Source organism: Scleropages formosus, chromosome 4, assembly GCF_900964775.1.
Source record: "Scleropages formosus chromosome 4, fSclFor1.1, whole genome shotgun sequence".
Classification (NCBI taxonomy): Eukaryota; Metazoa; Chordata; class Actinopteri; order Osteoglossiformes; family Osteoglossidae; genus Scleropages; species Scleropages formosus.
Genome location: NC_041809.1, coordinates 36,329,709 through 36,400,673, shown reverse-complemented (window position 1 = coordinate 36,400,673; position 70,965 = coordinate 36,329,709). Strand labels below are relative to the sequence as shown.

General features: G+C 49.3%; 2 protein-coding genes across 7 annotated transcripts; one reads left to right on the top strand and one right to left on the bottom strand.

The window, feature by feature from the left end:
• Positions 1-17,577: 17,577 nt before the first annotated feature.
• Positions 17,578-38,667, bottom strand: LOC108934143 (SH2 domain-containing protein 4A). Of its 3 annotated transcripts, none has more exons than XM_029251598.1 (8): positions 38,563-38,667; positions 37,480-37,827; positions 30,591-30,738; positions 30,349-30,466; positions 28,387-28,434; positions 27,891-27,926; positions 25,000-25,210; positions 17,578-18,902 (listed from the first exon to the last, which is right to left on the bottom strand). In XM_029251598.1, exons 2-8 carry the CDS (start codon positions 37,658-37,660, stop codon positions 18,715-18,717), a joined length of 930 nt encoding a protein of 309 aa, XP_029107431.1. In that variant the 5' UTR covers positions 37,661-37,827; positions 38,563-38,667; the 3' UTR covers positions 17,578-18,714. The 3 variants fall into 3 exon arrangements, with proteins under 3 accessions (XP_029107431.1, XP_029107432.1, XP_029107433.1); XM_029251599.1 differs by lacking the exon at positions 38,563-38,667 and adding an exon at positions 38,365-38,443; XM_029251600.1 differs by lacking the exon at positions 28,387-28,434.
• Positions 38,668-46,996: 8,329 nt separating this feature from the next.
• On the top strand, positions 46,997-70,668 carry LOC108934418 (PH and SEC7 domain-containing protein 2-like). Of its 4 annotated transcripts, none has more exons than XM_018752205.2 (15): positions 46,997-47,105; positions 49,563-50,025; positions 50,266-50,846; positions 58,386-58,580; positions 58,700-58,780; positions 59,099-59,211; positions 59,552-59,610; positions 62,876-62,965; positions 63,365-63,408; positions 64,056-64,240; positions 64,354-64,424; positions 64,529-64,686; positions 65,425-65,569; positions 66,074-66,217; positions 67,259-70,668. In XM_018752205.2, exons 3-15 carry the CDS (start codon positions 50,356-50,358, stop codon positions 67,442-67,444), a joined length of 1,962 nt encoding a protein of 653 aa, XP_018607721.1. In that variant the 5' UTR covers positions 46,997-47,105; positions 49,563-50,025; positions 50,266-50,355; the 3' UTR covers positions 67,445-70,668. The 4 variants fall into 4 exon arrangements, with proteins under 4 accessions (XP_018607721.1, XP_018607720.1, XP_018607722.1 ...); XM_018752206.2 differs by lacking the exon at positions 46,997-47,105 and adding an exon at positions 47,243-47,347; XM_018752204.2 differs by lacking the exon at positions 49,563-50,025.
• Positions 70,669-70,965: the final 297 nt, after the last annotated feature.

Below are 70,965 nucleotides of genomic sequence, written 5' to 3'. Positions count from 1 at the left end.
CACTCCCTCTCTCCTTCTCCTCCTCTCGTTCTCTCGCTCCGGGTCGCGGTCCGACAGGGTAAACCTGATCCGATCTCCGTCGATCCCTCCGTTCTCTCCGGTCCAGGTGGGGAGGAAAAAAACTTCTTTGAGCTTAAGCTTCGGACGTGAGCTGCGTTACCCCTCCCTTCCCGTCACCTGCTTACCGTGTTGTCTGCTCCTCGTTACCTTCAGTTACCAGTCTGCGTGCCCGTTCGCCTGAGGACCACGTGAGGACGTGGACGTGGCGAGTGCGGCGCGGGAGCGGCCGCGCTGCTCGACGTCACCGTCAGGAGACCTTTCCTAGCGCTGAGGTCCAGGCCCTTCGTCGTCCTCTTTAGGGACGATTTCTGTGCCCGAGTCCGCGGACGGCTTTGCGGCACAGAAAACAAGGCAGGGCGGACGAGCTAGCGGAGGGCACAGGAAACGGTGGGCAGGGCGGGAAGTGGAGAGCGGTGTGGGGAGCAGGAAGTGATGGGTGCAACCAGGAGGTGAGGCGTCCAGTTGCGGGAACGGGGTACCTGCGTCCCCCGGTCCGGGTCGGGGAAACGGGGTGAAATTCGACTTTCAGGGGACGTGAACGTGCGCACAAGGGAGAGGAACGAAGCGGTGTCGCTGAATCGGAGACGCACTTCCGTTTTTCTCTTCCCCGATGCACTGTGTACGTGTGTGTGTGTGTGTGTGTGTGCGTGAGGCTCTTTCCCCAGTGTTTGCCGCCCAGGGCCGGGAGCCTTTCGCTGGTGGTGTTTCGTTGGGGGTGGGGGGGTCTAGCCTTGGGCCGTGTGCTCATGTAGAGGAATAAAGGGCTGGGGGTGGGGTGGGTGTGTGTGTGTGTGTGTGTGTGTGTGTGTGTGTGTGTGTGTGTGTCTGACAGGGAGAGCTGCCACAGGGAGGTGACCTCAAGCCGTGCGCCGCTGCGTTTCGTCAGAGCGCCTCCTCACTGCAGGAGACACGATTCCCCAGGAGGCTGCTGGGGGGCTCCTCTCTTTCAGCTCCCAGCTCCCAGCTCGTCCCCCCCCCCCACCCCCCTCGCTTCCTCTCCTTCTGTCTCTCTTCCTCATCCTGTTTTTCCCTCTTTATCATCTGAAGAAAATAGCCTTTTGGAAGCATTTTCTGCACTTTTCTGGACCTTCGCAAGGAAGGGCCCGGAGAGTTTGGGCTGCACGTCATGTGCGCCGAGAGTGCGATCCCTGTGCGGATGGGCCGGTCCATACGATACGCCCCGGCGACCCCCTCCGCGGACCGGGGTACCCTGTCGCAGAGGCTCAGCGTAAGATACGTGCGACACGTCACTGCGCGTAGGTGAGCGCAATGCAATCTAGGGCCGGCGACTGCGTACGCGTGCGTGGGCACTGCCCTCATTATGTCACACTCCCCTTAGGGGGGCTCAGCGGGCCACGGCACTGCCTACTACCCCCCCCGCAGCCAGTTCGGTCCCGCTGACGTCTCAGCCAAACTCACGGGACCGTGGGGCGGAGTGTGCGTACGGTGGAGGAACAGGTGACGCTGAAGGCACGTGGTCTTCGCAGGAGGGGCCAGATAGACCCCGAGAAGCACCGAAAACGGGACGCAGCCCTTGGTTGGAAGCGGGCATCTGTTTCCACCCATATGTTTGCCTTTCCATGACCATATGAGCAAAGCAATGATGCCTCAGAAAAAAAAAAGCAAGAAAAGAACAGGGGGCCGATGGAAGTGATTTCCCAGCCAATGGTGCCCTCGATCTAACAAATGAGGCGGTCCCTCCCGACACGAAGGTACAGCGTAACGGTGTAAAAACAGTCTTTCCAATGAGGAAATTTGAGCGACAAGGCGAAACGCCAGGTTCAACCAGCAGACTCGTGGTGAAAACACATCACTAAATAATTGATGACGCAGCGTTTTTCTCCCACCTTTGAGGCACCCCCATTATGCGGCGGGTGCTGGGAGACGGCGACACTTAAGGCCGGTGGCTGGTTGAGGTTGAGGTGTAGCGAGGAGCGAGGTGCGGCGAGGTGTTGGAGCCCCGAGCCCCCGAGTCACACAGCCTAGATGGCACTGATGGAGGAGGAGATAAATAAATCAACGCCTTCGGCGGAGAAAGAGACACAAAACGCCGCGAAAGGCTCCGTTCGCATTCCTACGGCGATTAGGAGGAAAGCAGAGAAGCAACGCAGGAGACGTGGGAGCGCCGCGCCGCGAAGCGCCGCACCCCCACCCCTCCACGCCCAGAATCCGAACAAAGCTTTAAAGAAAGAAGGGGGAAGAAACTTTTGCTCGGATCAGAATTCCTCCATTGCTTTGTTTTCGACCTCCTGCGACGACTCTCATAAACGGTATCGAACGAGCCGCCCTGCGAGGCACCTGCCGCGGAGAGGCTGCTCGGTGCTTTTCTCCATCGCGACGGCACCATGTTTGCTGGGGATGGCGCTGAGCTCCTGTGTGCATGTGTGTCCTCACCCTCACCGCGGTCCCCGCAGCTATAATCCCTTTTATTGAAATCTGCGTCACCTGCCGCTCACGCAGCCCTGCGCCCCGAGGTGCCAGCCGGCTGGCGCGCTGACGACGACGTGGCGGAGAGGGGGGCGGGGGATGGAGAGGGAAGGAACGGTCATGCATTTTGAGAAGATCTGCAGGGGTTTTTTTATGCCGCGAAGAGGCGGCTCTGCAGCCGGCCCCAAAGCCCTGCCCATCATCATCATCTGGCTAATCTTCAAAGAGTCTTTCGCCCGGTTTACGTCTATTGGTGTGAGGTCACGGCGGAGACTGTCCTGCTACAAAGTGGGGAGCGACGTGAAATCCGTACGCACGCAGCAAAGTTGGAACTGCAAAGTAGAGCCGAAGGACTTAGTCCCCAAGTGCAACCCGGTAGGAGGCACGGCCTCCCAGAGGCGGGAGACGTTCACGGAAAGATCCGGAACTGTCCAGTGAGACAAAGTGCAGAGACACACACACGCACGCACGCACACGTGTGCGTGTGCGCAGGGAGGGTCCGGGCAGGTGTCTTCTTCACACACCTTTCACCCTTCGCTCCCCTCCCGTCCTCCCCTGGTTTCGTAGTGCCGCCTGAGCCGCACCTCGCCGCGATCCCTCCTTCCTGCTCTCTTCCTCAATCCCTTTCCAAGTTTTACATTCCTATAGGAGCGAAAGAAAAGTGGACATGATTCTCTTTCTGAAATGCGGCTCACTTATTATCTATTATTTATCCGCCTCTTTATTATGGCTTATTATCCCACGTGTGACGTCATTATTGCCCTCCTTTTCTGCAGCTCTGACTACAGAAGCCGCAGTTCCCGCAGTCGGCGGCACCTCGCGCTGAACGTAGCGAGGCAAAATGTTCGAAACTTCGCCAGCACGGCCCGTACTTTGTCCCTCACCCGTGCGACCTTCCGTACCGTCTTCGTCTCAACGTGGTAAAATTAATACCCTAGCTGGGCCGCGACCCTCAGCACGCCTGCAGGCCACCCTCGAACCCCCGTGCCGCGCGCCGCGGGACCCGCACGCTTTGCTGGATCGCGGCTCGGCCGTTTCGGCGAAAGGGGAGAAAGCGGAAGCCGTGCGAAAGGAGAAAGCCCGGAAGGAGCGCGTGTCAGAGGAAAAGTTCCAGAGATGGGAGCAGAGCGAGAGGAAGAAAGAGTGAGAGAGACGGAGGGAGAGCAGCAGCGCGAGAGACTGAAAATGAGGGAGAAATGCAGAAAGGGAGGGAGTTTGTGAGCAGCCCCAAGTTTGTTAATATTTAATGTGTTTCACCTGAGAGGATTTTAAAGGACTTGCTCCAGCAGGGGAAGCCCATGTGACTATTTCCCCCACAGCAGTAACGCGTCCCGCTCTCCCAGGTACGTTCCGGAGGAAGCCGACGAGCACCTGATGTAACGCGTCGGCTGGTGCAACGCGGTAAGCCGCGCCGCTCGGTTTCGGCCCAAAGCAGCCACCCGCGCAGCTTTACCATCTAGTGTCCCTCAAAGGTGGTAAAAATTGGGTTACCGCTTTGTCAAACACAGCGCGCCGGTTTCTACATCGTTTTACTGTGTTCGTTTACCGCGTCGTTTCCATTAGTAGGTCAGCTGACTCCCGTCGGTCTGACGCCGAGACGTTCGAGTCGCAGCGATGGTTTTAATTCGGGAGCGCTGAAAACGTTCGCTACGACCGTCTTTTGGAGACGCCGTTCTCTAAGGTCATTCAGTCGGTTACCATGATTTTGGAGAGTAATTTTACTAGAGCAGTTCGGGGGAGGTGGGCACCTTCTCAAGACCACTACAGTGGGTTTGGGTTTGTGAACCTTGGTTCTTTCGCTGCAAGGCAGTTTGTCCAACCGCTGTGACGCAACACGCTGCCGTCCCTGAGTGGACTCAAACCACCAACCTTCTGGTTGATAGTCGAATGTGCTCAGTAGTTATATCCCGCAGACACTTGTATTTTTATTGTTTATTATCATTTCTTAAATTACTATTCATCCACTCGCACTTTCTTTCCTTAACCGCTTGTCCAATTGAGGGTCTCAGAGGCATGGAGTCTGTCCTGGGAGCGCAGGGTTCAAGGCCACGCGAGGTGCTCCCTGAATGGGTCGCCAATCTATTATTATTGTTCATTTTTTATTTCAATATTTTACCGGACCCCTTCGTCCAACGTGATTTACAGTGCAAGATTATGTAATGACTTTAAACTCAATGCAACGTACATTTACTTTCTGTTGTGCAGAAACGTCACGTCCAACAGACCATTCATTCACGTTTGGCTTTGAAGAACTGAACGCTAACAATATCGACTAGACGCCACGAAGCCACTTCCTATTTCAGCTAAATAAAATCTCATTTCTAACGATGCGAATCTGTCACCGTCCCTCCGCGAATTACATTTAAGTGATAACTAAATTTCCTTCTTTGGGTTTATTTCTTTGCGTGTCAACTCAACAAGTCGATCTGGCAGCTCGAAATTTTCCCGTAGCAACGATACCTTAAACATATGGAGTTTAAGTCTTAAATGTAAGCGGAGAGACGCAACAGCCACATCTTTAGTGCTCGTTCTTCCCCGAATCACCTTTAACTGTGTGATTTATGCAAATGAGCCACGCAAATTCACGGTCCAGCTGAAGTAAAGCTGAGGTTACGGCGGTGGGAAGATCGTATTTACGAGCGAGCCAATCCAGATGTACCTCATGTCAGCTTTGGACGGCGACGGCACGTCAATCGAAACGTCAACCCACGACGCACCGAGCACGTCGATCGAGAGCGGCTCCGACGATACACCGTGGACTGTGCGTTCGTTACCTTTATCACCTTCATCCGGAAAGACGGTGAGCACAGTTTCCCAGCAGGCCTTCCTGGCCTCAGAATCCCTCAGAGTGGGATCCACGTCTCTGCGGACTCCGTCTCCTGTCGTTTAGTAAGTAATTTATTTTTTCGTTTATATTATGCTTTTCTTCTACGCAGCGTGCAACTGTGTACCCACTTATACAGCCGAGTCATTTTTACTCAGGTAAGTACCTTGCTCACGGGCACTAAAGGATCAGACTGGATTTGAACCTGGGTCCTTCAAGCGTGAGACACTTGAGCCGCAAACGGGAGGACGGCGAACCGCTGGGGACCGGTGCCGCGACTCGTAGAAGGTCCGACATGAAAATATTACCGCTGCGAGAGAGGAGCCCTTGAGATCGTGGATGGACCACAACCAGGCCTGGAGGAGATGGGTCAGGGCTTCCAACAGCAAGGGCTGAGCCCCTGTCTGTGTTCCACAAACTCACGAGAAGGTCACCGCAGGCTATTTTGGATTTGTTCTCAATGCCCTTCCCACAGCTCAACATGTGGACCTTCCGGAACCGAAAAGAGAAGAAACGGAATTTCGGAGCTTCAAGGACAACTGATCCGTGTCCAGCGTGTTCCAGCGGGGGTTAGAACAAGGTACCATCGGATGCGCGTGAGTTTTGCTCCGCTCCCAGGTGCATCTTACCACGACGGCGGTAACTTCCTCCGCACGGTTACAGTCGAGTCTGATTACGACGACGAGCAGCACGGACGCTCTTCCCTTGGTCCGCATTAACATGGCGATGAGGATTTCGCCATCACGCACCCACCCACACGCAGGCAGGCCGGCCTTGCCGATGATGCACGACGTGAGGACGGTTGCTCTGACCACACAGCCACCGAGGACAGTCACCCCGGCCATGACAGCCTCCCTCACCATGGCAACACTTCCCACTGCGCAGACCCTGCAGCTGTATCACCCGCCTGCGCACTGCATGCAAACTAGCTGTGGAGTTTCCACCGGCTCCCGTGCTGCTGCTGCTGCGGCACCGCGCTTTACCAGGTTGAAACGGAAACTGCGCCGTACGAACAAACGCACCTTCGGCATGTCGCGAACGTGACACGGAACCATAGAAAGTCAGTTGCTCGACACTCAGTTTTACCCGAAGCTCTTCCACATTTGCATACGATCCTTTTGTCCTTCCTGTATCCATCCTTCTACGTATGTTCGGCACTAGATTAACACACGTGGTCCGGAACCTGCAACTTTATGCCCTAAAGCCCGGTGCGGTGCGCAGCAGCAACCACACCACGTTATTCACTTTGAGTTAATCTGGTTCTGAAGGATCCTACATAAGAAATAATCTGTACAGAACACATTTATTTATTTATCAGACGCTTTTCTCCAAAGCGACTTCTAATGGATGCTATGTAGCGTTATTAGCCCACACACCTTATTCACCACGGTGACTTACGCTGCTAGGTACACTACTTACACTGGGTCACTCATCCATACACAGTGGACCACACACACACTCTCTCTGTCACTCACACACTACGGGGGAACCTGAACAGCATGTCTGTGGAGTGTGGGAGGAAACCAGAGCACCTGGAGGAAACCCACACAGACAACATGCAAAATCTACGCAGACTGAGTGGGAATCGAACCCGCGTCCTTTTAACGACGCAGGTGCTGTGACACAACAGCGCTACCCGCTGTGCCACTGTACTGCTCGCGCAGCTCCGTGAGCCACATCTCGTGCATTTGCAGCCGCACAAGTGGAACCTTGAATACGTTCGTCAAGAACGTCATTTAGAAACTTGTCCGGTCGGTGCGTCTGGGCCTCTGCACTTGAGAGCTGTAAGTTGTCTGTCCGCTAATGGACCTGTACGCGAGGACTGCCGGGTGTTATGAATGACTGGCGCATAAAGGCAGCTCTGCCATAATTCTGAAGAGTCCTTCAACCCCTCTTTCGACGATACGATACTGCTTGTCCTCCGGCGCTCTCTCGCTGCCTCCTGTCTGGAGCGGCGCCCGGACGAGGTGTGTGACTCCGTTCTCCGACACCGCCTCTCCACGAAGTTTCTTGGAAGTTTCCCGCCGCATTTCTGCGGCCTTTGTCACCTGAGCGCCTGCCAAAAGGGGCACTGACCCCTCAGTAACCCGCAGTTCGAGAGCAAAAGGCAAAAATAAAGAGGGCATTTTGGTTCCATAGGGGAAGGGTTGCGCTTTGCTTCATAACCACTTTCAATGCAACGAAAAAATATATTATTATACACAGTATATAATGAATATGTGTCATATATATGTTATATACATAGACATATATGCATATATATATATATATATTTATCTAAGGATGGCAGCACCAATGTTTCACCACGGTTACCATGTTGTTTCTGCCGTAAAGCACAACTGCGGAGTGACTTTTAGCTCATCTGCAGCTTTTCCACTTTTCCAACTTCTCCATCATTCCTGGAGTAGAAAGGACAGATGTCAGTAATTAACGTTTATGTGGTATGGAGTCACCTGCTGCTTCACTCGGTCAGACTGAGTCGTGGCGAGGGGATCAGCTCATCATACTAAAGACTTCCTGATGCGCGCGCGCACACACACACACACACACACACACACACACACACACACACACACACACACGTACATGACGCATCTCTCTTCACTAAGGAGCGCACAAACAAGCAATCGTGCCCCATTCACACACCCAGGTGGTCCGCGGATCATTTCTAGCTCTACGGAGAGTCCCCGAACCAAGACGACGGGTCGCGGACCGAAGGGATTCTCTTCTGGCCTTAACAGGCGTCTCTGTGTCAGCGTCGACGGGGCTGCGCCTCACACGGGCAATCAGTGCGTCGTCGGAGGTTGCCGCTGCAATCAGCAATCAGCTGAGACACGCACGCGCGACGCATTAGTGAGATGAAAATAAACACGCGCGAACAGGGAACGTGACGGGGGAGAAAAGACGCCGAAAGAGTGGAGTAAAATGGGTCATCTGTGATGGAGGGAGCAGGTTTTCCGGGAGAGTTCAGTGCTCCTTTGGCCCCTTTCGCCTGTTCCTCGCTCCCGCCTCCCTCCCTCCCTCGTCTCCCCGCTCGCACCGCACTCCGCACTACTCCGCTCGGGCCTCCGCTTCCCTCGGGTTTCTGCCCTGTTCCGGTGCCGCTCGGCCAAATCCGAACTCTGCAAAACAGAAACACGCAATCATGCAAACGGCCACAAACACGGTGCACGTATGCGCTCGCGCACGCGCACACAGACACGTTCGCTTGCGGATGCGCATGCGGTTTACCCATATGCACCGTGACACGGGCAAACACACGGTCGCACGCACGCTGGCACACACCCGCCGGGCCCCTCCCTGCCCACTTCCCCATTAGCCTGTGGTGTTTCCGCTGGGTGAAGGAGTCACTGCCAGCTCCGCTCCCCAGTGGGGTCTTTGCTCCTAGCATCTGTCAGGGCAGCTGTCTCCCTGCGTCGAGCCGCTCTCGACGGTACAGCACGCAGCACTGACATGGCAGCCTACTGTTGCGCGGTTCACGCGGCAGAGATGCGGCGGTCTTTGGCGCCGAAGTCAAACAGTACAGACGCGGTGCTCTACAGTCCCAGTTATGAAGTAATACGCACGTGTCGGTGTACCATCGCATAGCACGGACGCAGTGGTGTGCAGTCCAGTTATGAGAATACGCACGTGTCGGCACACAGTAACTCTCAAAAGAAAAACTTCGAGACTGCAGTTAAGGTCTGCAGAGCAAAAGAGAAAATAGTGGAAAAACGTAGTGATGTGTGGAACACGAGAGAACTGCTGCCATACGTGCCGCACCGCGGTGCACTTTTTAGGCCAAATGTGCTACGAAATGCGGTGTTTGCATCACGCCAAACGGTAGGCGTTTCATATTTGTATCCCTGCAGACTTGGGGCAGCGGACGAGGGCGATCGACGTGAGCACGGGTCCGTTACGACCGGCGAACGACGGGCCGAGCCGTGCGTACGCGGCGGGTGAACGTGCGCGTGCCCTGTGGGCGCCGCTCCCCGGTGCCGGACGGCGGCCGCGCGGCCCGTTACTCCAACCGCGACAGAATCTGGGTGGAAAATAACGCATTAGCGGAGAGTAGGCCACGAGGACGCCGATACCCCTGACTGCGAGGCTGGAGTCAGAAGGAGCCCCTCCCACCAGCACCGCAGACGCACGCCCACACACAGGCACATGCACGCGCGCACACACGCGCGCTCAACCCCTCGGTAATGGGGGGGACGGCCGGCGCGGATGCGGCCCAGATTAATTGCGTGCGATGCGGAGAAGTGGATCTCGGAGCTACCTGGCAATTTCCTGCAGCCTTCCCCCCCAAGTCATCTGGAGCGGGAGAGTCGGCAGGTGGGCCGCTGGGAGGAGCGCCGCCGCCGCACTGCAGTTGATATTCCGGCGGCGTCCATCGCGCCGGGCGCCCTACATACAGACGCTCCCTGGCAGCGCGGCCGGCCCTTGGACGCTCTACAAATGCACAGAGGCTTCCGACAGATCCGGCGGACCCACACACACAGCCCGCGCTGGCCGGGCGAAGCGCCGTGCCGCTCAGAAGGCGTTCCGCCGCGCACGAACGTGGCAGATAGCTCGCTTAGCTGGCACCCCTCGCCGTGCTCCAGCCCCTGGGCCCGGCCGAGACCGAGGAAGAGAAAAGGGGGGAAAGGAAAATGAGAGAAAGCGGGAGAGGTGTACAGAGGCGCGGGGAGGGATGGATGGTTCTGGGGTTTGGGGGGTGGGGGGTTGGGGGGGGGAATGCGATATTCACCACGTCCACATTCTCTAAACCCTGTGGATTACTCAGTGGAGCAGGAGGGTGTTTTAATGAAAGCAGCCACTGAGCAGGAAGGGGGCAGCAGCTGGTGGTGTGTGTTGGAGCTGGAAGGATAAGGCCCTCACGCTTGGCTCGCCAGCCCCCCCCCAACCCCACCCCACCCAGCCCCCCCCCCACCTCCCTGCCGTGCGGGGACTGAGCTACTTTGTCCGCTCCGCTGCCGCCTGTCCTGGATCCGGTCCTGAGCTGCAGGAGCCCACGGCGCAGCCAGTGCGGGGACCTTCGATCAGAACTGGATCAGAATAAATCGTCGCGACTCTGGAAGCTCTTCCCGTTTTCCCGGACCCGGTCGCGTGGGTGTCACGGCGTGCGCGTCGGGAAAAAAAGGCAGAGAGAAAATACCGGAGGACGCTGGCAACGCTGTACCTCATGTGTATTTGGTACCGCCGATGAACGCGCAGGCGACCGAGAACAAACCGCAAACGTGGAAGGGCTGAATTTTTCAAATCTGCAATCGACGGCGGCTGCGATTTCGCCAATAATCCGAAACGGACTCGAAGGCGTATTCCCGACAAATCCAAAATGGCAGCCGCAACACGAGCCGCTTTGCCTGGAGGGTGAATTCTTTTCAGCACCGTGAAAACATCAAGCGAACACGATGGAAAAGCGAGGAAACAATGTAACAATTGCGGGCGGCTCTCCTGCGAAACGCTCTCCCGGTGCTGCCCGTCGCCCAACGAAGGCTGCTCAGCCTCAACCGCCCCGCCAACGAACCCGCCGCGACCGCACCCTTTACTTCCGGGATCGTTACCTGCGGTACGACGACGCCGCGAAGCTTTGTCTGCGTACGGCAACGACCCTTCCGTCCTGTGAAAACCAGCAAGGGACGCGGGAGGGAAGCGGACGCAGAGGAACAGGCCTTTGGCGTGACACGGGGGGAAGGAAGTGGAGTAAGAGAGCGACAGAGGGAGGTGCCTCTGAGCACGAAAACGCAGATCGGAGACTGGAAGAATCGTCGAGTTCGTTGCTGTAAAGTCGTTGTGGGAAAAGATGTAACCCCAAGCAGTAAAGATGTGTGTGTGTGTGTGTGTGTGTGTGTGTGTGTGTGTGTGTGTGTGTGTGTGTGTGCGTGTGTGTGCGTGCGTGTGTGTCCCCGCATGTTATTCCTCCGTAAACAAAGGCAGGGAGATAATGACTGCGCAACGCGGCTCTTGACGATGGGGGCGGTGGTGGCAGCAGCATTGCCGGGGCTGTTGGGAGGAGCATCTTGGGGCACCGGGGTGGCGCAGATCCAATTACAAAGACACACAGGGTCTTTGTGTGTCCGTTCCCCTGACGAATGAAGCCCTGAGCATTGTCTGCGGGCCTACTCAACACCATAGATGCATATTTCAACCTGGCCGCCAACAACGCACCCCCACGTTTGCGTTCGCTTCCCTCCCCCAACCCCAACACCGAAGCCCGGTGGACCCGCCGATGTCCCCGAACGAGATGCTCGGCCTCAGTGAAATTCCAGGAAGTCTTTCTGGACGGAAACAGACCACTGATTGTTGGCAGCTCAGATGCAGACATGGGACCGAGAAGTGTGTGTGTGCGTGTGTGTGTGTGTGTGTGTGTGTGTGTGTGTGTGTGCGCGAGACCCTATGTGAGACAACTATGATGAAGTGTTATGGGTGTTAAAGGTCTCATGAGGTTTTTACCGAAAACACACACACACACACACACGTACATATATAAGTATATGAATATATAGTTTAAATCCAGGAAAGTATGGAAGGAAGCAACATTTTTGCCAATCTAAGTGCCCTTAACTTAGTTTTTCTATGAAGCAAAGTTAAAACAGCAAAGTTATTATAATATATAATTATGAATCACCAATATTATAAATGATACATTATAGCGAACCACTTTTCAAGAAAACCTTATTTGACCTTTTAAGGGATGGTTAATGTGTGAAGTACATAAGGTCGCCAATGAAGTAAATGCGACCACGGAACAACACATGTAGCCCGTCGAGCGGGGAGTAAACACGGTAAGTGATGTGTGAAAGGACAGTGGGAGTGTGGCTGGAACGCACGCTGCAAGCGCTTTGGAACGTGCCGGAATCCACGTGAAGTTGCTGCCCGGAAGTGGAAGGACGGGCGGGTCGCGTGAGGCCTGCGACCGTTCCCCAGTGTGCGGCTCCAGGCGTGGGAGCTGTGAGAGACCATTGTTCCCCAGCTGCACTTGAGTTTGTTGCTGTGGTGTCCGCTGCGAGCGATGGGGAGTCTCGCCATCACCACAAGGAACCAATAAAGTTTTTTTCCTTTCAGTCACGTTTCTTAACACCAGTTCCATAGAAACTCCTCGTTCCTTCTCATCACAAGTGCAGCAAAAGCAACGAATGGTGTCTCTTACAATAATTTGCACAACATGTACGACATTTTCCAGAAATTGACTGAAAACCTGTTCAGGGTGTATTGTGTTTCGTGCCAAACAATTCCTGGCATCAGATTTAGGCTCTCATGTCCTACAGAGATATGTTATTACTGAATATGGATGGATGGATGGATGGATGGACGGATGGATGGATGGACAAGTGGATGCATGATGGACAGATGGATGGATGGACCGACAGACAAGTGAATGGATGGATGGATGGATGGACAAATGGATGGACAGATAGATGGATGGACAAGTGGATGCATGATGGACAGATGGATGGATGGATGGATGGATGGATGGATGGATGGTCAAATGAATGGACGGACGGATGGATGGACGGGTGGTTAGTGGATAGATGGACTAACGGACAAATGGATGACCGAATGGACGGATAGATGGATGGACGGACGGACGGACTAACAGACGGATGGATACATGTTACTTTAAGCTACGATGATGAAATACGCCGAGAGGGAGACGACCGAGACCCGAGCAGTGTTGTCACCGTGTGTCGTACTCCGTCCTTACGCTTAGCAATATTGTCCCACCCCAAACTGTCCAACGGTTCCCGCCGGTCTGTGGGACACGCTGTGTCTTGATAAAGGAAAAACTCAGGGGACAATGAGCCCTGAACGACTAGAGGTGGGCTGTCTCACCGCTAGCACTGCCTCCTGTCACTGCAGAAGAGCACAAAGCCCTCTGTTTGATTCACCGCCCTCGTTTACTGCCATCTCCCGTAACGGCAACTGCCCCCTGGCAATGTCGACCGTCCCTCCGAGACACCGACTCCGTCCCAGCAACACCGGCAGTCTCCTAGCAACCCCCGAACATCTCTCCCGTAACACCAAGTGCTCCTTAGCAATGCTAACCATCTCCTGGCAACACCAGCTTTGTCCAAAAACGCCAAATGTTTCCTGGTGATACCAGCCACATGCAAACAACGTGAACAACTTGCGCATATTGAAAATGTTTACAGATGGCGACAGTTCCCCTCTTGAGAAAAGACTTAGTACGCACGCTCCCGGTGGAGAAAACACGGTCTTAATGGAGAACGTGTTCCGTGAGCGTGTTCAGGTTTGAGTCCCGTTCACGGGTCACGCCGCACAGACTGGAACATCAAGTAATACCATCCCAACTAGGCTTATGGTCTCCTAGCAACACCGACCGTCTCCTCCGCTTGGAACTGGTGGTCCTCGCACCCATGCGGTGCTGTTTTTTGGAGAGCGCGTCAACCCCCCCCCCCCCCCCCCCCCCACACACACACACTCCCCCCCTCCCCCTTGGCTCTCGTCTCCAACTGGCTCCCACGGCAGGATTTGGAAGCGCTCTTGCACGCAGCTCCTGCAATGAAAATAACAAGGCCACAAAAATCCCTTGCCGCAGAGAACTTCCGCGGCTGCCCCCACCCCGCCTCGCCGTCATCCTCGCGCCGCCCCAGTCGCCGACATGTAGCCGTCCGTCATCCCGTCGGAGAGGGGCGGCGCCGGGGGACTACAGGGGGTGGGGGGCTTTTATGGTGGGAAAGTCTGCGAAGCACCGACCGTTTCGTACCGGAGTCCCATTTGTAACCCCGGCCGTTTTGTCCCGGCGCTGCCCCCCGCGCAGCATCTGCCGACCGACGGAGGATCCTCGGGAATGCGCTTAGCGTAGCACGTGATTCGAACGGGCTATTTATCGACGCCCGTTTGGATGGCGTAAAATCCATACATTGCGGCGTTTTCCTCGCAGATGAACGCGGAGCTTCCGGCGCTCCGGAGCCCGCGTGAGCCGCCCCGTACGTGTTTGGCTGCGTTAATATTAATTGAACCGACCGGACCCCGGTGATAATGAGGCGAAGCAACCTCATGAAGAGGACGAGCTCATTAGGGCTGCCTTCACACCTCGTCCCCCCCCCCCCAGCGCGTATCCCACGTTTCCCGGAGTATTCCCAGGGCTCCCGGTCGCTCGCTCCACTCTAGGGGCCCGGCTTCCCAGTAGGCGTCGCTGGCTGCGAGCGGGGAGGCCAGACCCACCTTCCGCACATCTGAGAACCTCGGCGAAATCCCAATCCCCAGCGCAGGGTGAAACACGGGGCCTAGCTTTCCTGACCTCTTCGGTTGCCATGGATACAGCGCACTATAAATAAAACAGCAATTTTTTTTTAAAGCAGTTTGGCAGGGCCGTGGGGCCTGCCGGTGGTGGGGTTATTTTCTCTACCCCCTACCCCCCCCACCATCACCACCACCACCACCCATTCCTTTCGAACTCTGCACTTCAACTCCATCTTATAGGACGATTTTGCGACAGAGCCCGAGACCGCACTCTTACAGCTGTAGGTCCTTCAAGAAAAGAAATTAAACGTTGCAACCGGTCGTCACGCAGGGCAGCGAACTTGTTTGTTGGTGCTGTTGGGAGTATTTAAGTCCGCCGTGTGTAAACAGACGGCGCGGTCCTAATGGAGGTATAAAAAAGGGCCCATTTTCTTCAAAGTGGCGGCAGAGAGGCGTTGAGAGACGAGGGGAGCTGCGTGTTTGTGCAGTGAATCAGGGTTGTGTTGCAGATTTTGTCTGGCAAGGCGAATCTCGGGAGGCTAGAAAATAATTTGGTCACGGCTGTGGGAGGTTGCTGGGGGCTGGGGGGGGCAGGGTTTCGACCGTCTCGCTGCGGTGAAAACACGCTTGACACTTCATTCCTTTCCAGCTAATGCGGAGCGGACTGCCGGGCGTTAACCCTCCGCCTGCTGGACAGCGGCCTTGTAGCGAGGAGCTCAGCCACGCCCTGGGAAGACGCCGCCGTGAACCGAAGGCCCGGCGAACGCGGCTCGCCTCGTCGACGCCTGCATCGGTCCTTCGGAAAGCCCCCTCCGCTCCCGGGGGGGGGCGCATCCCTAAGGGCACGTTCGCATCGCGGTACGCATTCGACTCTGCCCGGATCCACTCGCCCTTTATACTTTGCCATTAGGAGGTCTGTACTCCTGCCAGGGAGGGAGAGTTCTCTCACACTGCAGTAAAGGACGCCCTAAAACGCAGTAACGAGGGACTTACGCATAAGCAGTACAAGGCGGATGAGCTCAGTAGGCTGGTCGTCAGAACCCCGGCACCCCCGTCACCGCGCCTGGCGCTAATTCACCGCTCAGCAGCGAGCTGCAGCGCCGACAGGCCGCCGGCATCCATGGCTTTTCATAGCGAACGCGTGACGGGGACGTCTGGGCTGGATGCGAGATCGGTCCGAGCACCTGCGCGTTCCTCGTGGCTGCCCCCCCCAGTGGAGTGGAGGGGGTTAACGTGCCGGGCTGCCGCAGTCCCCTCGCCCCCGGCCGCCTGCCCTCAGTCAGATTCATCATGGAGGAGAGACGCAGCAGGCCCTTCCCGCCCGGGGGCAGCGTGGGGCTCGCTCGCTCGCTCGCTCGCCCGCTCGCATCACATGGCGCGCCTTCCCTCATGCCCTGCGTGGGGTGGGGGGGGGGGTGCGTGGCGTCCTCAGGGTCACCCGAACCAGGCAGCGGAGCGGACCGGAGCAGTACACCGGGCCGATGGCCGTCCCCGCGAGGAGAGTGGAGAACAGGGCCGCCTCTCTTCTTCCTGCACACAACGAGCTCCTTTTATCTCCTGTCAGAGGATCCCTCGGCAGGAGTGCGGCCTGCGTGCGCGCGCGCGCGCGTGTGCGTGTGTGTGTGTGTGTGTGTGTGACTGCGTGTGGGGGGAGGACACCCGAGGCCCCCGCGCGCTCGCAGCCTGCTCCGTAACGACTCAGTGCACCGGGGAACAGCGGCAGCCATTGTGGGCTCAGGAGGGGAGCAGCGCGGCCCGGGGGCAGGGTTCGAAAGGACAGCCAGCGCAAGGAGAAAGAACGACGGCCGTGGCGGCCGCAGGTACGACACACGCGGCCCCGACGGGTTCGCGGAGCAGCCGCTCGCTCGCGCTCTTGTGAGGACAAAGAGTAGAAAAAAAATCCCTTCCCAGGTTATGGGTCTTCGTTTAAAGACGATCGGACGCGTTCCGAGCGTTTGCGTCCATCACCGACACCATTCGCCAAAGTTCCTCAGTGGGGGGGGCTGTGCGGACAACCTGGGCCGGTGCCGTATCCGTGCAAATGCCCCACCCCGTCCATCCTTCCCGTCCCACCCCCCGCCAGCCACTGTTTCCTGCCCTTGTTGGCACCTCGCTGTCTTCAAGGTGCGATGCTTTACTGTGGACGGCAAGCAGAGGGCAGCCTGGAGAGCGGGATTCCCATCCATGACTTATGAAATTATATCATGTGCTCTCTGAGCGACTCCTTTCGAAATGCAAGGCCACACACACACACACACACACACACACACACACACACACACACACACCAGCCCAGTCCTCGGAGGACACATTTCGATGCTGGACACCTCTTTGGAGACCAGTGGGTCAGGAGGCCTGTCCCTCTGCGAAGATCTCCTCTTCTCGTAACGTGACCGTGGACAGACGAGTGACACCATCGTTCAGCATGGTAAACCCCGCACCCAGCAGAGTGACACTCCTCCCACTTTGCTCCCACCTGCCCTCCGTTCCTCGTTTCAGTCCTGGCGTCAGTCGCTGGCGTTCCCGCGTTCCCAAACGGTGCCATTCCCAATCCCGACAGCGTCGCCCCCTCCACGCCACCCCCATCCCGTGCCACACACCGCCCGTATCCAACAAGTAGATATCTGCGCACCGCACACATGCAAATAATGACATAAATAAACATGCACACAGTCGCACAGATGCACTCCCTCAACGCCCTGAGCAAAGATGGATTGCCTGGGAGGGGCAGGGGGAGCGAGAGAGGCACATGGGGAAGTCGGGGGAAGTGGAGGGGGTGGGGGGGGGGCGAGGGAGAGAGGTACAGATGGAGGGAGGAGCTGGAGACAGGAGAGAGAAAATGTGTGTGTGTCTGCGTGTGTGTGTGTGTGAGTGTGTGTGGGTGTCGGGGGGGGTCTCTCCTGCACTGTCACACCTGCCGCTTTGCATTCCAACCTGTCTCTCCTAACTGGTCAGGCTCCAGGGGAGCAGAGAGGAACGGGCGACACCCCCCACCCCACTCCCACCCCATCCCCATCCCCATCCCCAGCGCCGCCCACTGAGCCCAGGAAGGACCACGTCACTGCAGCCTGGTGGGGGGTCAACTGCTTTATTGTGGTGCTGCAACATGGCTGTGACACGGAGTGGTGAGTGGGGGGGCGGGGGGCACGTCCCGCCGTCACACACGCCGAACACAACACACACCCCCGCATGTACGAAAGGGTAACATAAGGAGTACTGCACTTTACACATATGATGGACACATAAGCGGCTGAAAGGAGGCGTGTGTGCACGCACGCATGCACGCACACACAGTGAGGATGAACCCTGAAGAAAACACGTTTCATTGACCTTCCAGCTGACTGCTGATCAAACCGCAGGAACGCGCTGCGGTCGCCCGGAGTGGGCGGAGCCGGCACCCCGAGGTCACGTGACAGCGGCTGAAAGTTTGGAGGTGAAGGCCCCGATCAATGGCCTCGTTTACGTGACGGGTTCGAGCGGCGCTCACCAGAGCAGCCGCCATCCGTCCGTTTTCTTTTCTTTTTTTTTTGCGATCCATAAAAGTGGCGTATAACCTGCAGACCGGTTCTGTGAACAATTATCCTCCTTCTGGGTTAAAAGCAACTCTCCGGCGCGACCCGGCAGCTGGTTTCTCCAGGAATATGGCCACTCGCCCCCCTAGCCTTTGACCCCCGGGGTCGGAGTTGTGCCCGTCGGCAGGCCGATGGAGGCGAACGCATATAAATTGGCCGTGCGAGGGGCCACGGGAAGTGTGACTTGAGAAATAATCGCGGTCCGGCTGGTGCCGTCCGGGCCGCCGCTTTCGCCGTCGCTCGTCGGCCGCGGCGCCTCCTGCGGGAGGACCGGCCCGGCGCTATCGATCCTCTGCAAGCAGGCTCAGGCAAGTCGTCCTCGCCCGATCGCCGGCGCTTCACGACACCCGAGCCGAGCGGCCGCGCCGTCAAATATACGCAAGTCACCAGATCTCACAGGCGGAGCCAAAGCATCTGACAGAGGGATAAAACACTGCGGTAATAAGGCTACGTGCAAATAAAGCCGAGAACCAAGAACGATGTGGAAAAAAAGGGAGGGAAAAAATGGAGCGCCTCGATGGCGTCGCCGATATTCGTGTGAACGGACGAGCGAAAGCCCCGAACGGCCGCTTGTCCCTCGGCCGTCCCACGAGGCCGTGCGAAGGGGCGTCCGTCTCCGCAGGTACGTCCGTGCCCTCGGGATCACCTCAGCGAGGGCGAGGCAAGCAGCTGCAGGTGGGTGGGCTTCGAGGGCACCGGGGGCTTGGAGCGGCTGGGCACGTTGAAGTTCTTCATGAGGGCCGCCACTCGGCCCCGGGCCACGGCGGGCCCCCCCTCCTCCCCGTCGGGGTCCGGTCGGCAAGAGGCGGGGCCCAGGCGGAAATCTCGGCCTGCAACACGGCGGACAAAGGATGGGGGGGGGTGGTCAGTGATGAGCGTTTAACCGGACAAGACACGCAGGGCGGCGAGACGGGACACGCGAGGACGGACGTTCTCTCCTCGTTCTCGGTGGCATTTTCACCAGACAGCGGAGCTGGGGGGCGGGGGTTGGGGGGCACGACCCCTGCTGGAGATCTCATCTGCGCGCCGCAGCGGCCAAAGACGCAACATTACGCCGCGTTTCTCCCGCCTCTCCCCGATGTCGTTTTTTATCGCTCCGCCGCCACCGTCGCCGCAGCCTGTTTTTCGCTCCCTTTTCTCTCCTCCTTGGGTTCCCTTCCTTCCTGGGCTGCGCTCTGCCAAGCCGGAGGTCATTTGTGGAGGAAGTGGAGCAGGGACACAGCTGGGCGTAGTTGGTGCGTGCGTGCGTTTGTGTGTCGGGGGGAGGGGGGGATGCGCTGAGGGAGGAAGAGGACTGTGGGGTGTGGGGGGGGAGCGGAGGAGAGGAGAGGACGCTGGGAATGGAGAGGGCCGGAGGGACCGTGGCGGAGCGCAGACACCAGAAGGCTCAAGGAGCCGCGTATTTTTAGTCCTTCCCCGGGGGACGCAGATGTGAGCGCACACACACCCCGCTCCTTCACACTCGGCTGCTCTCCCCCGAACCCACCTCCGCCCGGACACACACATGGATGCACGCGCACGCGCGGACGGACGGACGCGCTCGCACGCACTCACGCACGCGCAGGTATTCCCGGACGCAAATTCGTCCCGAAGCGCTCGCGATCGCGACGGCTTTGCGGCGCCGCTCTCGTCCCCGGTGCCGCGCGCCGCGCCGCTCCCCTCCCTCCTGCCTCCCCCTCCCTTCCAGTGCCCCCTGACCTGTGGTTCCTGTGTTAATGTCCTCTCGCCGCGCTGCGTGGGTCTGCACTTCTCCTCTGGCGCTGATTGTCTCGCTGTGTTGTGTGGTCGCCACGGAAACCCTGGACAGGCTCCAGTGACGGGCAGACACACACACGCGCGCACACGCACACACGCGCGCACACACACACACGCGCGCGCACGGGGTCTGAGGCTTTCGGCGCCTGCCGTTTAAAGCTGCGGGCTCTGGCGAGAGCATGAGCAGAATGCTAAATGGCCCGGTGTGTGTGCGTGCACGCGGGCCACTAATTTTGTGTGTTTATGTGGAACGGCGTGCCGATAAACACGAGAGGAAGAACTTTCCGTCCGCTCTCCTCCCTCGGATTCCGTGTTTCGGCTCCCTGGTCGGATCTTCGCAGGAAGGGAAGCGAATCCCGGGCCTCCTGCAGCGGAGCGAGACGCACACGTCGGCTCGGGTCCCGCTTCCCGCGACACGCTCCGCTCGGCCTTCCTCCGCACCATCGAACCCAGCGCGTGTGTCCCAGCACGCTCTTAGGCCTCCCTTTTCAGCTGGACAGTTGTCCCACACACACACACACAGAGCAACTTTTCAAAACACCTTTTGACATCTAATCTGCACTGACTTTTCATTATTGCCATCATTAATAAATTAACTCATTTAAATAACATTTTTCTACACGACACCTGCGCTCCCCACATATGTTGAATTTTTTGCCCATTTGTACAGTTAATACTGCAGTAACTGATAGGTACTGGAGCGGTAGGTGGGACTCGAACCCGGGTGCAATTCGGAGGTGACACCTCTGACCGCTACGCTACCTGCTGCGCTCAGGCAGCACAAAAAAAAATGTCGTGTGCGTCGCTGGTGTCGTTCGAACGTTAAGTCGCCAAAAGCCCAAAGTGGAAGTGACCAAACAAAAGTGTCTGTCCCTTTAAAGATCCCCGCCTTTGCTGAGCCGGGGGGGTGTGGGGGGGCACGGCGGGGCAGAGGGCAGAATTCCGGAGCGGCACGTCTGTGCAGTGATCCAGGCCAGGAGAGCGGGGTCGGCAGGGGGTGGGGGTGGAGGTGGGGGTGGCAGGCAGGAGGTGGGGGGGGATTGCAAGGCCAGGGGAGGGGAGGGGAGGGGAGGGGGGAGGGGGATGTGGGGGGGCGCCGCGCTTTGTGGCGGCCAGAGGCCCTGTCACTTATCAGCTCTGGCCGCACGTCGCCCGAGGCCAGAGACGGGACGCGACGCCGGAACGCGTGTCCTTCCTCGTGAAGGTGAAGAGCGGCCAGAACCACGCGGTCAGCAGCAACTGGCGGCCCTCGTGCGCCCATGACCCCCCCCTCCGCCCCGGCGATCACCTGGTACTGCGCGCGCCGCCCGGCCCACGCCCACCGGCGCGCCTCTGCTCGCGCCGCAGCCGGCCACGCGACACACACACAACCCACGGCTCTCACGCACGGTGGAACCCACCCCTGCTTGCCGCGGACGCCGGGCATCGCCGGGCGACTTCCGGCGTCCAACGCGTTTCTGTACGGACGCCGCCCCGGGCACCTTGCGGTTTTTGTTCCATCCGGAGGTAGACAAAGGAACGCGGCGAGACCTTTCCTCGGTGCTGCCGCACAGGCGGCGAGCGGCCAGCAGGGGGAGCGCCGAGGCTCGGGAGCGTCAGCGCTGCCGCCAAATGCGCGCCGCGGAAGTACCTTCTGGCCGCCCGTTGCTGCACTTCCACATCACACCTGCGCGGCGGCCGAGGATCCCCGCGGACCGGACGCCGCTTCGAAGAGCGGCGTCGCACCTTAGTGCTCATCATCTCGGCCGAACCCACGCTTTCCGACGAGCTCCTTATCTACTCGCCGCATTCATGAGTTTCGCACCGCGGTAACAGGCCGTGGTGCGTAACCCCACAGCCAGCGAAACGCATTTTTATTTGCTTCTGCAAAATCCGGTCGAAGAAAACATCGCATTTCACGCGTCCTGCAGTGTTTTCCAAATCTGGCTCCCGCTTAATCTGACGCGGCAAATCTGAACTTCCGCTCGTCACAAATCACGGTAGTTATTGCGCTCGATAAGTGTCTCGGTGTGTTGGCACACGCAGGAGGGCAGCGGCGGCCTTTCGGGCCGAAGAAACGAGTCAGACGCAGCACTTAATCCGGGACAGGAGAAAGACATAAATCTGCGCTCTGCCGGGAAAATCGCTTCGTTGCGGGAAAAACGCGTCGAGTCTCGAAGAGCAGGTCGAGGGCCTTCCCTTATTTCGTTTGGAAAACGGCTCCTGCGGAACTACGAGCTTCCTCCAGTGATGTCACTGCGCCGTGTGGAAACCACACACACCGCACCTTCCATCTGTTCTTCTATCTGGCGCTTTTCACCAAAGCAAATTACGATGTTATATACCTGCAATTATTTACTCATTAAGGGGGGGCAGGGGGTTTGGACAGAGCCTGGTGTGTGGTGGGTCTGGGGTTCAAGTCCTGCTTTTGGGTGCCCTGCACTGGAGTGACATCCCGTCCTGGGTGTGACCGCTCCCCTTCTGTGTTGCCGGGTTAGGCTCCGGTTCACCGTGACCCCACTCAGGACAAGTGGCTGTAGAGATTGTGTGTGTATTTACTCATTTATACAGCTGGGTAATTTTACTGAAGCAATTCAGGGTAAGTACCTTGCTCAAGGGTACTACAGCTGGAGGTGGGATTCAAACCTACAACCTTTGGTTCCGAAGGCAGAGAATCGAATCGCTGAGCTACCAATTTCTAGCACCACTATTTTCACAAATTCAATAATTTTTTTTTAATGATATCCAGACCGTCTCCTCATGTTTTAAAACGAGGCCGTGACGCTTATTCAGATAATTTTTTTCTGTGCCCATAAACTGAGGAAGATCATCAGTGAGATGAAATGTTTCATTTAGCTGATGCTTTTCTCCAAAGCAACTTACAGTGCTAGTCTCCTTACAATTATTTACCAATTTATATAACTGGGTAATTACCTTGCTCAAGTGTACTATAGCTGGAGGTGGGATTCCAACCTGCAACCTTTGGGTACCAAGCTAGGAGCTGGAATCACTGCGCTACCAGCTGTCCAGTCCATTACAGCAGCAACAGCTCCCATGACCATTTTTACTGCGTGAATATGAGTCAAAGACATTTCCAGCGGCACAAATTCCCGCTAAAAAGAAGAGCCTCCTTCCCACGGCGTGCGGCTGCACACCTGTGAGTGCCCAGTGTTCGTTTCCAGCAGGAGCCACGGTGGGGCGCAGTGCTCCATACTCACCCCGGTCCACTAGAGGGCGCTCCGCCTGACTTGCCGCGCGCTGCCAAAACATTGCAAAGTTCTCAGATGGTTGTCAGCTGTTTTGCCTCACCATAAGCTGGAGAAAACCCCTCTAATCCTCTCCTACACCGACAAACCGATGCCTGATCCGGCATAATCGGTCAAGGAACGCAGCTGAAGTAAAGTGTGCAGTTTCCGATGCATTTGGCACTGAAATGACTCCCAGCGCGCCAGATCCACGTGGATTATGAAATCCAGGATCGGCGAAGGGACATCGGACCCCGAAATAGACGGGGAAAAACCCCTGGGTTCCGAACTAATAACCTGTGAAAGCAAACGACACCAAGCGGCGAACTCAACTTCGGAGTTCACTCGGGGACTGGCGCAAGGGTGCGAGCAGTGCCAAGCACACCTGGTCACATGGAGAAAAATAAGTGCAACAACAGCAGCGAGGCGGCGGACTGCAGCAGTTCGCCGCCACGCTGCCGTCGTCTCCGTTCATCTCCGTTTGGGGCCAGCGAAGAGGCGGTCAAGTGGACCCCATACTTGGGTCACAGCAGCATCTCTCCTCCGCTGGTTTCACGTCATCGTCGTCGCTCCCTATCGGCCAAGAAAGCAGTCGACATTTCCGTGTCTCCACCGAGGTCTCCGACTTCCCTTCCACACTTCGCGCCGCTCTTTTCTACAGCAACTATGTCACCTTCTTAATCTCGCTTTGTATTTACGTTCCCGTTACACGGCTGTAAACGGAGCAAGAGGGCTGGAACACGAAAAAAAAAATTCCGGCACATAGTTTCAACGCCAAGATTGTCATCAGCTCGATGTCTTTTTATATCTGCATTTACCCATTTAGCTGAGTGTCGAGTTACTTAGCTGAGTAATTTTACCAGAGCAGTTTAGAGTAGGTGCCTCCCTCATGGGTACTACAACTCAAGGTGGGATTTGAACCAATGATCCTTGGGTCTAACGGCAGCAGTTCCAACCCTTGTGCTGCCAGCTGTCATGTTTCAGACTAGTTCGTCCTCATCTGCAAAAACAAGGCATGCAGTAATCCTCACACACACACACACACACACACACACACACTACTGTAAAACTTTCCAAGTTTACTCCTTCCCTCATTCTAGTCGAACCCGGGGATCGCAGGGGAAAGATGTCCTGTTAGCCGTGAGAGCTGTGAACTTCCAGAAGAAGTGCTCGCCTGCTCTTCGCATGAAACTCTCAGTAATTGCGTCGACTGCGCTAAGTACTTTACCTCGTTTACCTGGTGTGTGAGTTTTCTCAAAGGGCTGGTTGTGCCACACTCTTATGTAATGTTACACTGTTAGAGCCTGAAGGATTGCTACATCACAGGAAACAAACAAAAACACACAGTAATCTCCGAAACAGGACAACAAAGGTGGGGTTCAAAGAGGCCTCATTGAGCCACCTGATGAGGAAAGGAAAGGAAAGGAAAGTGTCCAGGAGGACAGAGTCGAGGACCTCAGTTGCAGCGTCTATTTTGGATCCATGTGCTGGAAGTGTTGGACACCACAGCTTCATTAGCCAATATTACCATTCATGCTGGGAAAGATGGAGCTGTCAGCCTGAGGGAGACACAGGGGATGCAGGGACACACAGATGTAGGGTCGCTGGGACACAGGGACGCAGGGATGTGGGTATGCTGGGATGCAGGGACACACAGATGCTGGGATGCAGGGAGACAGACACAGGGACACATGGATGCTGGGACACAAGGATGCAGGGAGACAGACACAGTGACACATGGATGCTGGGACACACAGACACAGGGGCACAAGGATGCAGGGACACACAGATGCAGGGACGCACAGATGTAGGGATGCAGGGACACACAGACGCAGGGACACATGGATGCTGGGACACACAGACATAGGGGCACAAGGATGCAGGGACACACAGGCACAGGGACACATGGATCCTGGGACACACGGACGCTGGCATGCTGCTCTCTCACCTTTCACCCTGCGGTGATCCAGCGAGTCCTGAGGACACAGTTTGCCTCTCATGACTACTGGACCGAGATGCCTCTCCTGTGAGTCCAGCAGGTCCCACTTGGCTGTGACAGATGTCTTGCTCACATTCCTGAGTTGCGGCCCTTTGGACGGACCCAGGGCTTTCGGGGGGTCCGCGATACCACCTGAATCGATCACCTTTTCCGCGTCCTTCTGCAAGAGGAGAAGAATCTGTGAGACCAGTCCGCTGTTTACTACGCCGTAAATACAGAAACAAAAACGTTATCAAATCAAATACATACAGAGCTGCTTGAAAGTATCGGAAGCCCTTGTGTCCTTTTGTTTTACCACAAAATGGTTAATGAGAATCGGTCTTTCTCATGCGACATAATAGCTATGATACATACATAATACACATAATGAGCTTTCTCTTATGATATTATGTATCATAATCTATCACATAATAATAATAATAATAATAAGAAGAAGAAGATTCAAAACAGCGCTGTATTTCCTCTTTTACCCCCTTTTACCCCCTCTACGCCTTCTCTGCACTACACCCAAGTACAAATATTACATTTTTGCACAGGTACCATCAAACAATATCCTTTTCTCCTCAATGAACTAATGATGATGATGATGAATAAAAAGAATATAGGAATACAGGGTAACTTGTGTCAGCAGTGAGTGTGTGCTGTTAGAAGCCAGTGGTCACGTGTTCTCCTTCCTGCTGGACGCCATGGTTGCGTGCAGGGGCGTAGCTGGGAATTCTGCTCCTCGCCCCCCCCCCCAAGGACTACAGCCCTGTCTGCACCCCCTCCTTATAAATAAAACACGATAATTGGTGCCGGAATTGTTGTGGTCTCTCGTCATCCTCACCGTGGCACACGCTGAAAGAACGGCCGTCTCTTTTCATTCGGCCCACTGTGTAAGTTTCTGTCCGAATGAACACGGGTGGGCTGCAGATGAGCCCCCGCCACACCCCCCGGCCCACAGCTGGCGCCCATATCCCCTCGGGATGTTTAGCTCCCTCCGAGATTTGCTCAAATATCTTTAGAAAAGCTGCAATCTGCATCCCGGCACCGCGCCGCAAACACTGTGACGCACCGGCACGTGGGGGTACGCGCTCGCCAAAATCACCGCGCTTGCATATTTGTGCGATAAAGCTCACGCACACGAGTGTGTGTGTTTTCCTTGCAGCGTAAGGCCTTCATCGGTACGCAAGCGTGCTCCAGAACACCGACCCCAGGTGACGTATCGCCAAAACGGCCGCAAGGAGAGCGCCCGCAAAGTGCTCCCGGAGACGGCTGGCCCGAGGGTGGGGGGGATCCGTGTCCCTCTGTGTGTGTGTGTGTGTGGGGGGGGGGGGGGCAACACGTCTCCTCCCGAAAGAAATCTCAGACACTTTAAACAGTTTAGGCAGTCGGCGCTGTGAATAACACGGGAGCTAATGATTCACTTCCGCCGTCACCTTGCCGCTGTAATCTGGAGGAATGACATCCCACTGTTTGACAGGGAGGAAAAACAAGCTCCTACTGCCACCCACCATGGACCGAGGGGGGGGGGCATGTTAACACAAGGCAGGTCAGCTTCAGTGTGCGATGCAGACTAAACACACGAGGCCAAAGGGTGAAATATTTTGAGCCGCAGACGACGGCGCAGAGCTACTAATGAGGCGTCTGCAGCCGAGAGCCGAGTAGAACATGCAGAGCAGGGGCGCTTGAGAGTCTCCAGCGGTTTAGACTGCAGCTCTAAGAACTGGAACCGCAGCAAAGCGGACGACAAAACTGCCGCTTCTGCAAACATACCTCGCAGCGTCACCATTTTTAACGTAACGGTTAATGTCGAACCCTTGGACCCAAAGGCTGCAGGTTCGAATCCCACCTCCAGCTGTAGTGCCCTTGAGCAAGGTACTTACCCTTAATTGCACCAGTAAAATTACCCAGCTGTATGAACGTGTAAATAATTGTAGGGACCATAATGTTGAAGTCACTTCGGAGAAAAGTGTCACATAAATGAAAAAATGTAAATGTGAAAATTCCAGAATGCAACATAATACAGACGGTCCCCGAGTTGCGATGGTCCGACTTACGATTTGTCGACTTTACGACGGTGCGATAGCGATACACATTCAGCAGAAACCGTACTTCGAATTTTTATTATTTCCTGGACAAGCGATACGCGGTACGATACCCACTCGTGATGCTGGGCAGCGGCAGCGATCCGCACCTCCCAGTCTGTCACGCGGTCGCTAGCGTTTACAACCGAGACTCTACAGTGTTCTGTTTCTACAGCGTTTCTTTGGATACCCCCCGTACCTACGTTGTGTTTTGCGCATCCATCATGTGTACGAAACGCCCATCTGTGTCTCCTGCTACCGGTGAGAAGAAGAAGAGGAGGACAGTGACTCTCGAGGAAAAACTCGAGATAATTGCCCAACACGAAGGCGACGGGCCGTAATGGCCATCGCGCGTGAACTTGGACTTTCGCAATCGACCATATGGACCATCTTAAAGGATAAGAAGCGATGATGTTCGGTAGGTTAGGTGTATTAAATGCATTTTCGACCGACGACATTTTTGACTTACGATGGGTTTATCGGAACGTAACCTCATCGTGAGTCGGGAACCGTGTCTCTCTCTCTCTCTATATATATATATAAAAAAGACATAGTGTTGCTTGAAAGTATGTGAAGCCTATTTTATTTGAAAATTCCAGAATGCGACATAATACTGCATGTGTTGCTAAGAAGTTACTGAGAACCAAAGGATGAAAGAAAACTGTTTTGACATTTCCTGTGTCCAACAGCATTGGCTAAGAACGCTTTTTCTCAATTTTGCTCTTCTATCCGTAGACAGGAAACTCAAAGGAAAGAGTATAAAGGTGCTCTTACCACAGGTGACAGCGGCCGCTGTTCTTTCTCCAGCACCTGGAGGAGAGGAAACAGAAACGAAGAGGAAAGGTATGTTGGATCACAGACACATTTCGGATTACAGACACCTGTGAGAAAAGGGCCAGAGGGTAGTGCGGTGCCTTTGGACCCGAAGGGTGCAGGTTTGAATCCCACATCCAGCTGTAGTACCCTTGAGAAAAGTATTTACATTTATGCTGGTCTCTAAAGTCATTTACAGTTTTAATCTATTTACTCATTGGGGTAATTTTACCAGAGTAATTCTAAGAATTTCAGGGTAAGGACCTTGCTCAAGGAGGGATTTGACCTTGTGACCTTTGTGTCCAAAGGCAGTAGTTCTAACCAGTACACTAGTATCCCTAGTGCTACAGACATAGTAAAATTACCCGGTGTATGAATACGTAAATAACTGTAGGGAGGTTAAAATTGTAATTCACTTTGGAGAAACATGTCAGATAAATAATCGAATGTAACTGACCTGGAGGGGGTGCAAGTGAGGGCCTGACCTCAAGTCCTCTGTGTTCTCCTGCAACAGAACATCACCTCGGTTCAATGGACTCAATGGGCTCGGTGCTTTTTTGTGTTCCAGGTCACCACTGTTGCATTTTTACACTTTGCTTTCCGTTCACTATGTGAGCAGGGTAAGTTACCCACATCCCATTAGTGCTGCACGGAGGCTAAAGCTGGAGGACTTTGGTACTTATTTGAAAGACCCGAGAGAAACCGGTTCTGAAAAAGTGCTCTGCTCTTTCAGCCAAAATGAGCTCAGTACTATAATATCTCAAAAAGCGAAAGAGAGAAAATCGCTGTACAATACCGTATTACATAACGTAATCCACCTCACGTTGTGGGTGATCATGGACACAACAAAGTGAAATGTCACATAAGCTTAAAAATATGAACAAAAAAAGAGCAAAAAAAATGTTATGTCAAACGAAAGAAGTACAGCAAATTGCTTTACCTTGTTCAACTTTAAAAATTAACCACATTTCAGGGTTTTTTTTTTTCATTAATTCAGTTCAGTTCTGTTTTCCGAGGATCTCTGAAGCAGCAGTCGTTCTCTGTGCTCTGTTTCCTCATCTCTGTTATTAACGTGTTATTTACCTGTGGATACACACGCCATCTTGCTCACGCAGCACAGAACGTGTGCGACCACCGAGCGCGTGTCATGGCTGGGATAAACGCGGTCCTGCAGAGCTGTGCGGCCGAGCTCATCGCCGAGCCGACGTGCTTGCGGCACACGTTAGGTTGTCATGACAACCCCGCAAATGTTTTTTGCCAAAGGTTACAAGGCAACGGCGACCCCTCGTCTCTGTCGGACACACACACACGCGCACACACACACAAGAGTTGCAATCCAACCCTCAGCTTGCTCGATGACAGCATCTGGGGTGGGAGAAAGCGAAGTGAAATGCCTGCGCGTTCTCATCTCGCACCTGCGACCCACAGGATGCGGTTAATGCCAAAACACAGCTGCAAACCCAGGTGTTACGCACAGCATCCTCACACACGTGCACGCACATATGAACAGTCTACACACTCGCACTGACACACCCGGTACTGTACATTTTTACATTTTTCGCACGCGTCTCTCCAAAGCGATTCATAGTTATTTACCCATTTATTCAGCTGGGTAATTTTTACTGTAGTAATTTACATTTACATGTATTCATTTAGGAGACATTTTTCTCCAAAGCGACAAACATCTCATTAAAAATACAATGTGTTCATTACATTAGCAGGAGGAGACACTTAGATGCAGACGTGTGATTCTTAAGTGCACTTAATTTCTTCCCACCATATGAACCAATGTTCATCACACGAGTAGCTGCATAAATCTTTATCACAGTATCCACGATTCCTAATCACATTCATAACATTTACATTACTTTACATGAGTAGCTGAGTAAAATTTAGGGTAAGTACCTTGCTCAAAGGTACGACAGCTGGAGGAGGGATTCAAACCTGCAACCTTCGGGTTGAAACGCAACAGCTCTAACCGCTACGCTTCCAGTTTTCCCAGTACATTGTAGTGCATGGGGGCAGGGAGCGGGGGGGGGGGTGTCACGGTAACAAAAAGGAATGTGGGGGCTAAGAAAAGGCATGAGGTGAACAAGGAATGAGCAAAATGGATAGAGTTTAGCGGGGGCCTGTGGAGGTCTAGGAATGTGAAGGGCTGGATTTGGTGTTGGGGGAGACCCACACACACACACACACACACACACACACACACACACGCACACACTCGTACTCACATAAGCATGTTCGTATTTGTGTTTCGCTCTACCTTTTCTCTAACTGCACTAAATTATCACCTCAAAAAGAGACAAATTAAAAAAAATCTGAAAATCAAGTTTCTGCTCTGGAAGTTTTGCAGAAGGTGACAAGCAAACGGGGACATTCCCCAGACGGGGACACACTCAGTCGCACTGAGACTCACCCTGAAGCTGAGCTCGATCCCGTCCCGTGTGCCCGGCGGGAGGTTCTCCCTCCCGGTCCGAACGGGTTCTGTCAGCATCCTGTTGACCGAGTTGCTCCTGAGACTCTCTGACGGCACCCTGGAAAAGTCCAATTTGACACGGGGTGAAATGGGGACATTTTCAGTTTCGAATGGCTCCGCACCCCCCGGGTACGAAAGGGTTCGCGTTCGTGCGTCTCGCTGCTGCTGTCGACGCTTCGTACCACATGTTGCTGCGAGGACTCGATGGCTTCTTCTCCCCGAAACCGGAGCGGGGGCCTCTGGAGGAGTCCAGCTCGTCCAGCTCTCCGATCACAGAGACATGGACGTCTCCATCCCGGCCTAGAAGCCAGCTCACATTCTTACTGAGGACTGGAGGGACACAGAGACACAATTTCGTACTGAGGATCACGGTGAGAAACATGGTTCTTTTCACATCTGCGATGAAAGCAGAAACAAACAGAAATGGGACATTTTATACAGCGGAACAGACTGAAGAAGATCTCAACATTTATCTGACGTTTTTTTTCCCCCAAAGTGACTCACAGTTATTTACACATTTATACACGTGGGCAGTTTTACCGGAGCAATTTAGGGTAAGTACCTTGCTCACGAGTACTACAGCCAGCGGTGAGATTCAAACCTGCAACCTTTGGGGGGGTCCAAGGGCAGCAGCACTAGCCACTATGCCACCAGCTGCCCCAAAAAGGATGCTTCATAAAGGGTTGTATCTAGAGCAGCTGGTTACAAGTGCTGCTTTTCGACCCCAAAGGTTGCAGGTTCAAATTCCACTTCTGGATGTCCTACCCTGGAGTGAGGTACTTACTTTAAACTACTGCGGTAAAATTACCCAGCTGAATGAATGGGTAAATAACTGTAAGCTGCTTTATTCTTTCATTTTACGTCCCGCAAAGAGTAAACATAAGTTCCGGAAGAAAAGTCACACCGGACGTCTTTTCGGTTGCTGAAAGGAAACCGGTTCGACGAGGAAAAAATTCTAAAAATGCTTTTTTTCTTTTACACGGACGTTATGAAAAGAGCGCAGAAATGCTATGTGATGCGAAAATTCCCCAGGACAAGATGGATATCAGAAGCCAACATCATCACGGCCTTCCCGCGCGCACCAAATGAAAGTGTCGGCAGATCTCGGCCGTTGCCTTCGAAATCGGGACAAGCCAAGTCCGTCGCTCGAGTTACAATCCTCGTCCGCATCCTGCTTTCTCAGCCCGTGCGCTCCGTGAAGAAGCGGCGTCGTTTCGCACTCGGCTCGCGCTGTCCGACAACAGAGCTGCCGAATAGGTCGTCCCTGCTTGCGTGGATTAGGACGCGGTAAAATAAGTGTCTCATGAGCGAAAAGCCACTCGGCCACAGAACGCAAACTCGCTTTCCAAGGCTGAATGCAGCACAAAGGCAGCGTGTGCCACTGTAATAGCGGGGTAAAACAGCGCTGTCTGTGCTTTTTGTAACAATCAGCTGGTTCGGGACTCTGCCGGGTGTCTCGGATCTTTGCGTATTAAATATAAAGCTCCGGTGCTTTTCTATTTAGCGTAACCCTCGACCGCTCGCGTACTCGGCCGGCGGGAGACAAAGCTGCGATTGCACCGACGGCGTATGGACAGTTCGGCCTGAACCGATCCCTCGGCGCCACGCTGGAGCGCGTCGGCCTTAACGCCGTCTTCTGAGCGTGTCATCGCAACAGTCGCGCTAATTGAATAAACGAACGCGCTATTTTTACAGTGTGTGCCATTGTCTCCGTTTGACCTCTTTGCAGCACGTGAGGCGAAAGCCGGTGTGACGCCATTCGGTCCGGTGACCACTGGAATGTGATGACGCTACGGAATGGCAGATGACACGTGTTTGTCTCACAATCCGGGCTGCGCCGCGTTCCGATCTCCACTTTTATACAACCATCGACGGTAGTGACGCGTAACCGAGCTTATAGTTAGGCCGATGTTTCTCAAAACAGCAGAACAAATAAATGAATAAATATTAGCGTAAATGAATGCATAAAATGCGACCTTGTCCAGCTTTCCGTGCCCAACAAACTTAATTGATACCCGGCTATTTTAAAATGCCAGGGCTGGACGTTACTGCTGATATATCGGGCGAAGAATCAAAATCGTGTTTCCACCAATCGTGTTTCAGCAGCAAAAACTTTGCTCTGAGGATGTCATGTTTAATCATTTTTGATAAGACATCATTGCTGAATAATAGATAAACCTTTATGTAGCTATTTGTCTAATGTACACTGGTTTATACCGTGGTATGTGACAAATTGACTCTACTGTAGTAGAATCACGCATCTGCATCCAAATCCCTCTTTCCATTGATTTAATACACTTTTTGTATTTTTGGAGAAAAGTGCCTGCTAGTAAATGTAAATGTGAAAGTTATTTGCTATGAACCATATGCTTTAGAATGACAATAAACAACTTGAAAAACTATTGGTAAATGAAGCATTTAATGTTTCAGAAATTTTAAACTTGATCAAGTCAGATTCGTCCCAGAAAGATGTTTGTGGTGACAGCCTTTCTGAGAATTACATTAACAGATCTTGAGCAAAGTGTTTTGCATTTAATTATTTAACTAATGCTTTTCTCCAAAGTGACTTACAATTATTTATCCGTTGATAGAGCTGGGGAATTTTTCACTGGAGTGAATCAGGGTAAGTACCTTGGTCAACAGCAGACTTGTGACCTTTGGGTCAAACTGCAGCAGCTCTAACCAGTAAGCTACCAGCTGCCTTTTCTCATCTCATATTGTCCAGCATATTATTGGTAACTGGACATGAATACCAACATGAACATTTACATAGCTTCCATCTAGGTGCAATTAAAATATGTGCAATGAACATGGTCCAGAATAGTCCATCCATCCATCCATCCATCCATCCATCCATCAAATTTCAATAGCCTTACTTGTCCTGAGCAGGGTCGTGGTAAAACTGAGCCTCTCCTGGAAGCATTGGGCACAAGGCTAAGGGGGATATACCCTGGATGGGGCGCCACTTTATCGCAGGGTTGGTCCAGAATAGTTTTTAGTATATTTTATGAAGCCAGAGCAGCATTCGTACGTCTGTGTTATTAAAGCAATTTTACGGTCTGGGACAAGCTGTCTGGGACTAGTGCTCATCGATACTGATTAACTGACTTAATATACTATTCGGTTTATTCCGGGTTTGGAGCCATAAACAGTGATATTTGTACATGTGGACTACAGAACCCTGCGGCCCCTTGAATGACAACTGGAAAGACAAAAACAAACGGTTTTTTTCAAAATAACTCGAATTCTCAGCAATCCAGAGCTGAAGATGAGCAACATTAAGGCAGATCCTCCCTGAACAAAGCCCTGCTTCAAGGTCGCCGGCTTCTGTCCGTTATTTGCTGTGAAGTTTGGGATAATGCTGAGGATACTGGTAACCGCTTTACCCGCTTTACAATGGAGACTGAAAAGTGCCAGAGTTTCAAATCACTACAGCTGCCCTCCCCACGTACAAATAAGATAAATTACAGAGAAGCACATGCACGGAAAACACATGCAAATGAAACGTCCTGCAGAAATAGCTACGGTTTTCTCGGCCGGATCTGCTGCGGTGCTCAGGTGGTGGAAAACTAGAGCTTTTGAGACTTGCCGCTGTTCCATAATTGGGGTCACGAAGCTCCTCCCCTGCCCATGTCACCTCCTCGAGGACCCGAGCTGCCGCTCCTTGCCGATGGCAGCGAACAAAGAGCTGAAATATTGCAGGGGCTGCTGTCTTTAGAGGTCCAGCCACAATCTCGGAAGAAAGGAAACCGGCCTCTTCGGCGATGCCGGGGAGCGTGTTGAAACTGGTCTGACAGGGTCGGCCCGGGGCGAACCGTGTGAATCTGACTCCTGGGCGACACTCCTGAGGACGCCTTCCCGAGGATCAGTTCTACAAAAATATTCCACATATTTCCGCGAACTCGCCTTTCCGGTGTTTCTGCCCCAGGTGGATGATTCGATCGAAACCGTGTCCGGGACCGTGCGGTATCGGTCAAGAATTTTGCGTCGTGTTTCCATGACGCGCAACGTAACCTTTCTCTGCCCTAATTCCGGGACTGTCTGAACGCTTCTTTTGCTCTTTGGCCTCCTCTTGACTCCATGGCTGCTAATCCTCCAGCTGCCTGTGCACCACTGCAGGAAATTATGACCTTTATGTTCATGGTCAGTGCCCAAATTACAGCCTCAGAGGTGCAGCGGGAGGAACCCACAAACCTGCTGCACTAATTGCCAGTTATGAGGCTTTTCAAGGGACCAGCCTGGTTTCTATCAGACCAGGGTTCCTTTGGTCTCAGAGGGGGGGACAATTCAACCACTGCTTCGTTTCTGTAGCAACGGCAGCCCAGTTTCACCGCGCGGGACGGTTTGGCCACGTGACGTCAGCGCCGGTCCTGCCGAACACACTTTGAAAAGTTTTACGAAAAATTCAGCTCCCGCACGTCCCCATCCTTGGCATCCCGCCGCATTGTTACGGGAAGCTGAAGACGTGCCGCTCTCGCTTCCCGCTCCTGCGGGACGCGAGGCTCTTCGCAAGGAAACTCCATTCATCGTTGCTCAAAAGAAGTCAAAGGAAACCCTGACGCAAACTTCAAATCACAACATCCTCCGCGTCACGCCAACGACGCGGCAACTCGGAATCGGCTTCGCAGCGATAACAGGCGCCTTTCGAACTGCGGGATCCTCGAAATCACGCCCATCGCAAAGAACCCGAAGACTGAAAGGCCTCGAGTCGGTAACTCGGCGCTCGCCGAGCTGGAAGTCTGTCGCTCATTAGCCGCGGGTGCCGTTACGCTGGGCTCGTTCGGAATGAACACTGTGGCTTCTGACACGGGACTATTGACCCCCGAGAACAGCTGCAGTGGCCCAATACGGACAGAACTCTCTCTGTCTCTCCACAAAATGTCGCACTGGCCACACGGTCGAGAATAGGCGCATTGTTCCGACGCGGCAGAGAAGAGACTCCATCCCGACCCGGTGCACGTGTGAGCCCACGTGGGTGCCGAGCGACATCGAGTCATCGTGCCACAGCAGAGCTTTTGCTGTTGTTTGCCATGCGGTCATGCGGGGCTCCCTGGTGAGGCCTTTTGGGTTTTACTGCCTGGCTGGATGCCACCGAGGAGCAGCAGTGTGCCAGTAGCAAGAATAACAAACTTCTCACAGCCAGTAGGAAAAAAGTGGAGAGGTGGGATTCTAGCAGGACAGAAAGCATTTCTTCGAAGCGGTTTCAGTGTGGCCCCAACCCGCCCCATAATACATTATCTGACACTTCTCCAAAGCAACTTACAATTATTTACCCATTTGTACAGCTGGGTCATTTTACCAGAGCAATTTAGGGTAAGTACCTTACTCAAGGGTACCACAGCTAGAAGTGGGATTCAAACCTGTGACCTTTTGGGTCCAAATGCTGCAGCTCTAACCACTGCGCTCCCAGATGTCCCCCTGTGTCTCCCTTCTGATTACTGGCCTTCAGGACGACATCTCATCAAGGTTTCACGTGGGCTGCGCTTCACTTTACTTCGCTCCGCACACACAAACATGTATACACTTATACACATTCCGCACGTGCCTCGGCAACAAGCTCGCCCAAACACAGCCGTGAAGCTGCCCTATCATCGTGGAGGAGACTCCGGACTTGAGATGGCAGCTGGTAGCAGGGGCCAGCTGGGAGTCCAGACTCTTGCCTCCGGCTGTAGTACCTTTGAGCAAGGTACTTACCCTAAATTGCTCTGGTAAAATTACCCAGCTGTGCAAATGGGTAAATAATTGTAAGTAGCTTTGGAGAAGAGCGTCAGCTAAATGTAAGCGCAGCGTCTCTGGCCAAAGCCGAAGTGCTTGGGCTGCTTAGTTCTGACGCTGGTGAGCGGGGCGGCTGCTCGCTGCAAAACCCGACACTGTTTTTCATCAGCAGATGCTGATCGGGCTTCGTGCCACTTCACATTACTCATGCTTGAGGCCCATTTCCTTTACATAGCTGTTAACCCTCAGAATTACAGGTGACCTTTAAAGCCATGCAGACGTTTCCTGCTACGAGAGTTCTCTTCCGTGGGTTTTGCAGTATCGGAGCTGCTCCCCAAGAGTGCACCGACACACCGCGAGGAGCGTGTGTCCCGCAGGCCTCCTGCACGTGAATAGTGAGCGTCGGCAGCTTTAAGAGCGAGGCCGGGTCGTGAAATAAAGCTGCCCGCGTTTAACCGATTCCTCGTGTTTCTGGGTCGGTTCGTTAAGCACACGGAGGGTTGATAGCCACTGATCAACTGCACAAGTGTGACCGCGATCAGCCGGTGCGGCTCCCCAGGAGGAACGCGTCACAGCACCGAGATCCCAAAGATGTTACCGGGACTCCGCCTCGAACGCGACACAGCGGATATTCAACACACAGCATGGTGACTATTTATAATACATGCTGATTTTAAAAAACGAAAACGAAAGAGCTGGTGTACGATTCCACAGAAATGTTTGCAGAGGAAACCTGTTTGGTTACAGTACATCTAGCCCACTTTGGAAAAGTGTCTTCTCACGACATTTGGTCTTTTCTGGATGCCTCTCCACTTTTCTACAACTCCTTAAAGGGTGTGTGATTCACCGGTCAGGACTGTGGGTTCAACAATCGAACCAAGAGCTAATGTCCAATATGGGCAGTACGGTATGTCCTAATGCGAACATCGTTTATACACATGTACCATGTTCTGGGGACAGCCGGTAGCGAAGTGGTTAGAGCTGCTGCCTTTGGACCCAAAGGTTCAAATCTCATGTCCAGCTGTAGTCCCCTTGAGCAAGGTACTTATCCTAAACTGCTCGGGTAAAATTCCCCAGCTGTATAAACTGGTAAATAACGGTAAGGAGCTTAATACTGTAACTCTCTTTGGAGAAAGGTGTCAAATAAACGGCTCAGTGTGATGCAAGTTTGAGTTTCTTCTAAAGCACAACTTGAACTTTTCGCCGAGACGTGTTGGGCGGCTGCCGCTGGACTCAACAAAGGGAGTAAAAAGGAAGCCAGAACTGCAGCTCCGGAGCGTGGGACACGAGCGGGCTCGATGGGACCGTGGACAGGGGTGGTGATGGTGACACGGGGTGCCGTGGTGTGCGCCGTACCTTTCTTAGGCTTCGGTCTGAGGGCCAAAGTGGCCTCTTTCTCCAGCCGCTCCTCTCGCTCCTTCCAGCGGCGCACTTGCTCCTGCCGCATCTTGAGGAAGAGGATCTTCTTCTGCTCCTCGTTCAGGGCGTCCAGGACGTCCGGGTCCACGTACATGTCCTGCAGGATCTGCTGCAGCATGCTGACGGTGTTGTGGGGGGGCTTTTACCGCTTCCGAGGGGGAGAGGCGACCAGAGGAGCAAAGTCCCGCAGAGAGGCCGCTCGGCACAAACGGTCCTTCTACCGCTGCTCCGTTGCCCTGGCGATCACCCCTGCCGCACACACCCCACGAGAAGGCATCCAGCGCGCTGAGGCAGGAAACAAAGAATCACACACTTACCACATCACCTTATTTTAAATCCTCCTCTTTGTTCCTCTTTAATACACTTTTTGGACACTTTAGGGAAAAGCACCACAGATTTACTGCCACGCGCACAGATACGCCGCTTTGACACGCTTTGCTCTCTAGGCCCGGGACCGAAATCCAAAGGAACAAGGATCCGATTCGGGAGCAAAGCAGCACCTTTTCCAAACACACACCCTTTTCTGTCCCCCGTCTCGTCCTCCCTTCCTCCCACCGGAGAGGCTCCGCAGTTCCAAAAGTAAACACCGATGCCTTTCGCCACGTTTCATATGTGGTTTACTGTGCAGCTTTCCGGCCGAGGAAACATCAACGATATCCTCACTTGGCCTCCTAACACACATGCACATACACACACACACACACACACACACACACGCACGCACACATGAGAGTTTCCAGAACTTTATTAGCAACGGCGGGAAGCAGAACGGAGGCAGTGACAAAAGCAGCGAGGGAACGGCAGAGGTGCTGCAAGACTTACCGTAGTGAAAGTGTCAGCACGGAGAGCTGCCTGCGCTCGGATTCAGGAAAGTCTGTGTGTGTGTGTGTGTGTGTGTGTGTGAGTGAGAGAGAGATTGAGAGAGAGAGAGAGAGAGAGAGAGAGAGAGAGCGAGAGAGAGAGGAGGGGGACACAGTAAGGAAAGAAGACAAAGAAGTGTAAAAAATGGGCTGTACTCACAGCAGGGTGTGGAGGGTCTGCAGTGGGAGTCGATCGGCCGCTGAGTCCAAGTGTGGATGTGTCCTCGTGCCTTTGTATATGACTGGTGACATCACAGCATTCCATCCCCCCCACCCCCACCACCACTCTCTGTCTCTTTCTCTCTCTCGCTCACTAACTCTCTCTCCCACACACACACACACACACTGCTCTCCCTCTCCTTAAAACAATGAAGGGGTGCTCAGGAAGCAGCGCACAGCGCACTGCCGGCATCCTGTTGCGCTGCAGGGCCGAGCAAGAGGAGGGGAAGCGGACGGGGAAGGAGGGACGAGCGGCTCTTCGGTGACGGCGGACGTGCCGAAAGTAAACGGTGCGAGGGTGTAAAGAAACACGAAAACGCAACGCACGAGAGCTGTGGCCGGGCCTCATGTGTGGCCTGCTGCCTGGGTCCAGTGTGCTGTGGCGCTGCACCTTGGCGCTGCGCCGCGCTCTTTCTGCACATCACACTTTTCCCGGCTGTTGAGCTCTGTGCTGCACCTCTTGGCCACACTGCCTGTGGCACCACTGCTTTTCCATGAAGTGCCGGATGCCCCCCCCCCCCCACTGCTGGATCCCGTCCTTCACGCTGCACCGCTCCACTTTCCGTCACTGCGCTGAACCGCACTGCACTGTTCTTATTACCCACAGTGCACTGGAGCTCCTCCTACACACTGCACCGCTGTAAAAACACAACCCAGCTGTATAAATGGGTAAATAACTGTAGTACATTAACACTGTGAGTCACTTTTGGAGAAAAGCGACAGATAAATGAATAAATGTACACGTATGACTGGGGGTGCGGTGGCGCAGTGGGTTGGACCGCAGTCCTACTCTCCGGTGGGTCTGGGGTTCGAGTCCCGCTTAGGGTGCCTTGCGACGGACTGGCGTCCCGTCCTGGGTTTGTCCCCTCCCCCTCCGGCCCTCCGCCCTGTGTTGCCGGGTAGGCTCCGGTTCCCCGTGACCCCGTATGGGACAAGCGGTTCTGAAAATGTGTGTGTACACGTATGTCATGCACTGGAGCTCCTCCTACACACTGCACTGCTCCTGTCGTGTTTTTGGACTGCGGGAAGAAACTGGAGCACCAGAGGAATCCCACAGAGACTCCATGCGGTGCTCAGTTCAAACCCGCATCTGAACAAGCGGCCCAGAAGCCGTGAGGCACCAGCGCTACCCGCTGTGCCACCGAGTCGTCACACGCATGTCAAACGCACTGTATATAGCAACACTATACAGTTTCGACGAAAGAACACACACTCAGACGTCCCTGCTTTAGTGTGTCTTCCGCTGCAGTACTGGGGGCTAGAGAACAATGTTAGACAACTAATAATATGTGCTGATATATAATAAACTATATTGATATACTGTACAAAAGTGATATTTTATGAGAACTTACTCAGAATATCTGCTAATTCTGTTACATGGCTTTTCCTGACTGCATTGCATTCTCATGCAAATCTTTAAATGGACACAAAATTGTTCTCCGAGATGTACGTCGCTTTGGAGAAAAGCGTCTGCTACACGAATAAACAAATAAATAAACAACAGACTTTGCACAGAAAGCAGCTTTTGAGTTCTTCAGGAGTTTATCCTTCGTATTGCGACTGATTCATCGTGATTTTATGTAATTTTTAATCATCTGAAGGCCAAAGTGCCCTAAGACAAGTTACATAATTAAGTCAATGAATTGGAGTAAGTATGAAATCGCATTTAGTTAATAACCAACAATGAGGTATTCTGAACTCTCTTTTAAACGAGCTTTGAAAAACTTTTTCATTTTTCAGTACAGTTTCTTGAAGTGGGGGTGCGGTGGTGCAGTGGGTTGGACCGGGTCCTGCTCTCTGGTGAGTCTGGGGTTCGAGTCCCGCTTGGGGTGCCTTGCGGCGGACTGGCGTCCCGTCCCGGGTGTGTCCCCTCCCCCTCCAGCCTTACGCCCTGTGTTGCCGGGTTAGGCTCTGGCTCCCTGCGACCCCAAATGGGACAAGCGGTTCAGAAAGTGTGTGTGTTTCTTCAAGCACATATTGTATATACATACATATATATGTATATATACAGTATATGTATGTAACAGTATACATACTATTGTATGTATATGAAGTGTGTATAAATACTGTATGTATCATATAAATATATACTGTATAATATGTGGGGGGTGCGGTGGCACAGTGGGTTGGACCGGGTCCTGCTCTCCACTGGGTCTGGGGTTCGAGTCCCGCTTGGGGTGCCTTGCGACGGACCGGCGTCCCGTCCTGGGTGTGTCCCCTCCCCCTCCGGTCTTACGCCCTGTGTTGCCGGGTAGGCTCCGGTTCCCCGTGACCCCGTATGGGACAAGCGGTTCTGAAAGTGTGTGTGTGTGTGTATAATATGTATGAGTGCTCAGTGATGCTATGAGTAAACCACTAACTGTCCTCATGAGGAAGCAGTGGTCTGCAGAGAAGAAGTGTATATCCATCTGTCACAACATAAAAATAGCAAGACAAAAATAGATGAAAAAAGCAGGTGACATTGTTAATAAAATTGTGCCCTTATGTTTCATAAATATATTTTACGACATATTTTGTAATTTGTAAAATATGTCTTCTTCAATTGTTTTATTATAAATTAAAAGAGATGGCAGGAGACTTGTACGTTTATTAAAAATATACCAATCAATCAATCAATAAATGTTATAAAGCTAAAATAACAAGTTAGGTAAATGAGCCATAATAATATCCCAGCCTCATCAAAGAATGACAATTTTATAGAGGAAGCTTGAAAAATATTCCGAGAGCATTTTAGAATAGCGTATAACGATGATGTTCTGGAACAGGACTGTAAACATGACGCCCCCACTGGTCAGCAGCGGTACTGCTACCAGTTTTTTATATAAGCAAATATCGCCCTCTGGTGGCCGAAGAGGGAACGTACAGAAACGTTCGACGGGAAGATTAACTCTTCCTGTTATTCGCACTTCCGTTATCCGGTTTTTCGCCTCTCCGGTGAGACTTTTATTACCGCTAATAGTTAATTGTTTCGGATTTTCATTGATCCCGTCTGCGACATCTGGTCCAGGCCGGTGACATTCGCTTCTAAAAGCGGGACCATGTTTTAAATTGCGCCAAGCGGCTGTGTCACTGAGACTGAGACGCATTGCATTGTGGGAACCGCGTACCCACGCTCTCCGCTGAGGTGTCGCACTCCACCGTCTCAGCTGCGTCCTGCCGTGTTTGTGTCCTGTGTTTTACACCCATTGTGATTTGATTTTCTACTTATTCATTTATTTCAATTTAGATGTGTATTTTATGAATATTTATGGTTTTTAATGACAGAGCAAAATAATTTTACATTTATTTAGCAGACGCTTTTGTCCAAAATGATTTCCAATGAACTCTGTCGTGTTATCAGCCCACACAAATTCACTGCGGTGACTTACACTGCTAGATACACTACTTACACTGGATCACTCATCCATACATCAGTGGAACACACACACTCTCTTTGTCACTCACATACGAGGGATGAACCTGAACAACATGTCTTTGGAGTGTGGGAGGAAACCAGAGCACCTGGAGGAAAACCCATGGAGAGAGTGTGCAAACTCCACAGAGACTGAGCAGGGATCGAACCCACGTCCTCTCACACCACCCGGGCACTGTGAGACAGCAGCGCTACTTCCTGTGTCACCGTGCCACCCTACAGTGTAACCAGCGTGTAAAAGTTTGACATGGGCTCTTCGGTACTTTTCTTATGTGTGTAACACACGTGTATTTTTTTGTTGTTGTTTTTCCAAAGTCACTTTTAATGGTTAAGCGGTTTAAAGTCCCAGGTTTTCTTGTTATCGTGGATATTTATACTTGTTTTTGAACTCTGATGTTTACCACTCCTTGTGTTAGTGAAATGCGATGATATTTAGATGAGTGAATGGGCTCTCAGGCTTATGAGGAGAAAAGTTTTTGTGATGAAATGCTTGGATGTGGGAGGGGGCGCCATGGTGCAGTGGGTTGGACCGGGTCCTGCTTTCCAGTGGGTCTGGGGTTCAAGTCCCGCTTGGGGTGCCTTGCGACAGACTGGCGTCCCCTTCTGGGTGTGTCCTCTCCCTGTCCTGTGTTACGCCCTGAGTTGCCAGGTAGGCTCCGGTTCCCCACGACCCCGTATGGGACAAGCGGTTCAGAAAATGTGTGTGTGTTTGGATGTGATTTTGTGTTTGTGATCTGTGATGTAGAATTTTGCAGAGTTTTAACAGTTATTCTTATGGTATGAAATTAAGTTGAAAAAAAAATTATTTAAATGAATGTATGTATATATTTAAATGTGACATATGGACTTTGCCTTCCTTAAGCTGATTCCCACATGCTATCATTGTAAGTTTATATCATTATTTTTTAAATTTATTATATCTACAAAGACCCTTTGTGAGAGTTTGGCAATTAGCTCACTGTTACTCTAAAGTCCCAGTAAACCTTAAGAGTAACAAATCTTTAATTTCTGGATTTAATTGTAATTAATAGAAGAAGAAAACACAAAATATAATGAAATAGAAAAGAAAAGTTATTTTCCTTACCTCTGTTCCAAATGCAGACTTAAAAAAAACTCTCAGACATACAATGGGGAGGAAGCTTTTCACTTTTAATACTATGTTTGCTGCTACAACCATGAGGAATTCAGAAAAGCTTAATGGATAAGCTATTTGTGCTATTCACAAAAGAAAAGAGAAATTTAAAAATATTTTAAAAGTAGAATTTCAAAAATTGATTCTCATGAGCAAACAGAAAAAGGTAAAATAGTAAAAAAAGGCACCACATGAAGGGCTAAATGTACAATGTTGTCATTGTTAGTCTATTTTAATGTGTTACATTACTTTTTAATTGTGATATTAAGCATCATTTAGGGTGATTTTGGGGTGAGCTTGGAATGGCCTTGAAATGAACTGGAATTTTCCCCCATCAGACATAATGTAACATATAATTTCATTATCTGGTTTTACAAAATTTGCTTTCTTTTCAGGAACAGATTGGCACTGGTTAATGGGGATAAGTGTACTTGTGTCTATTCATTCTGCTGATGCTTTTCTCCAAAGTGGCTTGCAGTGTCATATATACCAATTACATCATTTTACTCATTGCAGTAATTTAAACTGGAATAATTGGTGGCAGAAGGCTGTATCTTGCACAGGGGTTCTACAGCAGGACCAGGTATTTGAACCTGGATAATTTGACTTTAAAGTGACAACTCTAAAGGGGTGCAGTGGCGCAGTGGGTTGGACCGCAGTCCTGCTCTCCGGTGGGTCTGGGGTTCAAGTCCCGCTTGGGGTGCCTTGCGGCGGACTGGTGTCCCGTCCTGGGTGTGTCCCCTTCCCCCTCTGGCCTTATGCCCTGTGTTGCCGGGTAGGCTCCAGTTCCCCGTGACCCCGTAAGGGACAAGTGGTTCTGAAAATGTGTGTGTGTGACAACTCTAACCACTACACCATCCTCTGCAATGCTGCTGTTTCTAACATATTCAGTTATTTTATTCTGCAGTTTTGTTAAAGCATGTAAATCATATTTAGAGCAAAGAGAAAACATTGTAAGCTCAGTGCTATCAGTTTAGTTCCACTGAATACATACATTCCATTTACATTTACAGTTCCCTTAAGAAAAGTGGATTTTTTGAGTAAATTATGCAGTTTCGTGAATTGATACAGGTTCTTTGGAGAAAAATTGAACAGATAAATAGATATACACACACTGTGAAATTGCTTGTCCCAAGTGAGGTCATGGTGAGCCAAAGCCTAACCCAGCAGCACAGGGCTGGGGGGGGACACACCCAGGACGGGACACCGGTCGGTCACAGGGCATCCCAAGCGGGACTTGAACCCCAGACCTGCTGGAGAGCAGGCTTGGCCACCACCACACCCCCTACTAGAAAGGATGGAAGCAAGGAAGAGATTAGATAGAGAGATGATTGAATGAGTGACAGACAGACAGACAGATAGATAGATAGATAGATAGATAGATAGATAGATAGATAGATAGATAGATAGATAGACAGACAGCTTTTGCACAACACATATGATGGGATGGACTGGGCCTGAATCAGACAGTATCAGGAGCTACAGAGGACAGTATCCAGGCAATGTCCAGGCTGCCGACTGGGTCAGCATTTACCCGCCCAGCAGGTCTGTCCCGGGATTTGGCGGCCTTGTTGCTTCCCTCTGAGCAACTTCCGCGCCAACGTGACAGCCTGGCCTCTCCGGAGCGACTGGAGCCAGACACACAGACGTTAATGGAGCTCCTTCGGTCTCCTTCTGGCTGAATCACCATCGACCACAGTCTCCCTTTACTGTGGCCACGTTTTCTGTACAACATTTACAAGCCTAAAGAGCAGCTACAATAGAAATAAATCAGAATGGTAGAAGCATTAATCATACTGAATTAGTAAAACAATAAATGAATTAAAAGATACTGCTGTGCAAGCATTGCCTGCTCCATTGAACTCCTTGCAGGTCCTGCTTGCTGCTTATTTGAAGGTTAATTAAGTAAAGGACGCCAGATCGTAGCTGGCTTGAGTGGCAGCCAGCGGGACCACTGCGCGGACACATGGATACGCATATGAACTCGCTTGGCTGGATCCATCACACACCAAACGCAAGGCACGGGATGGCACTCGTCCCTCCTTCACCAGAGCATCTCCTTCCTCCGTTTTCCCACCTGAGGGCAGCGAGCCAGTGCTCTCGCCGCTCCGCCTGCCTCGCCCATTCATCATCTGCACCCCTCGCAGTCGCAGTCGCTCTCCCACATCTCTCCACCTGATCACAGACCTGCCCTCTATTTGCTGCCTTCTTTTGTTCCAAGCCACGGACCCAGTATTTCCCTCCCATTTTCCTCCGCAATCCTTCGACGCCACGCACTCCAGCCCCCCTTCCCTGCGGCAGCTTCCCGCTATAGGAGCGAACATAATGATGGCTCTCGATGCATCCTGGTAGTTTGCGGGCCGTGCCTCCTTCCCCTAGAGAGCACCTGCATCGCTGGGTCAGGGACGGAGAAAGGGGTGATGAATAACTCATCCCGGAGGGGGGAGGGGGGAGTTGGCCATGCTGCTCCACCACCACAGGGAGGACAGCCTGAACGTCACCGCTGCCCGCCGCCTTCTCGCTGTCGTCTCCTATTTGCGTGTCCTAAAAACCTGCCCCAAATCGACTGTGCAGCAGAGGAAAGCAGGGAGGCACTAGGAACGACTGCAGGCCCACGGGAGGAGGGGGGGAGACGCAAAATGAGCCGCAGCAGAGAGGGGAGAGCGAGAAGAAAGGCCCAGTTCCCCTAAATGTGCTGAGGTGTGTCGGCTGTGTTTGTGCCGACAAACCCGTCCCCGGTATTAACAGGGTTTCCCAATTTCCTCTCCCCCGAGCATCTATTTCCTCAAAATCCTCTGTTTCCTTCCCCACCTTCTCAAAGTGAAACGAGAGATGGCTGCAGAGCTGGGCGACCGAAGGATAAAAACGACGTTCCTCAGCAGAATTGTCCACTAATACTGTGGCTCTATGGGACACTGAGGGGACGCTTCCCATCGTCCCCAACCCCCACCACCAAAAAAAAATGTAGTCATCTGCTTCAGTGCCTGGAACCATCCCAAAATCCTGGAGCTCCCAGCGGGCCCTGAAAACTTATGAATTACGTTTCCCAATCCTCTGACCGCAGGATAAATTCATACAACTCAGCTTGTGTGTCTATTCAGCCAGAAATCTTTGGAATCTTTGTGTAAAAAAGGGAGCGAAGCAACATTGTCCCCACTTTAAAAAGTGGCCAGTAGTGTAAGTAGGTCTTGGGGCCCAAAAGTGAAACAAATGGCGATAATCATGAGGAGCCTTATCATCTCCCATATTTATATTTGGACTAAATACATGTATATTTACTTATACACATTTATTTATAAACCTGTATAAATGCGGTTTGCATTCAGAACCTGGTAGTGTAATGGATTATTAAACTAATAAAATTAGTAATAATGTTACTACAGTAGTTCCACATTTGCAGCACTGGGTTAATGAAATACTTCCTTGTTATTTTTACTGCATCTCATTAACATAGAAAGGCAGAAGTAAAAATACAGCAAAGAGTTCACGCGTTTTGCATTAAGTTTGCATCCAGTTTGCATTCAGGACGTCGCAGAGTAATGTAATACACGATAATTATCCCACTAAAATCACTAGTAATACTGCTGTTATCATTGCAACACTAATTGAAATGCGTCCTTATAATTTTTACTGCGTCACATTAACATGAAAAGGCAGAGGTAACAGTACAGTAAAGAGCACAGTAAATATCCACAATGATCTCCGTGGGATTCAGAACTAAAAAACGCGCCGCTCCCGGGTCTCGGATGCGCGTTCACGCGGAGCGCGTCTCGCGTCGCCTCCCTCCCTCTCTCCGTCGCGCGCTCACATGAACACGAGCTCGCGCGCGAACACAGAGCGGCCAGAGCTGAGGCGACAGTCGCGGAGCCGCCTGGATGGACGCGACTCTTTACACGTTTGTTCCCGGCCGCTGACTGCGCGTGAAAACAACACGAGTGCGGTAAGTGTCACGCACTCATTCGTACACGAAATACACACTTAATTGTAGACGAACTCCGACTCCGCTGTCCCTCCGTCAGTCTCTGTCTGGCTCTGAAGTGACGGACCTGCTTCGGTTCGTGACGTGTCCTTCGGTTTTTTTACTCTCAACAAACTGTCTCCACGTTTCGTGCGGAGCAAAAATACAATAAGACATTAATATTGTGGATTAATTAACTAATACAGTGGATTCCGGCGTCTGAGGTGAGCCGAGTGAGTCTAGTGTAACCGGTGTGCAGCCAGCTGTGTGTGAAACGTACAGTACCTTTTTTTTTTTTCTCCTCTTTTTTTAACCTGAAGCTTTTCTCCCAAGCGGCTTACAATTATTTTCGCATTTACACAGCTGGGTACTTTTTACTGAAGCAGTTTAGGGTAAGTACGTTGCTCAAGGTACTACAGCTGGAGGTGGGATTTGAACCTGCGACCCTTGATACATAGAGACGGAATTCAACTGTTTCGAATCCCACCTCCAGCTGTAGTATCCCTGAGCAAGGTACTTTCCCCAATTGCTCCAGTAAAATTACCCAGCTGTATAAATGGGTAAACAGTTTTCCCTATCTTAACATAAAAGTGGCTTTGGAGAAAAGTGTAGGATAAATGAATAAATGTCAGTGTAGCCAGTCAAACTTGTGTGTCTTTGTCTGTGTGTATAATAATATGTATATTTTTAAGCATAAAAATCAGCTGTAAAGATTTGCGAACCAGATTTAACCGACTCTGTTAAGTCAAGACTTATCAGTCTTTGGCAGAAATAGATGTTAGATGTCTCCAGGCACATACTAATTCCTCTTTTTTTCAAATAAATAATTTGAAGAGAAGGCAGTTGAGGAAGTGGGTCCGAATCTGCCTTGGTCAGTGTGGAGTTGATGTCTGTTACCTACAGCAGCACAATGTTATAAGTTTGCAGTGAATCAGTGACTCAAAATTTCCCCTGAGTGTATGTGTGAATGAAGGAGTGTGTGTTATTGCCCCGTGTCCTACAGTGTGCGGGGAAAAAATGTGATATCTGGTCTTTGCCTCCAGATTCCTGGTAATTAAAGTAATGTAGTGACCTCGCCACTATTATTGAGATGAACACTACTCATAATATTGTTCACCTTCCAGTCCCTCACAGTAAGTGCTTCTGTCACTTATTGACACATCATCACACAGCCTTTTCTGTTTACTAGTGAGCACTAGTGTAATTAACCGTGTTTCACGTGTGGCTCTGAACCCTGACAGAGGACACTGCAGATCCAAGGGTGGAGCTCTCTGAAATAAATATCGGTCCCCTTCCTTTCTCATTCTGCTTTTGGTGTTATGTTCTCAGTGCAATGCAAAGGACTACCTTGAGACAAACATGATCCTGATGGTTGAACTTAGAAAAATGCAGCCAACTACAAAAAATACCATCTGAATTTACCGCCTGGGTAATCTGCTAGTCATCTATCATGCTTTTCATAGTTGTCCATAAAGGAACTTGCTTAGCTTGTCATCTGAATTGACTAACTCTCTTTATATTTTATTCATGATGTTACCTTTCCCATTGAAGACACTGTTTTATAAATGACATGTGTATCAATAAAAGCAAAATGTAATGGTGGGATTTGCCATTATGCTGGCATCTCCCACAGTTCAAACAGTCAATATTACTGGCATTTCCAATATTAGCAATAATAAGTGGTCAGGGATTTCTTATAGTAGCCCCCCAGGCTTGTCCCACATTGGGCGGGGGACAGATTATTCTATTTTTAGCACTGGAGAGGATGTGTCTCTCCTGTCTTTTATGAAGATTATACTTATCGTTTTTCCAAAATGGGTTTTCTAATGAAAAGGGGTTAATAGGTCATGGAGACCCTTGGCACAGCGTGCTGATGGTGACAGTATTGGACCACTGAGCTGAATACATCCGACAGATGTTACTGCTTTCAGCTGTGTGAGAGAGCAAGACATCCTGAACTGACAGTTTTACAAAAAACGACTTGGTAACTAACATTACCTGACTGGTTATTGCTACTCAGCTGTTATGGCCATCGGCACATAGAGGGGAGACACTGAAACACACATTGTTATTTAACACATGAATTCAGTGTGAGGACAACTTTAGGACAAAATTACCAAATCACCTTTGTTCTGTTTGTGACCTCTGCAGGTTTTCCATGCAGTTGTTTTGTATGTCTTTGTGTGTTTATGTATTCAAAGAGATACAGGACTGGTTGGTTACCCTCATACACAAAAGGCATTTTTTCATGTCATGAAAATACATATGCAACAATTGCAGTGGAATTTAGAGGCCTGGCAAGGTCTTCTCTTTGAAATCCTCTTCTGGAAGAGAGACAACATGTCTTTCTGGAGTACAAAAGTTCAACATCTACAACAGACTCAGTTGTTCTTAAGAGATGCAGCTCCTCTGCTCTGATTTTGTGTTTGTGAAAACCAGGGTATCGTCTACAGCTGTGGATCAAGAGGACTTGGTAGTCTGCCCCAAGCAAAACTACGTTATGACCCAGGAGGTTCAGAGTCTGCCTACAGAAGAAGTTTTCATCGGACCTCCTTGCCTAATGACTAGTGATGGAGTGCTGAACCTCCTGTGGGGTGTTCATTCAGCGATGGGCGTGAAGCGTTCAGCTGATTCAGAAGAACTAGGGGACCTATAGGAAGACAGAGACTTCACAACCAGGACAGAGATGGATTCTCTGCATAATGGAATGGGGAATGGAAAAACTCAAAAATGAACAACTTGTGAAAGTTGCAACTTGTATGACTATTTATGGAGCAAGACTGTCTGATTTGAAACTCAACAAAAACAGTATTGCTATAAATTCAAGGAAACTAAATTGTGCAGCATATTTAATTTAAAACTGCAGGTGTGTCCAGTTGGGAAGTGGCACAGATGTGCAGAGGTGACTGTTCATTCCTAATCTTCTGCAGTAACAATTTTGTCCAAGGAGAGACTCTGCTGATTTACTCTGAAGGAATGTGTATTACCTGCATTTCTGTAGGTAAAAATATGTTGCTGTTAGAGATTTAAAATCTGTAAGTTGTTTTGAAAATGCACAGTTAACTTATTGTTAGACAAAGTCATGTGTTTTATAGCAAATATCTCAAGCAGTCAATTGCTCTGACTGTTTTTGTTTTTGCAGAGCTGGATGGATTCCTGAAGAAGGGGCTGACAGCACTGAACTGAGAGAAAACTGACTGCCTCACTTCCATATTACACTTCTTTGTAGAGGATGAACAGTTGGAGTCAGACAAGAGAGGTAGTGCAGAATGAGAAAAAGTGGGCAGAAGAAAAACAGGATGATCTGAGCTTCGCTTCTGAGTTTGCGATGGAGTCCAAGCTGTCACGAGGAACTTGCTGCAGTAGCCTGGATTCTCTGGATGACTTATCTGCTGCAGGCGAGTCGGACGGTGGCATAGGCTGGGAGACGGCACTTGCGCCGCCCATCCAGCAGAGGGTCCAACAGGTTAAGCAGCAGCAGCACAGTTCCCTGGAGGTGAGCACCACTACGAAGCAGGAGGGGCTGGAGGTGGAGCTGAGAGCAGGGCTGGACGTGCAGAGAGATCATGAGGCAGATTTGGGCAGCTCTTTGCGAAATTCTGTCACCACCAGCCAATCCGAAAACAATCTTAACCGCCCCGCACTCACAGCCCTATCCAATGGATTCCACACTGTCAACAAAGGGCTCCCAAGCAGCACCTGCACCCTCCCGAATTCTTTCAGGTAAGGTCCCAGCACACAGATATGGATACTTCCAATACCTGCTTCAACATTGTCTAGTGTTGCAGTAGAATTTAACAGTTTCAGTTGAGGAAAGGAAAGGCCCTCTGCACATATGGCTGTGCTGACCACCATGAACCTTGCCAGCTGTGCTCAGTATGCTGAAGCTCACATGCAGGAACTGTGAAAGGTGTAGCGAGTGTTTACAGGCTTGTAGAAGCATGTGTCTCAAATTTTTCTATGGCATTTACCAAGGAACTTTGGAACTAAATTAAAAAGCCTCTATCTCAAGAACCACACCTGATATTTTGTCCCAAGCAATGAAACACTGAAATGAAGATAAGAGTAGATAAGGAGGAAATGGAAAATTGTTGTCTTGATATTGAATTTCTCCTGTGAGGAACGCACTGTAATGTTGAACAAAATCAAAGAAAGGTAGCAGATGGTTCAAGACACTGCTGATGTAACAAACTAGAGCCAATTTAAGAGTTTTAAATATTTCCAGATGATAGTGCTTAAGGTGCAGTGGATAGATTAGGGCATTGAATGTAGCTATTCATTTGTACTTTACTGTCAGTATACCATTTAGGTCTGATTCATCCAGATGGAATCATGTTGCTGTGGTTTGATAGATTTAGTCATTCACAAGTAGTCTGCATGTCTGCCAGGCAGCTGTCTGAATGAGATCTTGTTTTTGAGATTATTTGATGCCACTTGGAATTACTGTCATTCTACAGAGCTCCCTTGTAGCATTTCTTTGTACAAGCAGGAGTTGAGATTAGGATGCAAATTAAATCTGCACTGTGTCTTTAAGAAGCCAAGCTCATACAACTGTGTTTGCACGGCTACAGTTCTGCAGGACGACATGAGCACCCAGGGTAGTTGGATGTCTCCCCAATTTATGTGGAAAGTAGGCTAAAGAGACAAATGTTAACTAGCCTGGGGAGGCATGAATCAGACATTTTACAGGCAGAATAATAATGAATACTGAATTTGAAATATCCAGGGAATCAGCCTCTGTCCCCAATATCACTTTTAGAAACAAATCCCAAGACAGGCAACGTGTTCCAGGCAGCACCACTGTTTGGACTCCTTTTACGTGTATTGTAGGAGAGAAACTCGGAAAGAGACATGATCTACTGGAGCTTTTTATCATTATGATTTTATTATTTTGGGTTTGTTTGAGGAATCCTTTCCCCTTGACCTTAGTTTTACTAACATAATCTGTTACATGTAAATGTGGAATTTCAAAGCATTACGCTCCAGTGTGGTATTAAGTTTAAATGTTTTTTCTCTTATGAGATACACAGAAACCTAGTGCCCTTTGATTTGCATCCAGGGATTTTGCTATGGCCCTGCAATTTACTAAAGTTCTGGTTTTCACATTTGCTGGTAAAAATCTAAATCCATTGAGGTTAGTGAAATACTTTTCTACCAATTATGCTAGTTTTTAAGCTTTGTTTTCACCTGACAAATGTCTACTTAAATGGAAAATGTTTGTACCCACACTTTTAACTCCTGAATTTTTTTTATTTTTATTTTAAATAACTAAGCAACAGAAACTGAAGGAGGATGAAAAAGAGCAAACAGGAACAAGGAGGAAAATAAAGCCACTTACTCAAAACTGAATATGTAATCTTGGCAAGTAATAGGTGTCTCAAGAAAGCAGTTCAAGATCACAACCTAAATATCAGTAAGAAACATTTTCAGCAATGTGACTAAATTCAAATTTTAATCAAGTTTTTAGTGGAACGGAATAGTCGTCCTACTACATTACGGCAAGCATGTAAAATCAGTTTTCTATTTTATGTACTCGGTGCATTCTGATGTAGTACCATTATTACACACAAGTAAGCAGTACATTATCTACAAATGTGTTACCTGATGTTCTTAAAGGGATGTCTCTCTCACACTCACACTCACACACACACACACACACACACACACACACACACACACTGACTGAAACCGCTCACCCCAAGTGGGGTTGCGGTGACCCGGAGCCTAACCCAGCAACACAGGGTGTAAGGCTGGAGGAGGAGGGGACACACCCAGGACGGGATGCCAGTCTATCACAAGGCACCCCAAGTTGAACTTGAACCCCAGACCCACCAGAGAGCAGGACCCGGTCCAACCCACTGTGCCACCACGCCCCCTAACCATCTTCAGTTCTGCGTTAAACGTGTTTTGCTGTGGAAATGGAAAAGAAGGCTTGACATTGGAGTGTATCAGTTAGTGAACTCTTGGTGAACTCATATGGTCACTAAAAACAATTACATAGGGGATGTCGCACTTTTGAAGTACTACACTTCCTAGTGTTTTCCTCTTGCAGGTGGTGTGTTTGTACAGATGTTAGCTTTTCAGTGCAAATGAATTTCTGTACTTTCACAGATTAATACCAAATAGTCCGGTTTCTCTTATTTTGTGTGCAAGACCCTGGCTGCAGGTTGGTGCAGATGCTTTGGCAGATAAGCCAGCACGGTACAAGTTTTACCTCAAGTTCACAGGCAGTCTACTACTAGCAAATGAGCTCTGCCCCCACACTAAATTTTGCTCTGTGCTCCATAAATGAGCCAAGACTGTGCATTCTAATAACATGCCTGTGTAGATTACTTCCATTCTGTTTTTGGTTTGAGAGATTTGCTTTTTGAAAAGATTATTTTTTTTTTTTTTTTTTTTTTTTTTGTCAATGATGGTTTTAATATAAACAGAGCCTGTGGAATTTCAGAATGTTGAAAGACAAGTTGTCAGTTTTTTTAAAATCTTCCTCTGGCACCGTGTGCAAAATATCTTCTGAACAGCAGGTGGTGTAGCAGTTAATGAGATGCCTAGAGGTTGCTGGTTTGTTTCCCTCCTAGTGTAGTACCCTTCAGAGTTACTTCCCCTGAATTACTCAATTACTGCAGTGAAGAAATACCCAGGTGTAGAAAAGGATCTAATACAGTATTGCGAGTCTCTTTGCAAGGAAATGATAAAAAATTGTGTGACTGAAGTGGTTAAATATCAGCAGACCCCGTAAGACTTGTTTTTAACGAAGGCGGAATCAATGTGCTTCATTCAGCTTTCAGCGCTGCTCCCTAGAGTCCGGGGCAGGAAAAATGTGAATTCGGCTCCAGCGGTATGTTGGAGTGTGTGTGTGTCTGTCGGACACTCCGCCCCTTCCCCTCTTCCCTGGAGTCAGGGTCCTGACCCTCACACACTCCAGGAGAGCGGACGGACGGAAAGCGGAACACCGCTGCGTTCTCGACGGATAGCGAAGAGAGCAATGGTGTAAAAACGGGTAAAACTCATCCGGGCAAGAAGATGGATCGGACTGAGCCTCAGAGGAAGAGCCTACTCAACTTCTCGTTTTGAGGGCGAAATCCGGGGGCAGAATGTGGAAAGAAGAGTACGACGTCCACTTCGACTTTCTCCTGGATCTGCTGTAAGTGGTGAAGACAATTTACCGAAAGCCATTAACGTAACTGCACGTATTTGTCCGGTTAGTGACACACTGTAAGATCAGTGGGTGTGGGGTGGCTGGCCGCACTTCATCGATTGCCCCTACATCATGTGTAGGAGAAGGGAGGTTTTAACTTTGTTTCTGCAGACTTTTGCAACGCGTTCGGCCGCAGCGCGAGGAAAAAGCGCGTTGCCTCACCTCCGCGACTCCCCGCCTTCGACACACTCGGGCAACAGGCGCTGCTACAAAGTTTCTCTGAACCTATACAGCAAATCGCACCTTTCTCTGTTCGTCGAAGTCGCGCACGGAGTTTGTTTCGCTCGCCTTCTTCTGCTCTGTTTTAGTAACTTTTGGAAACGATCTCGAAATAAGCGAAACCAAGCAAGATACAGCCCCCTCCTCCCCCCCCCCCCCGTAGAGTCCAGTTCCCGCGAGGCAGGAGGAAACGCTTAAAAACCCGAACGATTCTGCACAGCTTTATAATCGCAGTGTCCTCTACTGTTCCGGACCGCTGTACTCGTCAGCCCGCTCGGTTGCTGTTGGGGCTCGTGCCCGTGACTGGTTCCGCACAGCGCGAGACGCGGTGGAGTGCGCGCGCGCGCGTTCACCACTAACGCGAGGCTCGCACGGTTTGGGTGGTTCGTACGGAGCGGGGCAGCGGTCCGCCGTAGAAATGGCAGGCCGGGGTCGTCACGTATCGTAACTGCGGTGGGTCTTCCGAGGTCGCGGAAAAGCTCTTGAATGAATCTCGAAGTGTTAAAAAGCAGAATTTGGGGGGGGGGGAAGCCTTTTTTTTTTTTTTTTTTTTTTTTTTTTTTTTTAACTGAGCTATGTGGTCTTCATCAAATTCAGCGAAAGCTCCATCCAAGCGTGTTAACGGTTCGAACCGTAAATATTTATGAACTCACTGTTTAATATTCAACAGTTTCATAACAGTAATACATTGTGGATAAATTGGACTTGCTTTATGGGGGTGCGGTGGCGCAGTGGGTTGGACCACGGTCCTGCTCTCCAGTGGGTCTGGGGTTCGAGTCCCGCTTGGGGTGCCTTGCGACGGACTGGCGTCCCGTCCTGGGTGTGTCCCCTCCCCCTCCGGCCTTACGCCCTGTGTTGCCGGGTAGGCTCCGGTTCCCCGCGACCCCGTATGGGACAAGCGGTTCAGAAAATGTGTGTGTGTGTGTGTGTGTGTGTGTGTGGACTTGCTTTACATCGGGGCTCTTGTTTCCTCCCCCTTTTTTAACTCCTGTGGTACAAGGTCCACTCTTATTCTGAACAAACAATATTTAGACCACGTGTCAAAAGTGACAAAGTCCCGTAACAGTAAGAAGCCTCCATACACAAAAATAAAGTCCCTTCTGCTTTAATGGTGGTAAAAGGCTGTTCATTCTGTGGTGTGTGTGTTTTGCTGAGTTGTCAGCAAAGTGTATTTGGCCAAGAGCCGCTGTGACACACACTCGCGGCTCACCCCACGCCCTGTAGCTGGCGTACCTGTACAGGTGAGTCCTGCGGCGTGTGAGTCACAGACACGTCTCCTCATGTTGAGAGCCTCATAGCAGCCTGCTCATCTAATCCTGAGTTGAACTCCTTTCAACGGGACAAGAAAGAGTGTCAGATTGAGCAGGAAGCAACTTACAGGCAAGCACAGGAACATACATGTCGTTTGTTTGAACAAAGAAGAAAATGTCTTTAGTGCGTGGCAGAACAGGGGCATGGGGGGCGTTGTCTCCTGGTGGTCTCAACATTAGTTCAGTGAAACTGTATGCTCTTTGAGCTCTCGTTCAGTGAATCTTTGCTGTATCTTTAGTGGTGTGAAAATGTACAGTGAGGGGGAAGCACCCCTGAGGAACGATTAAGGAGGAATATACGGGTCCTGGCCTCTGTAAGGTCACTGCTGACACAAGATCACAGCGGGTGGAGTAATCCAGCACATCCTGTGACATAAAGGAATTTACACTGTCAAAATCTGAGTACAGTCCAGTGTTGCTGCACTTTCTTCCCCCTTCAGTTTCATATGCCCTTGCCTGTAAGTGTCCCCGGAGTAGTGTGTGTGTGTGTGTGTGTGTGTGTGTGTGTGTGTGTGTGTGAAGTGATCAACAATCGTGTATTTACACGTTCATCAAAGTGCCTTGAGTGCAGCCAAAGAAAGAAAGAAGAAAGAAAGAAAAAAAAAAAACTACTGAAGGAAAAAGGGATCCACTCCTTCGATATGCTGTGTAGTTGCAAGACCTTCCCATTTTGAAATCGTAGATGCTTTTAAACATCTAAAACTTTCTCAAACATTTTTAAGCACTTTAAAAACCTTAATGGTTTTTAAAAACCTGAGCGGCACAGTGAGTAGCGCTGTTGTCTCACAGCGCCTGGGTGGTTGAGAGGACATGGGTTTGATTCCCACTCAGTCTGTGTGGAGTTGGCATGTTCTCCCTGTGCCTGTGTGGGGTTCTTGCGGGTGCTCTGGTTTCCTCCCACAGTCTAAGGCATGTTGTTCAGCTTCACCCATAGTGTGTGAGTGACAGAGAGAGAGAGTGTGTGTGTTCCACTGATGTATGGATGAGTGACCCAGTGTAAGTAGTGTATCTTGCGGTGTAAGTCACCGTGGTGAATAAGGTGTGTGGGCTCATAACACTACATAGAGTTCATTGGAAGTTGTTTTGGAGTAAAACATCTCCTAAATGAGCATAAAGATGACATTTACATTTATTCATTTATACCTTATAAATGCTCATTTATAAGGTGTTTAGTGAAGCTGTGGTTAGTAATATGGTGCATGGTACTGAAGAGGAGGTGTGTACCGTGTGGGCTGTACGCAGGCAGGTCTTGTACGAAGGGGTCATTTCTGCGTCTTGGTTGACATTTAACATAGAGAAAATTCTCACATCCCATGCCAGTAGCCTCCAGGGTAAAGATTGTGATTCTTCTGCCCTTGAGGTGGAGAAACTGCCACTGATGTTACAGTGATATCACTGGATGCCCCAGATGTTTTGGCATATGTGCTGACTCTGCTTCCTGAAAAAGTGACAAATTCACATTTATTCACTTAGCAGACACTTTTCTCCAAAGCGACTTACACTCATGGATATTATGTAGTGTTACTATCCCACACACCTTATTCACCGCGGTGACTTACACTGCTAGATACACTACTTACAATGGGTCACTCATCCATACATCAGTGAAACACACTCTCTGTGTCACTCACTAAATTTGCTAGGGAATGCTGATGATTTAAGGCAGATTTGGTGATGGCACTAGTGTTTCCATGGCAAACACTTACTGACACACATTCTGCACATGAAGTTTAAAGGTGAACTGGATTACCCCTAAAGAGAAACACTGGAAAAAATGTACAAATATTTTATAAATTTTGTGAGTATTGACCAAAGTCATTTTAAATGTTGGAAATATTGGATATGCATACTTGGGTAAATGAATAGCTTGTTAAAGGGAGTAATTTTTGTCACACACACTAAACTGCAAACATGTTGCTTTGGTAAGCAGTGTGTTAGAGGAAATACACACACACACATTTTCTGAACCGCTTGTCCCCTACGGGGTTGCGGGGAACCGGAGTCTACCCAGCAACTCAGGGCGTAAGGCCGGAGGGGGAGGGGACACACCCAGGATGGACCCAGTCCAACCCACTGCGCCACCGCACCCCCTAGAGGAAATATCACATTTATTAATTTAGCTGACACTATTCTCCAAAGCAACTTAGTGTTGAGGTATTTACAAATGCTTACCCATTTATAGAGCTGGCTAATTTCACTGGAGCAATTTTGGGGTAAGTACCTTACTCAAGGGTACTATAGCTGGAGGTGGGATTCAAACCTGTAACTTCTAGGACCAAATGCAGTAGCTCTAACCAGTATGCTATCAGCTTCCCCTTTTCCAGGGGACACGCATTAAGTGGAAAAATACACAGTGTGTAGTGCAGAAAATAGTACAGTCTGTTTCCTGAAGTTTGTGTCTTCATGCATCTCTTGGCACATAGTTTTTACTGGAAAACATACTGCTGTGAACCTGTGTGTTTTATGTATGTACTATCTCTATGGATCGCTTTGCATCCTTGTTTTCTCTGAACTGTCATGGTGCCCCCCCGTCAGCGACGCCAACTTGTCGGATGTCTCGTCGGACTCCGGTTCGGAGCTGGGCAGTTTGGAACGGCTGGAGCAGAGCAGCACAGAAGCCTCTGCTGACAGCTGCGAAGGTGCCGGTGATGCCGCAAAGCGCCTTGCCAAGCGCCTCTTCCACCTGGAGGGATTCAAGCGCTGTGATGTTGCACGGCACCTGGGGAAAAAGTGAGCCCATCTCCCGGTCGCATTGCATCGCCTCTCCTAGGGTAGCATTGTCCACTCCTAGGGTAGCATCCATAGGTGTCCAAAAAAAAAAAATTGACATTTGGTTTTTTGTCTTTCAGTAACAAGTTCAACCAGCTGGTGGCAGCAGAGTACCTGTGTTTCTTCAATTTCAGGGGCCTCACCGTAGAAGGAGCCCTAAGGTACATCACTGCTTGGAGCACTCAAGTGTGCAGGGTGTCTCCATGTAGCCCCTGAGAACTTTTGTTTGTGGAGGAAATTTTGTATTTGTATTGTATTGTTTTTAATCCTTTATACATTTTTTTTTTTTTTTTTAATTATCACCTACTTGCTTTCCATGTCTTTAAATGTATCAGTGCTTGAAATGCCTCAGTAGTTGTATAAGCTGTTAGTGTTACAGTCCAAAAGCTGTTTATGTTGTAGTTGATGAGTTTAGCTGCTCACCTGTTCTCGTGATGAGTCCTCATGGAGGCTTGTTGCTGTTGTCACTGTCGGCTCAGGGAGTTCCTGAAGGCCTTTCCTCTCATTGGGGAGACGCAGGAGAGGGAGCGCATCCTGGTCCACTTCTCCAGGAGGTACTGCTCCTGCAACCCGGACTCCCTCTTGTCTGAGGGTAAATAAGTGTCCTATTATTGCCGTTGTGCTTTCATTCACTGATCTCCAAAAAGAGCATCAACCAAGAATTGTCCAGAACTGTGAACTTGTCATGAACAGGCTCCTCTTTAACTGTGCTGTACTGACTGGTCTCTGCATTGTTTCAACATGTCTTATTACTTTGTTCACATAGGAACAGTGCACTTGTTCAGTTGTACACAATAGGAAATGTAGTTACGCTGCGGTGAATCCGAATATTCATTAGTGTTGTAACGGGACCTGTAAATAGTGTAGGTCTGTCGGAGTGTTATTTTAACTCGACTGTTAACATGAGTCAATGTTGTTGTTTCTTCTGGCAGATGCCATCCATATGCTGACGTGTGCCCTCATGCTGCTCAACACAGACCTGCATGGGCATGTATGTAACCCTCCAAGTATGAAATTGTTTTGTCCGTTTCCCTAGGATTTCTGCAGTTGAGTGTCATGCTCCAGCAAATAAGGAGGGTTTCCAAAAGGGTGTTGCAGGGCTGCCGATCTGTTTGCGCAGACAGCAGCGCTCCGAGCGGCTGCGTTTAAATCGATGTGTGGTGATAAGTTGTAGACGTACTGCTCTATGCATTTAATTTCACTGTCGAGATAGAAATACGAAGTGAAAGTTCCCCTTGTGCTCAGAAGGACCTCATTCTTGCATTTCTGAAGGAATTGTTTGTTGAAAGACCCTTAAGAGCACGTTTAAGAAATCAGAGTAAACCCAGATGTGATGGAGTCTGACTGAGTTTTATTTGGCTGACTGCTTGAGCTTTGGTGCTTAGGATTAGGCTTTTGAATGAAGGACTAGTTTTCACAACATTTAAGAGACCTCAATGAAACCTTTGTCATTTTACATCTATTTTTAAAATGTATTCTAGTCATTGTAGATTTTTCTACTTTTCTCGGCTTTTTATCTGTCCATTTTAAACCTCTCAAGCGCTCTTTGTCCTTATTGCTGTCTTTCTGTTCTTCTCATACCCAAATTGCTGATCACTTTGAGGTGGTGAGTGTTGACTTTCTCTCGTCACTCTTTTTCTGAACAGAGCTGCATGTCTTTATTCTTCATATAAGTAGAATAATGGAGTGATGAATGAAAAAGCTCAGTTAGGTGTCATGGAAGTTCATACAGCTGTAGATGGCCATCTAGTGGATTCCCACAGCACAACACTCCTGAAATCTCAATTACAGCAACATACTGTAAGTACAGTACAGTAGCATCTTTTTACTATTTAGCTTATGTAGTCTCAGCTTACGTGAGCCCCCCCTTCCAAAAAAAAAAAAAAAAAACAGCCTTCTGAACACACGGCACTAAAGGTGTAAACAGTGTGTAAAATGGTGAATGTACCCCTGCTATCTACTTAACCATATAATTGTGTACTGGTGTTTTTTTTTTTTTTCCCTCATGGTATTTTTAATAAACCATAAATATTTTGATTATTATATTCATATAGTATCATATATACATATATGTATACTGTGTGTGTGTGTGTGTGTGTGTATATGTAATATATATAATAAATATAATATTCATTATTTTATATATATACATATATTTTATCTGCTTCCTTCTGTTGTGACCGTTCAAGTTAGGATTTTTTTTTTTTTCTTTTGGGAAGATACAGCCATTTCCCAGTTATTTTTAATTGCATTTTTCTGAGCTGTTCTACTTTCTAAAATTTTCGTCCCTCACAGACTGTAAATGAATTGCATTCCCGCATTGGCAGCAAAACACTGAGACACACAAGCAACGCTACTGAAGTGTGGGATCGCTTTTATTTCAGTGTTTACAGCTCATGTCTCATGTTCCTGAGTGTCTCTATGTTGTGCATTTTTATGGACCTAATCAGTCAAAAGCCAGCATCCACTAGGCCTTTGGGGAGAAAAATGTATTTTTTTTACATTGTCATTTTAATTTTAAGAGCCTGAAGTTAAGTGTTCAGAAAAGACTTACAAAGTATTATTTGTTGTATCCAGTCATTTTACAGACCCTTATTCATAAAATATTTTCCCTCAGTTTCTTTACAAAGCTTTTATTGACTGTGTAGATAATAAATTTGAAAGAGGCTCAAAACATCACACCTGATACACATTTATATGATTAATCATCAGTGGCTTTGAATGCAAGGTTGAGGAGATGGATTTTTATTTTCAGTAATTTTAAACTAGTACATCTAGCTTTTGAAGTCGCACGCACGCACAGTCTGAAACCGCTTGTCCAAGCGGGGTCGCAGCGAGCTGCAGCCTAGCCCAGCGACACAGGGCGCAAGGCCGGAGGGGGAGGGGACTCACCCAGGACGGGATGCCAGTCCATCGCAAGGTACCCCAAGCGGGACTCGAATCCCAGACCCACCAGAGAGCAGGACCCGGCCAAACCCGCTACGCCACCGCGCCCCCCGCAGTCATCAAATAATTACTGTTTAAAACTGTTACATTGTAATGTAGTAGCGTTACACCGGGGCTGTATCCTGTTTAATGCTGTTTTTCCAGGACACAGAAGGCCCACAGACCACAGTGACCCTGTACTGTACAAGTAGTTATCAATAATGATAGACTTACTGTAAGTGTTAGTTGTTTCTATTTATTTGTATTTTTTTTTTTTTTTTTTTTTTCTTCAAAAATTAGGTTTTGTATGTTTCAGTTCAAACAAGTCCCTCTGCAGGTGTACTACAGGTAATACATCTGCCAGGTGTCTCATATACAGTTCTTCACAAATAAGGAATTTCGTGTCTGTGACGCAGTGTGTAGTGGAGACCCTCTGTGTTGTTCTTTTTTAAAATCCGAAAGGATTTCAGGTACAGCATTCGGTTCTGTCGTTGCTATCGCTTTTCTTTCTGGTAACATTTTTATCTGCTTTGGATTCCTTTCTCCGGTGAATTTTGCAACAATTTTATCTTGGAAGTTTACCTGACGTACAGGTGGTCCCCGACTTATGGGTTACGCTCCACGAAACCCACCGGAAGTCAAAAATGAATTTAGTAAACCTAATGCACACCTCTGTGTGACAGACTGGGAGATGTGGGTCGCCGCGCTGCCCAGCATCTCAAGAGAGTATCGCACCGCATATCGCTTGCCCAGGAAGAAATCAAAATTTAAAATTGAAAGGTTTACTGAATGTCTATTGCCAGCTCACCGCTGGAAAGTCGAAAAAAAATGGAACCGTCATAAATCGGGGACCACCTGTATTTGAAACATTAATTTGTGTTATTGTAACGATCTGGCTAATGAGTTAGCCCAGATCCTCACGTGGATTCCAAAGAAAGGTGTATAAACCCAGACGGACACGGAAAAATGGAAGCTCTTCGTTTAATACCTTGTAGGCAACTATGGGTGTCTTATATTTCACACAGCTGTCTTCACGATAAAATAAACAACATTAAACTCCAAAATGTGTGAGGCACAAAATGTGTACATGGCCAAGTATATCAGCTTGCGTGCGCGTGCGAGAGAGGGGGCAACCCCTCGGTCTCCACAATAATACGTCATTACATTATGCAGCTTAAATGAGTTAATATGCTTGGCCTGTAATCTGAGGGTGGTTTTTTTTTTTTTTCCTCTTCCTTCCCTTCCCCTTAAGATTTAATTCTATAATCTTCGGAATGACTATTCTATACTTGTCATAGGTGTCACTGTCAAATGTCTTGTGTCCTTTTCAGAACATTGGGAAGAAGATGTCTTGCCAGCAGTTTATCAGCAACTTGGATGGGCTAAATAATGGCAGTGACTTCCCAAAGGACTTGTTGAAGGTCCTTGTTTCCGCCTTGTCCTCATTGTAGTAATTGCTCACGTGGCCTCATTTCTGATGACTTCAGGCTCTCAGAGGAACAACACTATGAGGCGAAATTGTATGCTCCACACACAAACACAAAAATTACAATTCAGCTGATTCAGTAAAAATGCAGTCTATTGAAATACACTTTCTTCCAGCCTTTTTATGCACATTGAAACGTATGATATCGAGCAATATGTTTCGGTTCATTTTTCTTAGGATTAATTGTTCGGATATTGACACTTAGAGTTATGGACTGAGTGTTAGAGACCGATGAAAGATCTGGTGGGTTTATTACAACGTGATCACATTCCTGTACCATAATTTCCCATGGTCAAAAGAGTTACAACTGGTTTCTGCACTGGTCTCATTACAGGCTCTGTATAACTCAATAAAGAGCGAGAAGCTGGACTGGGCGATGTAAGTACCCTCACTGCGCCAATCTCACACAATTTATTAAGCGTGTAAATAGTTTACAGTGGAGATCGCCTTTGTGTATTTCATCTAATCTTCTCTTTCTTGGTTCAGTAGCTTCTATTTATCTTATCATCTTGACTGCTTAAGCTCTTTCTTGACATGCTTTATTTCTAGCACATATGCAAGAATTTCCATCTGCTACTGAGAATGCTGTGGTGTATTTGTGCTGAAAACACAGTAGAATGGCACGCTAGGTCTTAGATTCATTTGTATTATTAACGTGTTGTACGGTATTGTCGGCAGGTTTCTTTTACCTGGACAGAGATGAAGCTGCGTGAAAACTAACAATCTTGCATTGTTTCGATTTATTCATAAGGGATTGAATAAAATTTTTAAGGAGTGCGGGATAATCAGAAAAAAAGTGTGGTTCTTCTTTACAAAAATGTTGGATTGTGGCGTTAGAGTTCAGAAGGTGTTTGATTTCTCTACAGTACATGAGTATCTTAAAGCTGCTACACCATTGTCATTTTGCCTACAGGGTGGTGAGGCTGAATTAAATTGTATTTTAACAATTGTAAATAAAAGATTATTGTGGTGCACCTGTAGTATCCACAAGTACTTATGATTTGTGTGTGTTTTCTGCCTTTAAGTGAGGAGGAGGAGCTGAAGAAGTCTTTATCAGAACTTGTGGAGGGAAACTGCAGGGGAAAGAAGATGGCGCGGGCTGCCAATGGCAAGAACCCATTCGTAGGCATCCCCCTCACACTCAACGCCGTCACCTATAAGCATGGTATCCTCTCTCGCAAAGTCCAGTTTGAAATGGACGGCAAACCTGGTGAGTGCCAGTCGGTTCTGGGAAACGGAGGACCAGGCGAGGTGGTTCTGAGCTCTGCTGTGTTAGAATGGGTTAAGAGGCTGAGAGTCATAGTTACATGTCTGTGATTTCAGCTCCAAAAGGACGTCGCAGCTGGAAAAAATTCTATGCTGTTCTCAAAGGAACAGTCCTGTACCTTCAAAAGGTAAAAAAAAAAAAGAATGTTTTATAAAATGAACAGGTGTTCCGGGAACTTCAGAACAACAGTTATCTGTTTGTATCATCGTTCCCCCTCACGTTGTGGTTCAGGACGAGTACAAGCCCGACAAGGACCTGTCGGAGGTAGATCTGAAGAACACCGTGCGCATTCACCATGCCCTGGCCAGCCAGGCCAGTGACTATGCCAAGAGGCCCAACGTATTCAAACTCAAGACCTCTGACTGGCGTGTGTTCCTCTTCCAGGCTCCGTAAGGATCATTACATTATCCCCCCCACCCCCAAACGGTTATACTGGGACAAACCTGGAGATGGTGGAAATAATGGGAACTTTTACAGGACAACATGAAGATTGAGGCACCGTGTTAAATGTGGAAATAAATTTAGACTAAAATACAAAGTGCTTACATGATGTTTTTGTTAAAAAACCAGCATTATTAGGTTTTTTTCCCCTTTGCAGAAGAATCTGCCATTTGTGAGGATTTTCAGCCTTGCCTGTAATCTAAGTCAAAAATGGAAATTTAACTTACTTTTCAGAAGTTATATATTTTCATATCAATGTTCTGTAATAACAAACCTTTCCCATGTTTTTCTCTGGGGCATATTTGTCATAACCCTATATATATTGCATTCATAACAGCTATTCTGCACTTTTTGTTTATATGCATCATTTCAGACCACGATACAAATTTTTTTCCAGTAAAAAAAAATGTTAGGTGTAGACTTAAACTTTTAAATGTACATCAAATTCAAAAGTACCACAATTTTATTGTTTGCAAACTTGCATTATGATTATCACGTTCTGTTTTTCTTTGAAATTCGTAAAGCATGCCCGATTCATATTTTGATAGTTATCCACAATTTTATTGTCATTATTTTTGGCCAATTTTTATAGCTTTATTTTTCTTCTCCACTCTCTATGTATGTACACACACACTCTTCTGGTGTGTGCCTGTGTGACTGACTGCCGATCCCTCTGCATGCACCAGGAGTGAAGAGGAGATGACGTCATGGATCCTGCGGATCAACCTGGTGGCGGCCTTGTTCTCTGCTCCTGCCTTCCCAGCGGCTGTCGGCTCCAGGAGGAAGTTCTGCAGACCCCTGCTGCCTTCGTCCTCCACCAGACTAAGCCAGGTTTGCATTACCCTCCCCCCCCGACACACACGAAGGGCCGTTTTTGCTGTTCACGTACAATTGCAATAGAAGTAGGTTTTTTCTTACTCTCCGCACTCCACTTTCAAATTTACAGCATGTCATTTGCCTTGTTGCTGTAAGAAGTGGTCTGAAACTTCAGAATGAATTGACATGTGTATTGCAGTATTTCCTTGCAATTCACCTCTGTGTGCATCTGCAGCATTACATCTCTTCCTGGGGGTGTTGCTGTGGTAACCAGTGCTCACATCTGTGCATTTATCTGTGGAAAAAGATGGATCACACAGCCATTCACAATGAAAGGCCCCGCTGTCCTGCACCACACATTGTCACAAAAGAAGTTTTATCCTCCTCCAGTCTGTTGTGTTGAAATAACATCAGACTCGCTTTGAATAACCTCTGTGGTCCTTAAGCAGAAATCATAGTGAATGATCTGTGGTGACGCCTAGAAAAATTAAACTGAAGTTTGATCCTGTGTCTTTGAAGGAGGAGCAGCTGAAGTATCACGAAAACAAGCTGAAGCAGGTCTCTGTGGAAATCGAGGAGCACAGCAAGAACCTCCCGGACCACAGCATGGGCTCTAGGGAGTGGGAGGAGTATCAGCTCAAGGAGCAGTACCTCGCTTTTGAAGTGAGTGACACACGTGTACCATGCTGAGAACAGGGATCCCTTTCCAGCACATTTGTTCTACTCCTTTTGATACATGGAATAAGGTCTCTGTCAGTACTGAGAAATATGCTAAAATTGTGCTTTGTGTTCTCTTTTAATGTACACTAGCGTTCAAAATTTTGGAATCGCCCAGAAATTTTAATGTTTTTGAAATAATTGATACTACTTTAAATCAGGGTACATTTACATTGATTTAAAAATACAGCCAGAACATCATTACTAATGTTCCAAATGGTATTACTGCTCAAAACAACTGATTTTTAATTTATTATTCACATATGACTGTGCCCTATTTTCATCAGCCGTTACTCCAGTCTTCTAATGGTAAACTCTAATGGCCATGGTCCTCATGGTAGATGAACCTTTGTAATTGTAAGCACTGCTGAAACCTGCTATTCCTTTCAAGAAGGTGACACATGTAATTGCCTTCATTTTGCAAAACAACAACATACTGGCATGTTTCTTTAGAAAGCTATTTAGTTTTGGCCATTTTTGAACCCACAAATGAACTTTAGGAATGCCAGTACCTTCTAACTCAGTTAAAGACAATTGCCTTGATTCCTCCAACAGCATAACTCGGTGATTCCAAATTCTTTAAATGCCAGTGTAAGTGTGATCTGCAGGTCCATTGGCCCACCCATTCATGCTCTCCTACAGAGCATATGTTTGCACTTGACACTTAAGTGGTAAATGTTTAGGCGGACAGAGTGAAGATTGGCATCCCAGTCACACTGATGTCCCCGTGGAAACGGCACCTCGTTTGTTTGTTTGTTTGTTCGTGTAACTGCTATGTGAGGCATGTGTCACTTTCCACTTCCAATTCAGTCTGTGTGCCTTCAGCTCACTTACATCCTATGAGGAGCTCTAGGAGCCCATGCAGCCATTTAAAAGTGGGAAAAATGTCAAGTTGTTCCTGACAGAAGTGCTGGCTAAGCAATACAGTAATAATAGAAATACCTTTTCAATAAAAGGTGTGACCTTTCCTGCATTTCCCCTGTGCAGAGGGACCGGTATGAAACGTATGTGGCGCTGCTACAGGCCAAGCTGAGGGTGGACAGTGAGGACCTGGGCCAAGTTGAGGTCAGTCTCCTGAGAGCGCAGCAGGACCATGGGCAACTGCGGAAGAGCCAGTCGAGCCCCTCCATCACCCAGGGACACGGAGGGTCTGCTTCGGGCCAGTGGAGCTGATTGGCTGGGAGAGGTGGGACTCCTCCCATCAGCCACGCCCCCCATGCTTTGATGCCCCACCAGATGAAGAGCTCAGTGCCTGAAAATCTCCATAATTTTGTCATTGGCTTTAAATGACACTGCCATAAGCATCATAACTGTGGGGACATGGACAAAATGCCTAACAATGGTGAGATTCCAACGAAATTAAAATGCAGTTGCATAGCAGTAAATAATGAGCTCATATGCTAAAGTATGGGAACAGCTTCTTGTGAGTTTGGTATGGAACTATGGGGCGTGGCCAAAATCTGACTTGGGTTGTGACACATCTCTACGATGACTGGGTGACTACATATTGGAACTTAACTAAAGTGACAGTGAAGAAATCTGAAGAGAGATGTGAGAAAAGCCATTAGACATATGGATGAACTGAGTGATCTGTCCAGTTCATTTTGAGAAATTTGGATGGATGCCGTGGGCCTGCTCCCTTTTTTTTTTTTTTTTTCCTTCCCCCCCTCCCCTTCTCTGCAAGACATGGTCAGTGTCGGAATACAGCTCACCAAGGAGGGCGTTTCTCCCATCTTGCCAGACTCTGCTGAGGTGATGTGACAAAGTCATAGTCAAAAAAGCATTTTACTTGTTCTCAGGAGTTTCTGGCTAGTATTCTGTCCTCATTTATTGTTGTGAGTAGATAATTTGTTGCTGTTACATAGATAATGAGTTTCCTTAAGGAATTTAGACTCATGTATTTGAAAGTTTTGCCATACGAGTTTTTCAAAGTAAAATGATTGCACTTTAGAGATTTTCTTTATTTTAGGTTTTGTTTTAAATTATTTATTTTTCCTTTTAATTTATCATTCTTACAACTTGTAAATATGGAATATGAATGCTTTTTGCAGTTTATCAGTGAACTTCAAGTCTTTGAGGAGAGTCATTTCGGAAAATGATGTGCAAAAGCTTGAGAATTCATACGGTTAGTGACCCTGCAAGGTTTAACATGACTGCTTCTCTGACACGGAATAAACTTGAGCATCGTGCTGTTCTGCAACACAGACTCTTGGCCTACATACCTCACATAGTCCCAGCATGTGCTCTCATACATATTGATAACCCCTACAATTCATGCTGTACTTCACACTCATCTTGACAAACCAGTCACTGTGTGGCCCAAGTATTGTTAAACAAGCAAAAAGAGGCTTTTGTAAATAAGCAGCGTTAATTTATTCCAGCATAAAATACAATGTTTATTGCTTTTTACAGTGGTGTTCCAATGCTGATGAGGCTCTGCTAGAATGACTTTGACCGAGTATCAGTGCAGGCTGGTTAACAGATATGGTGAGATGAAAATGACCAAACAAAATGAATTAACTGCATAACAACCAAAAAGGCTTTTACTTGCCAAAGACAAAGATTCCCATGCAATTTGATCCAGCTGCTGAAAATCAGTCTCCCGAGATGAAAATGACCAAACAAAATGAATTAACTGCATAACAACCAAAAAGGCTTTTACTTGCCAAAGACAAAGATTCCCATGCAATTTGATCCAGCTGCTGAAAATCAGTCTCTCTTTTTGACCTTAAACAAGAAAAAATTATCTCCACCTTTCTAGCCAATTTCACCTGTTTTGAAGCTTTCTTGGCAGCACAGAACATCCACTTTTTTCCCATGATAAGCTAAGTGTAGCCTCATAATTAATTCTGGGACATAAACAGTAAAGTACTATTAAATCACAATGTCATCAACTGAGTTGGTGACAGTAAGCAGTTTAAATGTTCTGTAGTTGAAATACAATTGACTAATCAAATAGAAATATTATTTCACATTCAAGGTAACAAGGACAGGATTCAATATCTGTAATATATGTTAAAGTCTGGGATGGCTATATAAAACAGAGCAATAATTAGAAAACGCGAGTCTCTGAATGTTAAAATCGACCTAGCAGTTGTCATTGCACTCGAACGCCAGACTTTAACTTCACATTTGAGTTGACTTTTTTTTTTTTTGGCTAAGTCTTGGTGCTTTAAGTGTTCCAAGGTAAATTTAAAGTGGATTTCCAGCATGAGCTTTGGTTTTGATGTTAATTATGTAGATGACATGTAATATGATTTTGTTGACTAAGATTGACAGCATCACTTAAAATGTGACCAGATTCTTCAGGTAATCTATTGTAAAGACAAAAACTATAAAATTAGCGTATGTATATATTACAGAATAAAGTGTATCTCGTGTAAGTTCTCTCTTAATTGTTCACTGAGCAAATAAATACTAGTAACTGGCTGCTGACCACTGCAGTTTGAAACGTGTCGACTTGTTTGAGATAAATTCATAGTTATTTCAGACATGTTTAGTTAAGCCTGTCCTGAACTATGTTTAGCTGTGTTTCTCACTTCTTTCTGGTCTTTTCTGATTGTCAGTTATCAACTGTCCCACAAGGATTTGGAAAAGTTACTGGAGAAACTATATTCCCTTTAACACATATTGTGCTTTTGAGAAATTCCTTCCTCCTCTTCCGTTGCCTGGTGAAAATGACTTTCCACACTTTGGCATGTGACACAAATATTCCATATTAGGAAAGCATGTAAGCACACACCATAATATAGTATTTTATGTATTAAATGGGGTCTCTGTGTAATATGGTGGTATAATCACACTGCAATACTGCATATAACAACGTTTACTGTGGTGTATTAACCAAAAACTTTTGAGTGCTCTTGCGTGGTCAGTTTATCGCTGAAACATTTATGCAAAGAATTACGTGTTACTGAGTCAAATGCATGTATTCCAGACGGATATTTTCGGCAGATTTGCGTGACGAGGGTAATCTTTGAACCGATTAGGGCCGTTTAAATCAGAATTCCTGCGGATTCGTCTCACCACCGCAACGTCACGTGCGGATATTCAACACAAACGGGAAGTCAAAATATACAACATATATTAAAAGAAAGTGACCTTCACGCTGAGGTGTGTGGCAGGGTTTATGGCGGCGTCTTGGCGGTTCTCTTGAGTGTAACGTGGAATATATGAGCCTGGCCTTGGTTCATTCACTTTACTTGACTTAGTTTTAATAAGCACAGGGCCATGCAAAAAGTGTGTAAAGTACAGGGCTGTGACAGAAACTGTAGAGATTATTAATGCATTACAAAGAGGTTATATCAGTGGACAAAAAAACAACTTTAAGAATGACGAGTAGAAGAAGCGGGAGGCATGGTGGCACATTGAGTAGCACTGCTCTCTCACAGCGCCTGGGGGGTGCGAGAGGATGTGGGTTCAATCCCCCCTCAGTCTGTGTGGAGTTTACATGTTCTCCCCATGTCGGTGTGGGTTTCCTCCGGGTGCTCTGGTTTCCTCCCACAGTCCAGAGACATGCTGTTCAGGTTCCCCCATAGTGTGTGAGTGACAGAGAGAGTGTATGTGTGTTCCACTGATGTATGGATGAGTGAGCCAGTGTAAGTAGTGTATCTAGCAGTGTAAGTCACCGCGGTGAATAAGGTGTGTGAGCTGATAACACTACATAGAGTTCGTTGGAAGTCGCTGGAGAAAAG

Coding starts and splice junctions, on each gene's coding strand:
- LOC108934143 (XM_029251598.1), bottom strand. CDS start 37,660: ATGCTGCAGCAGATCCTGCAGGACATGTACGTGGACCCGGACGTCCTG. Junction 30,739..37,479: donor CAGACCGAAGCCTAAGAAAG/GTACGGCGCACA, acceptor GTGTCCCTCCAG/TCCTCAGTAAGAATGTGAGC. Junction 28,435..30,348: donor GGATCGAGCTCAGCTTCAGG/GTGAGTCTCAGT, acceptor GTTCTGTTGCAG/GAGAACACAGAGGACTTGAG.
- LOC108934418 (XM_018752204.2), top strand. CDS start 50,356: ATGAACAGTTGGAGTCAGACAAGAGAGGTAGTGCAGAATGAGAAAAAG. Junction 62,966..63,364: donor TCCCAAAGGACTTGTTGAAG/GTCCTTGTTTCC, acceptor GTCTCATTACAG/GCTCTGTATAACTCAATAAA. Junction 64,687..65,424: donor GTGTTCCTCTTCCAGGCTCC/GTAAGGATCATT, acceptor TGCATGCACCAG/GAGTGAAGAGGAGATGACGT.